This window comes from Phyllobates terribilis, unplaced genomic scaffold, assembly GCF_046119375.1.
Source record: "Phyllobates terribilis strain yellow unplaced genomic scaffold, ASM4611937v1 Scaffold_121__1_contigs__length_5197421, whole genome shotgun sequence".
NCBI lineage: Eukaryota > Metazoa > Chordata > Amphibia > Anura > Dendrobatidae > Phyllobates > Phyllobates terribilis.
Window position 1 is genome coordinate 3,318,090 of NW_027362881.1, and position 70,690 is coordinate 3,388,779.

The window sequence follows — 70,690 nt, forward strand, 5'->3', positions numbered from 1 at the left end:
GGAAGAGACGTGCAGTTCGCAGTAGCTTAACAAGATGGTTTAAATGCCCCTTGGAAGAGCGGTGGAGGTCGCAGTAGCTTAACAAGACGGTTTAAATGCCACTTGGAAGAGACGTGAAGGTCGCATTAGCTTAACAAGACGGTTTAAAAGCCCCTTGGAAAAGTGATGGAGGTTACAGTAGCTTAACAAGACGGTTTAAATGCCCCTTGGAAGAGACGTGCAGGTCGCAGTAGCTTAAAAACACAATTTAAATGCGCCTTGGAAGAGACGTGCAGGACGCAGTAGCTTAACAAGACGGTTTAAATGCCACTTGGAAGAGACGAGAAGGTCGCAGTAGCTTAACAAGAAGGTTTAAATGCCCCTTGGAAGAGCGGTGGAGGTCGCAGTAGCTTAACAAGACGGGTTAAATGCCAATTTGAAGAGTGGTGGAGGGCGCAGTAGCTTAACAAGACAGTTTAAATGCCCCTTCGAAGAGACATGCAGGTCGCAGTAGCTTAACAAGACGGTTTAAATGCCCCTTGGAAGAGACGTGCAGGTCGCAGTCGCTTAACAAGACGTTTTAAATGCCCCTTGGAAAAGTGGTGGAGGTTACAGTAGCTTAACAAGACGGTTTAAATGCCCCTGGGAAAAGACGTGCAAGTCGCAGTAGCTTAACCAGACGGTTTAAATGCCCCTTGGAAGAGACGTGCAGGTCGCAGTAGCTTAAGAAGACAGTTTAAATGCCTCTTGGAAGAGACATGCAGGTCGCAGTAGCTTAACAAGACAGTTTAAATGCCCCTTGGAAGAGCGGTGGAGGTCGCAGTAGCTTAACAAGATGGTTTAAATGCCCCTTGGAAGAGACGAGCAGGTCGCAGTAGCTTAACGAGGAGGTTTAAATGCCCCTTGGAAGAGACGTGCAGGTCGCATTAGCTTAACAAGACGGTTTAAATGCCCCTTGGAAGAGACGTGCAGGTCGCAGAAGCTTAACAAGATGGTTTAAATGCCCCTTGCAAGAGACGTGCAGGTTGCAGTAGCTTAACAAGACGGTTTAAATGCACCTTGGTAGAGACATGCAGGTCGCAGTAGCTTAACAAGACGGTTTAAATGCCCCTTGGAAGAGACGTGCAGGTCGCAGTAGCTTAACAAGACGGTTTAAATGCCCCTAGGAAAAGTGGTGGAGATTACAGTAGCTTAACAAGACGGTTTAAATGCCCCTTGGAAGAGACGTGCAAGTCGCAGTAGCTTAACAAGACGGTTTAAATGCCCCTTTGAAGAGACGTGCAGGTCGCAGAAGCTTAACAAGACGGTTTAAATGCCCCTTGGAAGAGATGTGGAGGTCGCAGTAGCTTAACAAGATGGTTTAAATGCCCCTTGGAAGAGATGTGGAGGTCGCAGTAGCTTAACAAGACAGTTTAAATGCCCCTTGCAAGAGACGTGCAGGTTGCAGTAGCTTAACAAGACGGTTTAAATGCCCCTTGGTAGAGACATGCAGGTCGCAGTAGCTTAACAAGACGGTTTAAATGCCCCTTCGAAGAGACGTGCAGGTCATAGTATCTTAACAAGACGGTTTAAATGCCCCTAGGAAAAGTGGTGGAGATTACAGTAGCTTAACAAGACAGTTTAAATGCCCCTTGGAAGAGACGTGCAAGTCGCAGTAGCTTAACAAGACGGTTTAAATGCCCCTTGGAAGAGACGTGCATGTTGTAGTAGCTTAACAAGACGGTTTAAATGCCCCTTGGAAGAGACGTGCAAGTCGCAGTAGCTTAACAAGACGGTTTAAATGCCACTTGGAAGACACATGCAGGTCGCAGTCGCTTAACAAGACGTTTTAAATGCCCCTTGGAAAAGTGGTGGAGGTTACAGTAGCTTAACAAGACGGTTTAAATGCCCCTGGGAAAAGACGTGCAAGTCGCAGTAGCTTAACCAGACGGTTTAAATGCCCCTTGGAAGAGACGTGCAGGTCGCAGTAGCTTAACAAGACAGTTTAAATGCCTCTTGGAAGAGACATGCAGGTCGCAGTAGCTTAACAAGACGGTTTAAATGCCCCTTGGAAGAGCGGTGGAGGTCGCAGTAGCTTAACAAGACAGTTTAAATGCCCCTTGGAAGAGACGAGCAGGTCGCAGTAGCTTAACGATGAGGTTTAAATGCCCCTTGGAAGAGACGTGCAGGTCGCATTAGCTTCACAAGACGGTTTAAATGCCCCTTGGAAGAGACGTACAGGTCGCAGAAGCTTAACAAGATGGTTTAAATGCCCCTTGGAAGAGATGTGGAGGTCGCCGTAGCTTAACAAGACGGTTTAAATGCCCCTTGCAAGAGACGTGCAGGTTGCAGTAGCTTAACAAGACGATTTAAATGCACCTTGGTAGAGACATGCAGGTCGCAGTAGCTTAACAAGACGGTTTAAATGCCCCTTCGAAGAGACGTGCAGGTCATAGTATCTTAACAAGACGGTTTAAATGCCCCTAGGATAAGTGGTGGAGATTACAGTAGCTTAAGAAGACGGTTTAAATGCCCCTTGGAAGAGACGTGCAAGTCGCAGTAGCTTAACAAGACGGTTTAAATGCCCCTTGGAAGAGACGTGCATGTTGTAGTAGCTTAACAAGACGGTTTAAATCCCCCTTGGAAGAGACGTGCAAGTCGCAGTAGCTTAACAAGACGGTTTAAATGCCACTTGGAAGACACATGCAGGTCGCAGCAGCTTAACAATACGGTTTAAATGCCCCTTGGGAGAGACGTTAAGGTCGCAATGGCTTTAAAAGACAGTTTAAATGTCCCTTGAAAGAGACGTGCAGGTCGCAGTAGCTTAACAAGACGGTTTAAATGCCCCTTGGAAGAGACGTGCAGGTCGCAGTAGCTTAATAAGACGGTTTAAATGCCACTTGGAAGAGCAGTGGAGGTCGCAGTAGCTTAAAAAGACAGTTTAAATGTCCCTTGGAAGAGAAGTGCTGGTCGCAGTAGCTTAATAAGACGGTTTAAATGCCCTTGGAAGAGACGTGCAGGTCGCAGTACCTTAACAAGAGGGTTTAAATGCCCCTAGGAAAAGTGGTGGAGATTACAGTAGCTTAACAAGATGGTTTAAATGCCCCTTGGAAGAGACGTGCAGGTCGCAGAAGCTTAACAAGACGGTTTAAATGCCCCTTGGAAGAGATGTGGAGGTCGCAGTAGCTTAACAAGATGGTTTAAATGCCCCTTGGAAGAGATGTGGAGGTCGCAGTAGCTTAACAAGACAGTTTAAATGCCCCTTGCAAGAGACGTGCAGGTTGCATTAGCTTAACAAGACGGTTTAAATGCCCCTTGGTAGAGACATGCAGGTCGCAGTAGCTTAACAAGACGGTTTAAATGCCCCTTCGAAGAGACGTGCAGGTCATAGTATCTTAACAAGACGGTTTAAATGCCCCTAGGAAAAGTGGTGGAGATTACAGTAGCTTAACAAGACAGTTTAAATGCCCCTTGGAAGAGACGTGCAAGTCGCAGTAGCTTAACAAGACGGTTTAAATGCCCCTTGGAAGAGACGTGCATGTTGTAGTAGCTTAACAAGACGGTTTAAATGCCCCTTGGAAGAGACGTGCAAGTCGCAGTAGCTTAACAAGACGGTTTAAATGCCACTTGGAAGACACATGCAGGTCGCAGCAGCTTAACAATACGGTTTAAATGCCCCTTGGGAGAGACGTGAAGGTCGCAATGGCTTTAAAAGACAGTTTAAATGTCCCTTGAAAGAGACGTGCAGGTCGCAGTAGCTTAACAAGACGGTTTAAATGCCCCTTGGAAGAGACGTGCAGGTCGCAGTAGCTTAATAAGACGGTTTAAATGCCACTTGGAAGAGCAGTGGAGGTCGCAGTAGCTTAAAAAGACAGTTTAAATGTCCCTTGGAAGAGAAGTGCTGGTCGCAGTAGCTTAATAAGACGGTTTAAATGCCCTTGGAAGAGACGTGCAGGTCGCAGTACCTTAACAAGACGGTTTAAATGCCACTTGGAATAGACTTGCAGGTCGCAGTAGCTTACCAAGATGCTTTAAATGCCCCTTGGAAGAGGCTTGCAGGTCACAGTAGCTTAACAAGATGGTTTAAATGCCCCTTGGAAGAGAGGTGGAGGTCGCAGTAGCTTAACAAGACAGGTTAAATGCCCCTTGGAAGAGACATGCAGGTAGCAGCACCTTAACAAGACAGTTTAAATGCCCCTTGGAAGAGACGTGCAGGTCGCAGTAGCTTAACAAGACGGTTTAAATGTCCCTTGGTAGAGACATGCTGGTCGCAGTAGCTTAACAAGACGGTTTAAATGCCCCTTGGAAGAGACGTGCAGGTCACAGTAGCTTAATAAGAGGATTTAAATGTCGCTTGAAAGAGACGTGCAGGTCACAGTAGCTTAACAAGACGGTTTAACTGCCCTTTTGAAGAGACGTGCAGGTCGCAGTAGCTTAACAAGACGGTTTAAATCGCCCTTGGAAGAGACGTGCAGGTCGCAGTAGCTTAACATGAGGGTTTAAAAGCCCCTTGGAATAGGCTTGCAGGTATCAGTAGCTTACCAAGACGGTTTAATTGCCCTTGGAAGAGACATGCAGGTCGCAGTAGCTTAACAAGATGGTTTAAATGCTCCTTGGAAGAGCGGAGGAGGTCGCAGTAGCTTAACAAGATGGTTTAAATGCCCCTTGGAAGAGACCTGCAGTACACAGCAGCTTAAAAAGACGGTTTAAATGCCCCTTGGAAGAGCGGTGGAGGTCGCAGTAGCTTAAAAAGACGGTTTAAATGCCACTTGGAAGACACATGCAGGTCGCAGCAGCTTTACAATACGGTTTAAATGGCCCTTGGCGGAGACGTGAAGGTCGCAATGGCTTAAAAAGATGGTTTAAATGCACCTTGAAAGAGACGTGCAGGTCGCAGTAGGTTAACAAGAAGGTTTAAATGTCCCTTGGAAGGGCGGTGGAGGTCGCAGTAGCTTAACAAGACAGTTTAAATACCGCTTGGAAGAGACGTGCAGGTCGTAGTAGCTTAATAACACAGTTTAAATGTCCCTTGGACAAGACGTGCAGGTCGCAGTGGCTTAACAAGACGGTTTAAATGCCCCTTGAAAGAGACATGCAGGTCGCAGTAGCTTTACAAGACGGTTTAAATGCCACTTGGAAGAGCAGTGGAGGTCGCAGTAGCTTAACAAGACAGTTTAAATGTCCCTTGGAAGAGAAGTGCAGGTCGCATTAGCTTAATAAGACGGTTTAAATGCCCCTTGGAAGAGACGTGCAGGTCGCAGTAGCTTAACAAGACGGTTTAAATGCCCCTTGGAAGAGACGTGCAGTTCGCAGTAGCTTAACAAGACGGTTTAAATCCCCCTTGGAAGAGAAGTGCAGGTCGCAGTAGCTTAACAAGAGGGTTTAAATGCCCCTTGCAATAGGCTTGCAGGTCGCAATAGCTTACCAAGACGCTTCAAATGCCCCTTGGAAGAGACGTGCAGGTCGCAGTAGCTTAACAAGAAGGTTTAAATGCCCCTTGGAAGAGCGGTGGAGGTTGCAGTAGCTTAACAAGACAGTTTAAATGCCCATTCGAAGAGACGTGAAGGTCGCAGTAGCTTAACAAGACGGTTTAAATGCCCCTTGGAAGAGGCTTGCAGGTCACAGTAGCTTACCAAGACGATTTAAATGCCCCTTGGTAGAGAAGTGCAGGTCACAGTAGCTTAACAAGATGGTTTAAATGCCCCTTGGAAGAGAGGTGGAGGTCGCAGTAGCTTAACAAGACAGGTTAAATGCCCCTTGGAAGCGACATGCAGGTATCAGCACCTTAACAAGACAGTTTAAATGCCCCTTGGAAGAGACGTGCAGGTCACAGTAGCTTAATAAGATGATTTAAATGTCGCTTGGAAGAGACGTACAGGTCGCAGTAGCTTAACAAGACGGTTTAACTGCCCTTTTGAAGAGACGTGCAGGTCGCAGTAGCTTAACAAGACGGTTTAAATCGCCCTTTGAAGAGACGTGCAGGTCGCAGTAACTTAACATGAGGGTTTAAAAAACCCTTGGAATAGGCTTGCAGGTCTCAGTAGCTTACCAAGACGGTTTAAATGCCCCTTGGAAGAGACGTGCAGGTCGCAGTAGCTTAACAAGATGGTTTAAATGCCCCTTGGAAGAGCGGAGGAGGTCGCAGTAGCTTAACAAGATGGTTTAAATGCCCCTTGGAAGAGATGTGGAGGTCGCCGTAGCTTAACAAGACGGTTTAAATGCCCCTTGCAAGAGACGTGCAGGTTGCAGTAGCTTAACAAGACGGTTTAAATGCACCTTGGTAGAGACATGCAGGTCGCAGTAGCTTAACAAGACGGTTTAAATGCCCCTTCGAAGAGACGTGCAGGTCATAGTATCTTAACAAGACGGTTTAAATGCCCCTAGGATAAGTGGTGGAGATTACAGTAGCTTAAGAAGACGGTTTAAATGCCCCTTGGAAGAGACGTGCAAGTCGCAGTAGCTTAACAAGACGGTTTAAATGCCCCTTGGAAGAGACGTGCATGTTGTAGTAGCTTAACAAGACGGTTTAAATCCCCCTTGGAAGAGACGTGCAAGTCGCAGTAGCTTAACAAGACGGTTTAAATGCCACTTGGAAGACACATGCAGGTCGCAGCAGCTTAACAATACGGTTTAAATGCCCCTTGGGAGAGACGTGAAGGTCGCAATGGCTTTAAAAGACAGTTTAAATGTCCCTTGAAAGAGACGTGCAGGTCGCAGTAGCTTAACAAGACGGTTTAAATGCCCCTTGGAAGAGACGTGCAGGTCGCAGTAGCTTAATAAGACGGTTTAAATGCCACTTGGAAGAGCAGTGGAGGTCGCAGTAGCTTAAAAAGACAGTTTAAATGTCCCTTGGAAGAGAAGTGCTGGTCGCAGTAGCTTAATAAGACGGTTTAAATGCCCTTGGAAGAGACGTGCAGGTCGCAGTACCTTAACAAGAGGGTTTAAATGCCCCTAGGAAAAGTGGTGGAGATTACAGTAGCTTAACAAGATGGTTTAAATGCCCCTTGGAAGAGACGTGCAAGTCGCAGTAGCTTAACAAGACGGTTTAAATGCCCCTTTGAAGAGACGTGCAGGTCGCAGAAGCTTAACAAGACGGTTTAAATGCCCCTTGGAAGAGATGTGGAGGTCGCAGTAGCTTAACAAGATGGTTTAAATGCCCCTTGGAAGAGATGTGGAGGTCGCAGTAGCTTAACAAGACAGTTTAAATGCCCCTTGCAAGAGACGTGCAGGTTGCATTAGCTTAACAAGACGGTTTAAATGCCCCTTGGTAGAGACATGCAGGTCGCAGTAGCTTAACAAGACGGTTTAAATGCCCCTTCGAAGAGACGTGCAGGTCATAGTATCTTAACAAGACGGTTTAAATGCCCCTAGGAAAAGTGGTGGAGATTACAGTAGCTTAACAAGACAGTTTAAATGCCCCTTGGAAGAGACGTGCAAGTCGCAGTAGCTTAACAAGACGGTTTAAATGCCCCTTGGAAGAGACGTGCATGTTGTAGTAGCTTAACAAGACGGTTTAAATGCCCCTTGGAAGAGACGTGCAAGTCGCAGTAGCTTAACAAGACGGTTTAAATGCCACTTGGAAGACACATGCAGGTCGCAGCAGCTTAACAATACGGTTTAAATGCCCCTTGGGAGAGACGTGAAGGTCGCAATGGCTTTAAAAGACAGTTTAAATGTCCCTTGAAAGAGACGTGCAGGTCGCAGTAGCTTAACAAGACGGTTTAAATGCCCCTTGGAAGAGACGTGCAGGTCGCAGTAGCTTAATAAGACGGTTTAAATGCCACTTGGAAGAGCAGTGGAGGTCGCAGTAGCTTAAAAAGACAGTTTAAATGTCCCTTGGAAGAGAAGTGCTGGTCGCAGTAGCTTAATAAGACGGTTTAAATGCCCTTGGAAGAGACGTGCAGGTCGCAGTACCTTAACAAGACGGTTTAAATGCCACTTGGAATAGACTTGCAGGTCGCAGTAGCTTACCAAGATGCTTTAAATGCCCCTTGGAAGAGGCTTGCAGGTCACAGTAGCTTAACAAGATGGTTTAAATGCCCCTTGGAAGAGAGGTGGAGGTCGCAGTAGCTTAACAAGACAGGTTAAATGCCCCTTGGAAGAGACATGCAGGTAGCAGCACCTTAACAAGACAGTTTAAATGCCCCTTGGAAGAGACGTGCAGGTCGCAGTAGCTTAACAAGACGGTTTAAATGTCCCTTGGTAGAGACATGCTGGTCGCAGTAGCTTAACAAGACGGTTTAAATGCCCCTTGGAAGAGACGTGCAGGTCACAGTAGCTTAATAAGAGGATTTAAATGTCGCTTGAAAGAGACGTGCAGGTCACAGTAGCTTAACAAGACGGTTTAACTTCCCTTTTGAAGAGACGTGCAGGTCGCAGTAGCTTAACAAGACGGTTTAAATCGCCCTTGGAAGAGACGTGCAGGTCGCAGTAGCTTAACATGAGGGTTTAAAAGCCCCTTGGAATAGGCTTGCAGGTATCAGTAGCTTACCAAGACGGTTTAATTGCCCTTGGAAGAGACATGCAGGTCGCAGTAGCTTAACAAGATGGTTTAAATGCTCCTTGGAAGAGCGGAGGAGGTCGCAGTAGCTTAACAAGATGGTTTAAATGCCCCTTGGAAGAGACCTGCAGTACACAGCAGCTTAAAAAGACGGTTTAAATGCCCCTTGGAAGAGCGGTGGAGGTCGCAGTAGCTTAAAAAGACGGTTTAAATGCCACTTGGAAGACACATGCAGGTCGCAGCAGCTTTACAATACGGTTTAAATGGCCCTTGGCGGAGACGTGAAGGTCGCAATGGCTTAAAAAGACGGTTTAAATGCACCTTGAAAGAGACGTGCAGGTCGCAGTAGGTTAACAAGAAGGTTTAAATGTCCCTTGGAAGGGCGGTGGAGGTCGCAGTAGCTTAACAAGACAGTTTAAATACCGCTTGGAAGAGACGTGCAGGTCGTAGTAGCTTAATAACACAGTTTAAATGTCCCTTGGACAAGACGTGCAGGTCGCAGTGGCTTAACAAGACGGTTTAAATGCCCCTTGAAAGAGACATGCAGGTCGCAGTAGCTTTACAAGACGGTTTAAATGCCACTTGGAAGAGCAGTGGAGGTCGCAGTAGCTTAACAAGACAGTTTAAATGTCCCTTGGAAGAGAAGTGCAGGTCGCATTAGCTTAATAAGACGGTTTAAATGCCCCTTGGAAGAGACGTGCAGGTCGCAGTAGCTTAACCAGACGGTTTAAATGCCCCTTGGAAGAGACGTGCAGTTCGCAGTAGCTTAACAAGACGGTTTAAATCCCCCTTGGAAGAGAAGTGCAGGTCGCAGTAGCTTAACAAGAGGGTTTAAATGCCCCTTGCAATAGGCTTGCAGGTCGCAATAGCTTACCAAGACGCTTCAAATGCCCCTTGGAAGAGACGTGCAGGTCGCAGTAGCTTAACAAGAAGGTTTAAATGCCCCTTGGAAGAGCGGTGGAGGTTGCAGTAGCTTAACAAGACAGTTTAAATGCCCATTCGAAGAGACGTGAAGGTCGCAGTAGCTTAACAAGACGGTTTAAATGCCCCTTGGAAGAGGCTTGCAGGTCACAGTAGCTTACCAAGACGATTTAAATGCCCCTTGGTAGAGAAGTGCAGGTCACAGTAGCTTAACAAGATGGTTTAAATGCCCCTTGGAAGAGAGGTGGAGGTCGCAGTAGCTTAACAAGACAGGTTAAATGCCCCTTGGAAGCGACATGCAGGTATCAGCACCTTAACAAGACAGTTTAAATGCCCCTTGGAAGAGACGTGCAGGTCGCAGTAGCTTAACAAGACGGTTTAAATGTCCCTTGGTAGAGACATGCTGGTCGCAGTAACTTAACAAGACAGTTTAAATGCCCCTTGGAAGAGACGTGCAGGTCACAGTAGCTTAATAAGATGATTTAAATGTCGCTTGGAAGAGACGTGCAGGTCGCAGTAGCTTAACAAGACGGTTTAACTGCCCTTTTGAAGAGACGTGCAGGTCGCAGTAGCTTAACAAGACGGTTTAAATCGCCCTTTGAAGAGACGTGCAGGTCGCAGTAACTTAACATGAGGGTTTAAAAAACCCTTGGAATAGGCTTGCAGGTCTCAGTAGCTTACCAAGACGGTTTAAATGCCCCTTGGAAGAGACGTGCAGGTCGCAGTAGCTTAACAAGATGGTTTAAATGCCCCTTGGAAGAGCGGAGGAGGTCGCAGTAGCTTAACAAGATGGTTTAAATGCCCCTTCGAAGAGACCTGCAGTACACAGCAGCTTAAAAAGACGGTTTAAATGCCCCTTGGAAGAAACGTGCTGGTCGCAGTGGCTTAACAAGACTGTTTAAATGCCCCTTGGAAGAGACATGCAGGTCGCACTAGCTTAACAAGACGGTTTAAATGCCCCTTGGAAGAGACATGCAGGTAGAAGTAGCTTAACAAGACGGTTTAAATGCCCCTTGGAAAAGTGGTGGAGGTTACAGTAGCTTAACAATACGGTTTAAATGCCCCTTGAAAGAGACGTGCAAGTCGCAATTTTTTAAAAAAGACGTTTAAATGCGCCTTGGAAGAGACGTGCAGGTCGCAGTAGCTTAACAAGACGGTTTAAATGCCCCTTGTAAGAGACGAGCAGGTCGCAGTAGCTTAACAAGATGGTTTAAATGCCCCTTGGAAGAGAGCTGCAGGTAGCAGTAGCTTAACAAGACTGTTTAAATCCCCCTTGGCAGAGATGTGCAGGTCGCAGTATCTTAACAAGACGGTTTAAATGCCCGTTGTAAGAGATGAGCAGCTCGCAGTAGCTTAACAAGAGGGTTTAAATTCCCCTTGGAATAGGCTTGCAGGTCGCAGTAGCTTTCCAAGACGGTTTAAATGCCCCTTGGAAGAGACGTGCAGTTCGCAGTAGCTTAACAAGATGGTTTAAATGCCCCTTGGAAGAGCGGTGGAGGTCGCAGTAGCTTAACAAGACGGTTTAAATGCCACTTGGAAGAGACGTGAAGGTCGCATTAGCTTAACAAGACGGTTTAAATGCCCCTTGGAAAAGTGATGGAGGTTACAGTAGCTTAACAACACGGTTTAAATGCCCCTTGGAAGAGACGTGCTGGTCGCAGTAGCTTAAAAACACAATTTAAATGCGCCTTGGAAGAGACGTGCAGGACGCAGTGGCTTAACAAGACGGTTTAAATGCCACTTGGAAGAGACGAGAAGGTCGCAGTAGCTTAACAAGAAGGTTTAAATGCCCCTTGGAAGAGCGGTGGAGATCGCAGTAGCTTAACAAGACGGGTTAAATGCCAATTTGAAGAGTGGTGGAGGGCGCAGTAGCTTAACAAGACAGTTTAAATGCCCCTTCGAAGAGACATGCAGGTCGCAGTAGCTTAACAAGACGGTTTAAATGCCCCTTGGAAGAGACGTGCAGGTCGCAGTCGCTTAACAAGACGTTTTAAATGCCCCTTGGAAAAGTGGTGGAGGTTACAGTAGCTTAACAAGACGGTTTAAATGCCCCTGGGAAAAGACGTGCAAGTCGCAGTAGCTTAACCAGACGGTTTAAATGCCCCTTGGAAGAGACGTGCAGGTCGCAGTAGCTTAAGAAGACAGTTTAAATGCCTCTTGGAAGAGACATGCAGGTCGCAGTAGCTTAACAAGACGGTTTAAATGCCCCTTGGAAGAGCGGTGGAGGTCGCAGTAGCTTAACAAGACGGTTTAAATGCCCCTTGGAAGAGACGAGCAGGTCGCAGTAGCTTAACGAGGAGGTTTAAATGCCCCTTGGAAGAGACGTGCAGGTCGCATTAGCTTAACAAGATGGTTTAAATGCCCCTTGGAAGAGACGTGCAGGTCGCAGAAGCTTAACAAGATGGTTTAAATGCCCCTTGCAAGAGACGTGCAGGTTGCAGTAGCTTAACAAGACGGTTTAAATGCACCTTGGTAGAGACATGCAGGTCGCAGTAGCTTAACAAGACGGTTTAAATGCCCCTTGGAAGAGACGTGCAGGTCGCAGTAGCTTAACAAGATGGTTTAAATGCCCCTAGGAAAAGTGGTGGAGATTACAGTAGCTTAACAAGACGGTTTAAATGCCCCTTGGAAGAGACGTGCAAGTCGCAGTAGCTTAACAAGACGGTTTAAATGCCCCTTTGAAGAGACGTGCAGGTCGCAGAAGCTTAACAAGACGGTTTAAATGCCCCTTGGAAGAGATGTGGAGGTCGCAGTAGCTTAACAAGATGGTTTAAATGCCCCTTGGAAGAGATGTGGAGGTCGCAGTAGCTTAACAAGACAGTTTAAATGCCCCTTGCAAGAGACGTGCAGGTTGCAGTAGCTTAACAAGACGGTTTAAATGCCCCTTGGTAGAGACATGCAGGTCGCAGTAGCTTAACAAGACGGTTTAAATGCCCCTTCGAAGAGACGTGCAGGTCATAGTATCTTAACAAGACGGTTTAAATGCCCCTAGGAAAAGTGGTGGAGATTACAGTAGCTTAACAAGACAGTTTAAATGCCCCTTGGAAGAGACGTGCAAGTCGCAGTAGCTTAACAAGACGGTTTAAATGCCCCTTGGAAGAGACGTGCATGTTGTAGTAGCTTAACAAGACGGTTTAAATGCCCCTTGGAAGAGACGTGCAAGTCGCAGTAGCTTAACAAGACGGTTTAAATGCCACTTGGAAGACACATGCAGGTCGCAGCAGCTTAACAATACGGTTTAAATGCCCCTTGGGAGAGACGTGAAGGTCGCAATGGCTTTAAAAGACAGTTTAAATGTCCCTTGAAAGAGACGTGCAGGTCGCAGTAGCTTAACAAGACGGTTTAAATGCCCCTTGGAAGAGACGTGCAGGTCGCAGTAGCTTAATAAGACGGTTTAAATGCCACTTGGAACAGCAGTGGAGGTCGCAGTAGCTTAAAAAGACAGTTTAAATGTCCATTGGAAGAGAAGTGCTGGTCGCAGTAGCTTAATAAGACGGTTTAAATGTCCTTGGAAGAGACGTGCAGGTCGCAGTACCTTAACAATAGGGTTTAAATGCCACTTGGAATAGGCTTGCAGGTCGCAGTAGCTTACCAAGATGCTTTAAATGCCCCTTGGAAGAGGCTTGCAGGTCACAGTAGCTTAACAAGTTGGTTTACATGCCCCTTGGAAGAGAGGTGGAGGTCGCAGTAGCTTAACAAGACAGGTTAAATGCCCCTTGGAAGAGACATGCAGGTAGCAGCACCTTAACAAGACAGTTTAAATGCCCCTTGGAAGAGACATGCAGGTCGCAGTAGCTTAACAAGACGGTTTAAATGTCCCTTGGTAGAGACATGCTGGTCGCAGTAGCTTAACAAGACAGTTTAAATGCCCCTTGGAAGAGACGTGCAGGTCACAGTAGCTTAATAAGAGGATTTAAATGTCGCTTGAAAGAGACGTGCAGGTCGCAGTAGCTTAACAAGACGGTTTAACTGCCCTTTTGAAGAGACGTGCAGGTCGCAGTAGCTTAACAAGACGGTTTAAATCGCCCTTGGAAGAGACGTGCAGGTCGCAGTAGCTTAACATGAGGGTTTAAAAGCCCCTTGGAATAGGCTTGCAGGTCTCAGTAGCTTACCAAGACGGTTTAATTGCCCTTGGAAGAGACATGCAGGTCGCAGTAGCTTAACAAGATGGTTTAAATGCCCCTTGGAAGAGCGGAGGAGGTCGCAGTAGCTTAACAAGATGGTTTAAATGCCCCTTGGAAGAGACCTGCAGTACACAGCAGCTTAAAAAGACGGTTTAAATGCCCCTTGGAAGAAACGTGCTGGTCGCAGTGGCTTAACAAGACTGTTTAAATGCCCCTTGGAAGAGACATGCAGGTCGCACTAGCTTAACAAGACGGTTTAAATGCCCCTTGGAAGAGACATGCAGGTAGAAGTAGCTTAACAAGACGGTTTAAATGTCCCTTGGAAAAGTGGTGGAGGTTACAGTAGCTTAACAAGACGGTTTAAATGCCCCTTGGAAGAGACGTGCAAGTCGCAATTTTTTAAAAAAGACGTTTAAATGCGCCTTGGAAGAGACGTGCAGGTCGCAGTAGCTTAACAAGACGGTTTAAATGCCCCCTGTAAGAGACGAGCAGGTCGCAGTAGCTTAATAAGATGGTTTAAATGCCCCTTGGAAGAGACGTGCAGGTCGCAGTAGCTTAACAAGACTGTTTAAATCCCCCTTGAGTAGCTTAACAAGACGGTTTAAATGCCCCTTGGAAGAGACGTGCAGGTCGCAGTAGCTTAACAAGATGGCTTATATGCCCCTTGGAAGAGCGGTGCAGGTTGCAGTAGCTTAACAAGACGATTTAAATGCCCCTTGGAAGAGATGTGAAGGTCGCATTAGCTTAACAAGACGGTTGAAATGCCCCTTGGAAAAGTGATGGAGGTTACAGTAGCTTAACAAGACGGTTTAAATGCCCCTTGGAAGAGAGGTGCAGGTCGCAGTAGCTAAAAAACACGATTTAAATGCGCCTTGGAAGAGACGTGCAGGACGCAGTAGCTTAACAAGACGGTTTAAATGCCACTTGGAGGAGACGAGCAGGTCGCAGTAGCTTAACAAGATGGTTTAAATGTCCCTTGGAAGAGACGTGCAGGTCGCAGTAGCTTAAAAAGACTGTTTAAATCCCCCTTGGAAGAGATGTGCAGGTCGCAGTAGCTTAACAAGAGGGTTTAAATGCCCCTTGGAATAGGCTTGCAGGTCGCAGTAGCTTTCCAAGACGGTTTAAATGCCCCTTGGAAGAGACGTGCAGGTCGCAGTAGCTTAACAAGACGGTTTAAATGCCCCTTGGAAGAGACGTGCAGGTCGCAGTAGCTTAACAAGACGTTTTAAATGCCCCTTGGAAAAGTGGTGGAGGTTACAGTAGCTTAACAAGACGGTTTAAATGCCCCTGGGAAAAGACGTGCAAGTCGCAGTAGCTTAACAAGACGGTTTAAATGCCCCTTGGAAGAGACGTGCAGGTCGCAGTAGCTTAACAAGACAGTTTAAATGCCCCTTGGAAGAGACATGCAGGTCGCAGTAGCTTAACAAGACGGTTTAAATGCCCCTTGGAAGAGCGGTGGAGGTCGCAGTAGCTTAACAAGACGGTTTAAATGCCCCTTGGAAGAGACGAGCAGGTCGCATTAGCTTAACGAGGAGGTTTAAATGCCCCTTGGAAGAGACGTGCAGGTCGCATTAGCTTAACAAGACGGTTTAAATGCCCCTTAGAAGAGACGTGCAGGTCGCAGAAGCTTAACAAGATGGTTTAAATGCCCCTTGGAAGAGATGTGGAGGTCGCCGTAGCTTAACAAGACGGTTTAAATGCCCCTTGCAAGAGACGTGCAGGTTGCAGTAGCTTAACAAGACGGTTTAAATGCCCCTTGGTAGAGACATGCAGGTCGCAGTATCCTAACAAGACGGTTTAAATGCCCCTTCGAAGAGACGTGCAGGTCATAGTAGCTTAACAAGACGGTTTAAATGCCCCTAGGAAAAGTGGTGGAGATTACAGTAGCTTAACAAGACGGTTTAAATGCCCCTTGGAAGAGACGTGCAAGTCGCAGTAGCTTAACAAGACGGTTTAAATGCCCCTTGGAAGAGACGTGCAGGTTGTAGTAGCTTAACAAGACGGTTTAAATGCCCCTTGGAAGAGACGTGCAAGTCGCAGTAGCTTAACAAGACGGTTTAAATGCCACTTGGAAGACACATGCAGGTCGCAGCAGCTTAACAATACGGTTTAAATGCCCCTTGGGAGAGACGTGAAGGTCACAATGGCTTTAAAAGACAGTTTAAATGTCCCTTGAAAGAGACGTGCAGGTCGCAGTAGCTTAACAAGACGGTTTAAATGCCCCTTGGAAGAGACGTGCAGGTCGCATTAGCTTAACAAGACGGTTTAAATGCCCCTTGGAAGAGACGTGCAGGTCGCAGAAGCTTAACAAGATGGTTTAAATGCCCCTTGGAAGAGATGTGGAGGTGGCCGTAGCTTAACAAGACGGTTTAAATGCCCCTTGCAAGAGTCGTGCAGGTTGCAGTAGCTTAAAAAGATGGTTTAAATGCCCCTTGGTAGAGACATGCAGGTCGCAGTTGCTTAACAAGACGGTTTAAATGCCCCTTGGAAGAGACGTGCAGGTCGCAGTAGCTTAACAAGACGGTTTAAATGCCCCTAGGAAAAGTGGTGGAGATTACAGTAGCTTAACAAGACGGTTTAAATGCCCCTTGGAAGAGACGTGCAAGTCGCAGTAGCTTAACAAGACGGTTTAAATGCCCCTTTGAAGAGACGTGCAGGTCGCAGAAGCATTTCAAGATGGTTTAAATGCCCCTTGGAAGAGATGTGGAGGTCGCAGTAGCTTAACAAGACAGTTTAAATGCCCCTTGCAAGAGACGTGCAGGTTGCAGTAGCTTAACAAGACGGTTTAAATGCCCCTTGGTAGAGACGTGCAGGTCATAGTAGCTTAACAAGACGGTTTAAATGCCCCTAGGAAAAGTGGTGGAGATTATAGTAGCTTAACAAGACGGTTTAAATGCCCCTTGGAAGAGACGTGCAAGTCGCAGTAGCTTAACAGGACGGTTTAAATGCCCCTTGGAAGAGACGTGCAGGTTGTAGTAGCTTAACAAGACGGTTTAAATGCCCCTTGGAAGAGACGTGCAAGTCGCAGTTGCTTAACAAGACGGTTTAAATGCCACTTGGAAGACACATGCAGGTCGCAGCAGCTTAACAATACGGTTTAAATGCCCCTTGGGAGAGACGTGAAGGTCGCAATGGCTTTAAAAGACAGTTTAAATGTCCCTTGGAAGAGATGTGCAGGTCGCAGTAGCTTAACAAGACGGTTTAAATGCCCCTTGGAAGAGACGTGCAGGTCGCAGTAACTTATTAAGACGGTTTAAATGCCACTTGGAAGAGCAGTGGAGGTCGCAGTAGCTTAAAAAGACAGTTTAAATGTTCCCTGAAAGAGAAGTGCTGGTCACAGTAGCTTAATAAGATGGTTTAAATGCCCTTGGAAGAGACGTGCAGGTCGCAGAACCTTAACAAGAGGGTTTAAATGGCACTTGGAATAGGCTTGCAGTTCGCAGTAGCTTACCAAGATGCTTTAAATGACCCTTGGAAGAGACGTGCAGGTCGCAGAAGCTTAACAAGACGGTTTAAATGCCCCTTGGAAGACACATGCAGGTCGCAGTAGCTTAATAAGACGGTTAAAATGCCCCTTGGAAGAGACGTGCAGGTCGCAGTAACTGAACAAGATGGCTTAAATGCCCCTTGGAAGAGACGTGCAGGTCGCAGTAGCTTAACAAGACAGTTTAAATCCCCCTTGGAAGAGATGTGCAGGTCGCATTAGCTTAACAAGAGGGTTTAAATGCCCCTTGGAATAGGCTTGCAGGTCGCAGTAGCTTACCAAGACGCTTTAAATGCCTCTTGGAAGAGACGTGCAGGTCGCAGTAGCTTAACAAGATGGTTTAAATGCCCCTTGGATGAGCGGTGGAGGTCGCAGTAGCTTAACAAGACAGTTTAAATGCCCCTTTGAAGAGACGTGCAGGTCGCAGTAGCTTAACAAGACGGTTTATATGCCCCTTGGAAGAGGCTTGCAGGTCGCAGTAGCTTACCAAGATGATTTAAATGCCCCTTGGTAGAGACGTGCAGGTCGCAGTATCTTAACAAGACGGTTTAAATGCCCCTTTGAAGAGTGGTGGAGGTCGCAGTAGCTTAACAAGACAGTTTAAATGCCCCTTCGAAGAGAAATGCTGGTCGCAGTAGCTTAACAAGACGGTTTAAATGCCCCTTGGAAGAGACGTGCTGGTCGCAGTAGCTTAACAAGACCGTTTAAATGCCCCTTGGAAGACACGTGCAGGTCGCAGTAACTTAACAAGAAGGTTTAAATGCCCCTTGGAAAAGTGGTGGAGGTTACAGTAGCTTAACAAGACGGTTTAAATGCCCCTTGGAAAAGACGTGCAAGTTGCTGTAGCTTAACAAGACGGTTTAGATGCCCCTTGGAAGAGACGTGCAGGTCGCAGTATCTTAACAAGGCAGTTTAAATGCCCCTTGGAAGAGACAAGCAGGTCGCAGCAGCTTAACAAGACGGTTTAAATGCCCCTTGGAAGAGCGGTGGAGGTCGCAGTAGCTTAACAAGACGGTTTAAATGACCCTTGGAAGAGACATGCAGGTCGCAGTAGCTTAACAAGGCGGTTTAAATGCACCTTGGAAGAGACGTGCAGGTCGCATTAGCTTAACAAGAAGGTTTAAATGCCCCTTGGAAGAGATGTGGAGGTCGCAGTAGCTTAACAAGACGGTTTAAATGCCCCTTGCAAGAGACGTGCAGGTTGCAAATAGCTTAACAAGACTGTTGAAATGCCCCTTGGAAATGCGGTGGCAGTAGCAGTAGCTTAACAAGATGGTTTAAATGCCCCTTGGAAGAGAAGTGCAGGTCGCAGTAGCTTAACAAGACGGTTTAAATGCCCCTTGAAAGAGACTTGGAGGTCACAGTAGCCTAACAAGACGGTTTAAATGCCCCTTGGAAGAGACATGCAGGTCGCAGCAGCTTAATAAGACAGTTTAAATGCCCCTTGGAAGAGACGTGCAGGTCGCAGAAGCTTAACAAGGCGGTTTAAATGCCGCTTGGAAGAGCGGTGGCGGTAGCAGTAGCTTAACAAGATGGTTTAAATGCCCCTTGGAAGAGACGTGCAGGTCGCAGTAGCTTAACAAGACTTTTTAAATGCCCCTTCGAAAAGTGGTGGAGGTTACAGTAGCTTAACAAGACGGTTTAAATGCCCCTTGGAAAAGACGTGCAAGTTGCTGTAGCTTAACAAGACGGTTTAAATGCCCCTTGGAAGAGACGTGCAGGTCGCAGTAGCTTAACAAGGCAGTTTAAATGCCCCTTGGAAGAGACATGCAGGTCACAGCAGCTTAACAAGACGGTTTAAATGCCCCTTGGAAGAGCTGTGGAGGTCGCAGTAGCTTAACAAGACGGTTTAAATGCCCCTTGGAAGAGATATGCAATTCGCAGTAGCTTAATAAGGCGGTTTAAATGCACCTTGGAAGAGACGTGCAGGTGGCATTAGCTTAACAAGACGGTTTAAATGCACCTTGTAAGAGACGTGCAGGTCGCAGAAGCTTAAAAAAATGGTTTAAATGCCCCTTGGAAGAGATGTGGAGGCAGCAGTAGTTTAACAAGATGGTTTAAATGCCCCTTGCAAGAGACGTGCAGGTTGCAGTAGCTTTACAAGACTGTTGAAATGCCTCTTGGAAGTGCGGTGGCGGAAGCAGTAGCTTAATAAGGTGGTTTAAATGCCCCTTGGAAGAGAAGTGCAGGTCGCAGTAGCTTAAGAAGACGGTTTAAATGCCCCTTGGAAGAGACATGCAGGTCGCAGCAGCTTAACAAGACAGTTTAAATGCCCCTTGGAAGAGACGTGCAGGTCGCAGTAGCTTAACAAGACGGTTTAAATGCCCCTTGGAAGAGCGGTGGCGGTAGCAGTAGCTTAACAAGATGGTTTAAATGCCCCTTGGAAGAGACGTGCAGGTCGCAGTAGCTTAACAAGACGGTTTAAATGCCCCTTGGAAAAGTGGTGGAGGTTACAGTAGCTTAACAAGACGGTTTAAACGCCCCTTGGAAAAGACGTGCAAGTTGCTGTAGCTTAACAAGACGGTTTAAATGCCCCTTGGAAGAGACGTGCAGGTCGCAGTAGCTTAAGAAGACGGTTTAAATGCCTCTTGGAAGAGACATGCAGGTCGCAGCAGGTTAACAAGACAGTTTAAATGCCCCTTGGAAGAGACGTGCAGGTCGCAGTAGCTTAACAAGACGGTTTAAATGCCCCTTGGAAGAGCGGTGGCGGTAGCAGTAGCTTAACAAGATGGTTTAAATGCCCCTTGGAAGAGACGTGCAGGTCTCAGTAGCTTAACAAGACGGTTTAAATGCCACTTGGAAGAGACATGCAGGTCGCAGTAGCTTAACAAGACGGTTTAAATGCCACTTGGAAGAGCGGTAAAGGTCGCAGTATCTTAAAAAGACGGTTTAAATGCCCCTTGGAAAAGACTTGCAAGGCGCAGTACCTTAACAAGACGGCTTAAATGCCCGTTGAAAGAGACGTGCAGGTCGCAGTAGCTTAACAAGACGGTTAAAATGCCCCTTGGAAGAGCGTTGGCGGTAGCAGTAGCTTAACAAGACGGTTTAAATGCCCCTTGGTTGAGACATGCAGGTCGCAGCAGCTTAGCAAGACGGTTTAAATGCCCCTTGGAAGAGACGTGCAGGTCGCAGTAGCTTAACAAGATGGTTTAAATGCCCCTTGGAAGAGACATGCAGGTCGCAGTAGCTTAACAAGATGGCTTAAATGCCCCTTGGAAGAGCGGAGGAGGTCGCAGTAGCGTAACAAGATGGTTTAAATGCCTCTTGAAAGAGACGTGCAGGTCGCAGTAGCTTAACAAGACGGTATAAATGCCTATTGAAAGAGACGTGCAGGTCGCAGTAGCTTAACAAGACTTTTTCAATGCCCCTTGGAAGAGCGGTGGAGGTCGCAGTAGCTCAACAAGACGGTTTAAATGCCCCTTGGTTGAGACATGCAGGTCGCAGCAGCTTAACAAGACGGTTTAAATGCCCCTTGGAAGAGACGTGCAGGTCAGAGTAGCTTGACAAGATGGTTTAAATGCCCCTTGAAAGAGATATGTAGGTCACAGTAGCTTAACAAGACGGCTTAAATGCCCCTTGGAAGAGCGGAGGAGGTCGCAGTAGCTTAACAAGATGGTTTAAATGCCCCTTGGAAGAGACGTGCAATTCACAGTAGCTTAACAAGACGCTTTAAATTCCTCTTGAAAGAGACGTGCAGGTCGCAGTAGCTTAACAAGACGGTTAAAATGCCGCTTGGAACAGCGGTGGCGGTAGCAGTAGCTTAACAAGACGGTTTAAATGCCTCTTGGAAGAGACGTGCAGGTCGTAGTAACTTAACAAGACAGTTTAAATGCCCCTTGGAAGAGCGGTGGAGGTCGCAGTAGCTTAACAAGACATTTTAAATGCCCCTTGGAAGAGAAATGCAGGTCGCAGCAGCTTATCAAGACTGTTTAAATACCCCTTAGAAGAGACTTGCAGGTCACAGTAGCTTAACAAGATGGTTTAAATGCCCCTTGGAAGAGACGTGCAGGTTGCATTAGCTTAACAAGACGGTTTAAATGCCCCTTGGAAGAGCGGAGGAGGTCGCAGTAGCTTAACAAGATGGTTTAAATGCCCGTTGAAAGAGACGTGCAGGTCGCAGTAGCTTAACAAGACGGTTAAAATGCCCCTTGGAAAAGAGGGGAGGTTACAGTAGCTTAACAAGACGGTTTAAATGCCTGTTGAAAGAGACATGCAGTTCGCAGTAGCTTAACAAGACGGTTAAAATGTCCCTTGGAAGAGCGGTGGCGGTAGCAGTAGCTTAACAAGACGTTTTAAATGCCCCTTGGAAGAGACGTGCAGGTCGCAGTAGCTTAACAAGACGTTTTAAATGCCCCTTGGAAGAGACATGCAGGTCACAGTAGCTTAACAAGATGGTTTAAATGCCCCTTGGAAGAGCGGTAAAGGTCGCAGTAGCTTAACAAGATGGTTTAAATACCCCTTGGAAAAGACGTGCAAGGCACAGTAGCTTAACAAGACGGTTTAAATGCCAGCTGAAAGAGACGTGCAGGTCGCAGTAGCTTAACAACACGGTTAAAATGTCATTTCGAAGAGACGTGCAGGTAGCAGTAGCTTAACAAGACGTTTTAAATGCCCCTTGGAAAAGAGGTGGAGGTTACAGTAGCTTAACAAGATGGTTTAAATGCCCCTTGGAAGAGACGTGCAGGTCGCAGTAGCTTAACAAGACGGTTTAAATGCCCCTTGGAAGAGCGGTGGAGGTCGCAGTAGCTTAAGAAGACGGTTTAAATGCCCCTTGATTGAGACATGCAGGTCGCAGCAGCTTAACAAGATGGTTTAAATGCCTCTTGGAAGAGCGGTGGAGGTCGCAGTAGCTTAAAAAGATGGTTTAAATGCCCCTTGGAAAAGACATGCAGGTCGCAGTAGCTTAAAAAGACGGTTTAAATGCCCCTTGAAAGAGCGGTGAAGGTCGCAGTAGCTTAACAAGACGGTTTAAATGACCAAAAGACGTGCACGTCTCATTAGCTTAACAAGACGGTTTAAATTCCCCTTGGAAAAGACGTGCAAGTCGCAGTAGCTTAACAAGACGGTATAAATGCCCCTTGGAAGAGACGTGCAGGTCGCAGTAGCTTAACAAGACTGTTTAAATGCCCCTTGGAAGAGACGTGCAGGTCGCAGCAGCTTAACAAGAAGGTTTAAATGCCCCTTGGAAGAGATGTGCAGGTTTCAGTAACTTAACAAGACGGTTTAAATGCACCTTGGAAGAGACGTGGAGTTCGCAATAGATTAACAAGACGGTGTAAATGCCCCTTGGAAGAGACATGCAGGTTGCAGTAGCTTAACAAGAGGGTTTAAATGCCCCTTGGAAGAGACGTGCAGGTCGCAGTAGCTTAACAAGATGGTTTAAATGCCCCTTGTAAGAGCGGTGGAGGTCGCAGTAGCTTAACAAGATGGTTTAAATGCCCCTTGGAAGAGACATGCAGATCGCAGCAGCTTAACAAGACGGTTTAAATGCCCCTAGGAAGAGATGTGCAGGTCACAGTAGCTTAACAAGACGGTTAAAATGCCCTTTGAAAGAGCGGTGGCGGTAGCAGTAGCTTAACAAGATGGTTTAAATGCCCCTTGGAAGAGACGTGCAGGTCGCAGTAGCTTAACAAGACGGTTTAAATGAAACTTGGAAGAGACATGCAGGTCGCAGTAGCTTAACAAGATGGTTTAAATGCCCCTTGGAAGAGACGTGCAGGTCGCAGTAGCTTAACAAGACGGTTTAAATGCCCCTTGGAAGTGAAATGCAGGTCGCAGGAGCTTAACAAGACCATTTAAATGCCCCATTGAAGAGACGTGCAGGTCGCATTAGTTTAACAAGACAGTTTAAATGCCCCTTGGAAGAGACGTGCAGGTCGCAGTAGCTTAACAAGACGGTTTAAATGCCCCTTGGAAGAGACATGCAGGTCGCAGTAGCTTAACAAGACGGTTTAAATGCCCCATTGAAGAGACGTGCAGGTCGCATAAGCTTAACAAGATGGCTTAAATGCCCCTTGGAAGAGAGGAGGAGGTCGCAGTAGCTTAACAAGATGGTTTAAATGCCCCTTGGAAAAGACGTGCAAGTCGCAGTAGCTTAACAAGACGGTTTATATGCCTCTTGGAAGAGACGTGCAGGTCGTAGTAGCTTAACAAGACAGTTTAAATGCCCCTTGGAAGAGCGGTGGAGGTCGCAGTAGCTTAACAAGACATTTTAAATGCCCCTTGGAAGAGAAATGCAGGTCGCAGCAGCTTATCAAGACTGTTTAAATACCCCTTAGAAGAGACTTGCAGGTCACAGTAGCTTAACAAGACGGTTTAAATGCCCCTTGGAAGAGACGTGCAGGTTGCATTAGCTTAACAAGACGGTTTAAATGCCCCTTGGAAGAGCGGAGGAGGTCGCAGTAGCTTAACAAGATGGTTTAAATGCCCGTTGAAAGAGACGTGCAGGTCGCAGTAGCTTAACAAGACGGTTAAAATGCCCCTTGGAAAAGAGGGGAGGTTACAGTAGCTTAACAAGACGGTTTAAATGCCTGTTGAAAGAGACGTGCAGGTCGCAGTAGCTTAACAAGACGGTTAAAATGCCCCTTGGAAGAGCGGTGGCGGTAGCAGTAGCTTAACAAGACGTTTTAAATGCCCCTTGGAAGAGACGTGCAGGTCGCAGTAGCTTAACAAGACGTTTTAAATGCCCCTTGGAAGAGCGGTGGAGGTCGCAGTAGCTTAACAAGACATTTTAAATGCCCCTTGGAAGAGAAATGCAGGTCGCAGCAGCTTATCAAGACTGTTTAAATACCCCTTAGAAGAGACTTGCAGGTCACAGTAGCTTAACAAGACGGTTTAAATGCCCCTTGGAAGAGACGTGCAGGTTGCATTAGCTTAACAAGACGGTTTAAATGCCCCTTGGAAGAGCGGAGGAGGTCGCAGTAGCTTAACAAGATGGTTTAAATGCCCGTTGAAAGAGACGTGCAGGTCGCAGTAGCTTAACAAGACGGTTAAAATGCCCCTTGGAAAAGAGGGGAGGTTACAGTAGCTTAACAAGACGGTTTAAATGCCTGTTGAAAGAGACGTGCAGGTCGCAGTAGCTTAACAAGACGGTTAAAATGCCCCTTGGAAGAGCGGTGGCGGTAGCAGTAGCTTAACAAGACGTTTTAAATGCCCCTTGGAAGAGACGTGCAGGTCGCAGTAGCTTAACAAGACGTTTTAAATGCCCCTTGGAAGAGACATGCAGGTCACAGTAGCTTAACAAGATGGTTTAAATGCCCCTTGGAAGAGCGGTAAAGGTCGCAGTAGCTTAACAAGATGGTTTAAATACCCCTTGGAAAAGACGTGCAAGGCACAGTAGCTTAACAAGACGGTTTAAATGCCAGCTGAAAGAGACGTGCAGGTCGCAGTAGCTTAAAAAACACGGTTAAAATGTCCCTTCGAAGAGACGTGCAGGTAGCAGTAGCTTAACAAGACGTTTTAAATGCCCCTTGGAAAAGAGGTGGAGGTTACAATAGCTTAACAAGATGGTTTAAATGCCCCTTGGAAGAGACGTGCAGGTCGCAGTAGCTTAACAAGACGGTTTAAATGCCCCTTGGAAGAGCGGTGGAGGTCGCAGTAGCTTAAGAAGACGGTTTAAATGCCCCTTGATTGAGACATGCAGGTCGCAGCAGCTTAACAAGATGGTTTAAATGCCTCTTGGAAGAGCGGTGGAGGTCGCAGTAGCTTAAAAAGATGGTTTAAATGCCCCTTGGAAAAGACATGCAGGTCGCAGTAGCTTAAAAAGACGGTTTAAATGCCCCTTGAAAGAGCGGTGAAGGTCGCAGTAGCTTAACAAGACGGTTTAAATGACCCCTTGCAAAAGACGTGCACGTCTCATTAGCTTAACAAGACGGTTTAAATTCCCCTTGGAAAAGACGTGCAAGTCGCAGTAGCTTAACAAGACGGTATAAATGCCCCTTGGAAGAGACGTGCAGGTCGCAGTAGCTTAACAAGACTGTTTAAATGCCCCTTGGAAGAGACGTGCAGGTCGCAGCAGCTTAACAAGAAGGTTTAAATGCCCCTTGGAAGAGATGTGCAGGTTTCAGTAACTTAACAAGATGGTTTAAATGCACCTTGGAAGAGACGTGGAGTTCGCAATAGATTAACAAGACGGTGTAAATGCCCCTTGGAAGAGACATGCAGGTTGCAGTAGCTTAACAAGAGGGTTTAAATGCCCCTTGGAAGAGACGTGCAGGTCGCAGTAGCTTAACAAGATGGTTTAAATGCCCCTTGTAAGAGCGGTGGAGGTCGCAGTAGCTTAACAAGATGGTTTAAATGCCCCTTGGAAGAGACATGCAGATCGCAGCAGCTTAACAAGACGGTTTAAATGCCCCTAGGAAGAGATGTGCAGGTCACAGTAGCTTAACAAGACGGTTAAAATGCCCTTTGAAAGAGCGGTGGCGGTAGCAGTAGCTTAACAAGATGGTTTAAATGCCCCTTGGAAGAGACGTGCAGGTCGCAGTAGCTTAACAAGACGGTTTAAATGAAACTTGGAAGAGACATGCAGGTCGCAGTAGCTTAACAAGATGGTTTAAATGCCCCTTGGAAGAGACGTGCAGGTCGCAGTAGCTTAACAAGACGGTTTAAATGCCCCTTGGAAGTGAAATGCAGGTCGCAGGAGCTTAACAAGACCATTTAAATGCCCCATTGAAGAGACGTGCAGGTCGCATTAGTTTAACAAGACAGTTTAAATGCCCCTTGGAAGAGACGTGCAGGTCGCAGTAGCTTAACAAGACGGTTTAAATGCCCCTTGGAAGAGACATGCAGGTCGCAGTAGCTTAACAAGACGGTTTAAATGCCCCATTGAAGAGACGTGCAGGTCGCATAAGCTTAACAAGATGGCTTAAATGCCCCTTGGAAGAGAGGAGGAGGTCGCAGTAGCTTAACAAGATGGTTTAAATGCCCCTTGGAAAAGACGTGCAAGTCGCAGTAGCTTAACAAGACGGTTTATATGCCTCTTGGAAGAGACGTGCAGGTCGTAGTAGCTTAACAAGACAGTTTAAATGCCCCTTGGAAGAGCGGTGGAGGTCGCAGTAGCTTAACAAGACATTTTAAATGCCCCTTGGAAGAGAAATGCAGGTCGCAGCAGCTTATCAAGACTGTTTAAATACCCCTTAGAAGAGACTTGCAGGTCACAGTAGCTTAACAAGACGGTTAAAATGCCCCTTGGAAGAGACGTGCAGGTTGCATTAGCTTAACAAGACGGTTTAAATGCCCCTTGGAAGAGCGGAGGAGGTCGCAGTAGCTTAACAAGATGGTTTAAATGCCCGTTGAAAGAGACGTGCAGGTCGCAGTAGCTTAACAAGACGGTTAAAATGCCCCTTGGAAAAGAGGGGAGGTTACAGTAGCTTAACAAGACGGTTTAAATGCCTGTTGAAAGAGACGTGCAGGTCGCAGTAGCTTAACAAGACGGTTAAAATGCCCCTTGGAAGAGCGGTGGCGGTAGCAGTAGCTTAACAAGACGTTTTAAATGCCCCTTGGAAGAGACGTGCAGGTCGCAGTAGCTTAACAAGACGTTTTAAATGCCCCTTGGAAGAGACATGCAGGTCACAGTAGCTTAACAAGATGGTTTAAATGCCCCTTGGAAGAGCGGTAAAGGTCGCAGTAGCTTAACAAGATGGTTTAAATACCCCTTGGAAAAGACGTGCAAGGCACAGTAGCTTAACAAGACGGTTTAAATGCCAGCTGAAAGAGACGTGCAGGTCGCAGTAGCTTAAAAAACACGGTTAAAATGTCCCTTCGAAGAGACGTGCAGGTAGCAGTAGCTTAACAAGACGTTTTAAATGCCCCTTGGAAAAGAGGTGGAGGTTACAATAGCTTAACAAGATGGTTTAAATGCCCCTTGGAAGAGACGTGCAGGTCGCAGTAGCTTAACAAGACGGTTTAAATGCCCCTTGGAAGAGCGGTGGAGGTCGCAGTAGCTTAAGAAGACGGTTTAAATGCCCCTTGATTGAGACATGCAGGTCGCAGCAGCTTAACAAGATGGTTTAAATGCGTCTTGGAAGAGCGGTGGAGGTTGCAGTAGCTTAAAAAGATGGTTTAAATGCCCCTTGGAAAAAACATGCAGGTCGCAGTAGCTTAAAAAGACGGTTTAAATGCCCCTTGAAAGAGCTGTGAAGGTCGCAGTAGCTTAACAAGTCAGTTTAAATGCCCCTTGAAAGAGACGCGCAGGTCGCAGTAGCTTAATAAGACGGTTAAAATGCCCCTTGGGAGAGCGGTGGAGGTCGCAGTAGCTTAACAAGACGGTTTAAATGACCCCTTGCAAAAGACGTGCACGTCGCAGTAGCTTAACAAGACGGTTTAAATGCCCCTTGGAAAAGACGTGCAAGTCGCAGTAGCTTAACAAGACGGTATAAATGCCCCTTGGAAGAGACGTGCAGGTCGCAGTAGCTTTCAAGACGGTTTAAATGCCCCTTGGAAGAGACATGCAGGTCGCAGTAGCTTAACAAGACGGTTAAAGTGCCCCTTGGAAGTGCGGTGGCGGTAGCAGTAGCTTAACAAGACAGTTTAAATGCCCATTGGAAGAGACGTGCAGGTCGCAGTAGCTTAACAAGACGGTTTAAATGCCCCTTGAAAGAGCGGTGGAGGTCGCAGTAGCTTAACAAGACTGTTTAAATGCCCCTTGGAAGAGACGTGCAGGTCGCAGCAGCTTAACAAGAAGGTTTAAATGCCCCTTGGAAGAGATGTGCAGGTTTCAGTAACTTAACAAGACGGTTTAAATGCACCTTGGAAGAGACGTGGAGTTCGCAATAGATTAACAAGACGGTTTAAATGCCCCTTGGAAGAGACGTGCAGGTTGCAGTAGCTTAACAAGAGGGTTTAAATGCCCCTTGGAAGAGACGTGCAGGTCGCAGTAGCTTAACAAGATGGTTTAAATGCCCCTTGTAAGAGCGGTGGAGGTCGCAGTAGCTTAACAAGGCGGTTTAAATGCCCCTTGGAAGAGACATGCAGATCGCAGCAGCTTAACAAGACGTTTTAAATGCCCCTAGGAAGAGATGTGCAGGTCACAGTAGCTTAACAAGACGGTTAAAATGCCCATTGGAAGAGCGGTGGCGGTAGCAGTAGCTTAACAAGATGGTTTAAATGCCCCTTGGAAGAGACGTGCAGGTCGCAGTAGCTTAACAAGACGGTTTAAATGAAACTTGGAAGAGACATGCAGGTCGCAGTAGCTTAACAAGATGGTTTAAATGCCCCTTGGAAGAGACGTGCAGGTCGCAGTAGCTTAACAAGACGGTTTAAATGCCCCTTGGAAGTGACATGCAGGTCGCAGTAGCTTAACAAGACGGTTTAAATGCCCCATTGAAGAGACGTGCAGGTCGCATTAGCTTAACAAGACAGTTTAAATGCCCCTTGGAAGAGACGTGCAGGTCGCAGTAGCTTAACAAGACGGTTTAAATGCCCCTTGGAAGAGACATGCAGGTCGCAGTAGCTTAACAAGACGGTTTAAATGCCCCATTGAAGAGACGTGCAGGTCGCATAAGCTTAACAAGACGGCTTAAATGCCCCTTGGAAGAGAGGAGGAGGTCGCAGTAGCTTAACAAGATGGTTTAAATGCCCCTTGGAAAAGACGTGCAAGTCGCAGTAGCTTAACAAGATGGTTTAAATGCCTCTTGAAAGAGACGTGCAGGTCGCAGTAGCTTAACAAGACGGATAAAATGCCCCTTGGAAGAGCGGTGGCGGTAGCAGTACCTTAACAAGACAGTTTAAATGACCCTTGGAAGAGCGATGGAGGTCGCAGTACCTTAACAAGACGTTTTAAATGCCACTTGGAAGAGAAATGCAGGTCGCAGCAGCTTATCAAGACGGTTTAAATACCCCTTGGAAGAAACTTGCAGGTCGCAGTAGCTTAACAAGACGGTTTAAATGCCCCTTGGAAGAGCGGAGGAGGTCGCAGTAGCTGAACAAGACAGTTTAAATGCCCTTTGGAAGAGACATGCAGGTCGCAGCAGCTTAACAAGACTGTTTAAATGCCCCTTGGAAGAGACGTGTAGGTCGCAGTAGCTTAACAAGACGGTTTAAATGCCCCTTGGTAGAGACATGCAGGCCGCAGTAGCTTAACAAGATGGTTTAAATGCCCCATTGAAGAGACTTGCAGGTCGCATTAGCTTAACAAGACGGTTTAAATGCCCCTTGGAAAAGTGATGGAGGTTACAGTAGCTTAACAAGACGGTTTAAATGCCCCTTGGTTGAGACATGCAGGTCGCAGTAGCTTAAGAAGACGGTTAAAATGCCCCTTGGAAGAGCGGTGGCGGTAGCAGTAGCTTAACAAGACGGTTTAAATGCCCCTTGGAAGAGACGTGCAGGTCGCAGTAGCTTAACAAGACGGTTTAAATGCCCCTTGGAAGAGCGGTGGAGGTCGCAGTAGTTTAACAAGACGGTTTAAATGCCCCTTGGTTGAGACATGCAGGTCGCAGCAGCTTAACAAGACGGTTTAAATGCCTCTTGGAAGAGACGTGCAGGTCACAGTAGCTTAACAAGATGGTTTAAATGCCCCTTGGAAGAGACATGCAGGTCGCAGTAGCTTAACAAGACGGCTTAAATGCCCCTTGGAAGAGCGGAGGAGGTCGCAGTAGCTTAACAAGATGGTTTAAATGCCCCTTGGAAGGGACGTGGAAGTCGCTGTAGCTTAACAAGACGGTTTAAATGCCTCTTGAAAGAGACGTGCAGGTCGCAGTAGCTTAACAAGACGGTTAAAATGCCCCTTGGAAAAGACGTGCAAGTCGCAGTAGCTTAATAAGACGGTTTAAATGCCCCTTGGAAGAGACGTGCAGGTCGTAGAAGCTTAACAAGACGGTTTATATGCCCCTTGGAAGAGCGTTGGAGGTCGCAGTAGCTTAAAAAGACGGATTAAATGCCCCTTGGAAAAGTGATGGAGGTTACAGTAGCTTAACAAGACGGTTTAGATGCCCCTTGGAAGAGACGTGCAAGTCGCAGTAACTTAAAAGATGGTTTAAATGCGCCTTGGAAGAGAAGTGCAGGTCGCAGTAGCTTAACAATGCGGTTTAAATGCCCCTTGAAAGAGACTTGGAGGTCGCAGAAGCTTAACAAGACGGTTTAAATGCCCCTTGGAAGAGACATGCTGGTCGCAGCAGCTTAACAAGACAGTTTAATTGCCCCTTAGAAGAGATGTGCAGGTCGCAGTAGCTTAACAAGATGGTTTAAATGCCCCTTGGAAGAGACATGCAGGTCGCAGTAGCTTAACAAGACAGTTTAAATGCACCTTGGAAGAGACGTGCAGGTTGCAGTAGCTTAACAAGACGGTTTAAATGCCCCTTGGAAAAAAGGTGGAGGTTACAGTAGCTTAATAAGACGGTTTAAATGCCCGTTGAAAGAGACATGGAGGTCGCAGTAGCTTAACAAGACGGTTAAAATGCCCCTTGGAAGAGCAGTGGCGGTAGCAGTAGCTTAACAAGATGGTTTAAATGCCCCTTGGAAGAGACGTGCAGGTCGCGGTAGCTTAACAAGACGGTTTAAATGCCACTTGGAAGAGACATGCAGGTCGCAGTAGCTTAACAAGACGGTTTAAATGCCCCTTGGAAGAGCGGTAAAGGTCGCAGTAGCTTAACAAGACGGTTTAAATGCCCCTTGGAAAACACGTGCAAGGCGCAGTACCTTAGCAAGACGGTTTAAATGCCCGTTGAAAGAGACGTGCAGGTCGCAGTAGCTTAACAAGACGGTTAAAATGCCCCTTGGAAGAGCGGTGGCGGTAGCAGTAGCTTAACAAGACGGTTTAAATGCCCCTTGGAAGAGACGTGCAGGTCGCAGTAGCTTAACAAGACGGTTTAAATGCCCCTTGGAAGAGCGGTGGAGGTCGAAGTAGCTTAACAAGACGGTTTAAATGCCCCTTGGTTGAGACATGCAGCTCGCAGCAGCTTAACAAGACGGTTTAAATGCCCCTTGGAAGAGACGTGCAGGTCACAGTAGTTAACAAGATGGTTTAAATGCCCCTTGGAAGAGACATGCAGATCGCAGTAGCTTAACAAGATGGCTTAAATGCCCCTTGGAAGAGCGGAGGAGGTCGCAGTAGCTTAAAAAGATGGTTTAAATGCCCCTTGGAAGAGACGTGCAAGTCGCAGTAGCTTAACAAGACGGTTTAAATGCCTCTTGAAAGAGACGTGCAGGTCGCAGTAGCTTAACAAGACGGTTAAAATGCCCCTTGGAAAAGACGTGCAAGTCGCAGTAGCTTAACAAGACGGTTTAAATGCCCCTTGGAAGAGACGTGCAGGTCGTAGTAGCTTAACAAGACGGTTTATATGCCCCTTGGAAGAGAAGTGGAGGTCGCAGTAGCTTAAAAAGATGGTTTAAATGCCCCTTGGAAGAGACATGCAGGTCGCAGTAGCTTAAAAAGACGGTTTAAATGCCCCTTGGAAGAGCGGTGAAGGTCGCAGTAGCTTAACAAGTCAGTTTATATGCCCCTTGAAAGAGACGCGCAGGTCGCAGTAGCTTAATAAGACGGTTAAAATGCCCCTTGAAAGAGCGGTGGAGGTCGCAGTAGCTTAACAAGACGGTTTAAATGACCGCTTGCAAAAGATGTGCACGTCGCAGTAGCTTAACAAGACGGTTTAAATGCCCCTTGGAAAAGACGTGCAAGTCGCAGTAGCTTAACAAGACGGTATAAATGCCCCTTGGATGAGACGTGCAGGTCGCAGTAGCTTTCAAGACGGTTTAAATGCCCCTTGGAAGAGACATGCAGGTCGCAGTAGCTTAAGAAAACGGTTTAAATGCCCCTTGGAAGAGCGGTGGAGGTCGCAGTAGTTTAACAAGACGGTTTAAATGCCCCTTGGTTGAGACATGCAGGTCGCAGCAGCTTAAGAAGACGGTTTAAATGCCTCTTGGAAGAGACGTGCATTTCACAGTAGCTTAACAAGATGGTTTAAATGCCCCTTGGAAGAGACATGCAGGTCGCAGTAGCTTAACAAGACGGCTTAAATGCCCCTTGGAAGAGCGGAGGAGGTCGCAGTAGCTTAACAAAATGGTTTAAATGCCCCTTGGAAGGGACGTGGAAGTCGCAGTAGCTTAACAAGACGGTTTAAATGCCTCTTGAAAGAGACGTGCAGGTCACAGTAGCTTAACAAGACGGTTAAAATGCCCCTTGGAAAAGACGTGCAAGTCGCAGTAGCTTAACAAGACGGTTTAAATGCCCCTTGGAAGAGACGTGCAGGTCGTAGTAGCTTAACAAGACGGTTTATATGCCCCTTGGAAGAGCGTTGGAGGTCGCAGTAGCTTAAAAAGACAGTTTAAATGCCCCTTGAAAGAGACATGCAGGTCGCAGTAGCTTAAAAAGACGGCTTAAATGCCCGTTGGAAGAGCGGTGAAGGTCGCAGTAGCTTAACAAGTCAGTTTAAATGCCCCTTGAAAGAGACGCGCAGGTCGCAGTAGCTTAATAAGACGGTTAAAATGCCCCTTGGAAGAGCGGTGGAGGTCGCAGTAGCTTAACAAGACGGTTTAAATGCCCCTTGGAAAAGACGTGCAAGTCGCAGTAGCTTAACAAGACGGTATAAATGCCCCTTGGAAGAGACGTGCAGGTCGCAGTAGCTTTCAAGATGGTTTAAATGCCCCTTGGAAGAGACATGCAGGTCGCAGTAGCTTAAAAAGACGGCTTAAATGCCCGTTGGAAGAGCGGTGAAGGTCGCAGTAGCTTAACAAATCAGTTTAAATGCCCCTTGAAAGAGACGCGCAGGTCGCAGTAGCTTAATAAGACGGTTAAAATGCCCCTTGGAAGAGCGGTGGAGGTCGCAATAGCTTAACAAGACGGTTTAAATACCCTTTGGAAAAGACGTGCAGGTCGCAGTAGCTTAAGAAGACGGTTTAAATGCCCCTTGGAAGAGCGGTGGTGGTCGCAGTAGCTTAACAAGACAGTTTAAATGCCCCTTGAAAGAGACGTGCAGGTCGCAGTAGCTTAACAAGATGGTTAGAGTGCCCCTTGGAAGTGCGGTGGCGGTAGCAGTAGCTTAACAAGACAGTTTAAATGCCCATTTGAAGAGACGTGCAGGTCGCAGTAGCTTAACAAGACGGTTTAAATGCCCCTTGAAAGAGCGGTGGAGGTCGCAGTAGCTTAACAAGACTGTTTAAATGCCCCTTGGAAGAGACGTGCAGGTCGCAGTAGCTTAACAAGAAGGTTTAAATGCCCCTTGGAAGAGATGTGCAGGTTTCAGTAACTTAACAAGACGGTTTAAATGCACCTTGGAAGAGACGTGGAGTTCGCAATAGCTTAACAAGACGGTTTAAATGCCCCTTGGAAGAGACATGCAGGTTGCAGTTAGAGATGAGCGTTGTTCTACTCGAACTTTTCGCCAATCTCAAATTCGAGCTGTTTTGGGCGGTGTTCGAGCCGTTCGGCGAACACGAACAATTTGAGAAAAATTCGGCTGTTCGAGGTTATGTTCGATAACTGTTCGTGCACCAAAATCATAACTGGATTTTTTCTCAGTAATGATGAAAATTAATGTTAATACGCAGTTTGAGTGTACAGCGGGGTGGGGGGAGGGGCAGGGGATGGATCTCTGCAGGAACAATAAAGATCTCCATTTTTTTTTCTCTTTCCCGCATTTGCAGTGGGGAGGTGCAATCTGTCAGCCTATCAGCAGCGCACACACGGAGCGAAGTGCTTTTTTTCACACAAGCAAGGGCATGTGTCATTGGCAGTGTATGTCACATGTCTTTGCCCTATAAGACCAAGCCATTTTCCCCGTCGCCACCAATTTCTCACTGCTGCAGCTGCGTGTTAGACGGCACCGCTGTTGCTGTGTGCGCTATACCTTGTTAATTTCAAGCCAATTTTCGCACAAATCTACAGATAGCTTGGGAGTAGGGAATAGTTGTGATTGCAGTCCTTTTAAGGACTAGGTTACAGCATTTCCTACGACTTTTATCAGGGAGGTCTGTGCTCTTAAATAGATAGATTGTGGGAGTAAAGACTAATTGTAATTGGAGTCCTTTTCAGGACTAGGTTACATCAGTTCCTATCAGTTTTTGCCAGGCAGGTCTGTGCCAGTGCTGTGCAAGTTTTTTTCACAGCATTTGGCTGAATCTAGCAAAGCTAATCCTTTTTGGCCTATTGCAGAGTGTGTTAGTCAGTGGAGTAGCCTATCTGTGTTGCAAGATATACCACCTGTGTATAGAATACCAATTTTTTTACTGCACCTAGTGAAGTAAAATCTTTTGGGCATAGCATCATTCTATTAGTCCATCTATACTGACCTCCATCAGGTTGCAAATTGAATATAATTTTTTTCTGCATCTAGCTCTGAAAAAATATTGGGCTTCTAGCTGTGTGTGGGACTTGTTCTATTAATCCATCTATACTGACCTCCATCAGGTTGCAAACTGAATATATTTTTTTCTGCATCTACCTCTGAAAAAATATTGGGCTTCTAGCTGTGTGTGGGACTTGTTCTATTAATCCATCTATACAGACCTCCATCAGGTTGCAAACTGAATATATTTTTTTCTGCATCTACCTCTGAAAAAATATTGGGCTTCTAGCTGTGTGTGGGACTTGTTCTATTAATCCATCTATACAGACCTCCATCAGGTTGCAAACTGAATATAATTTTTTTCTGCATCTACCTCTGAAAAAATATTTGGGCTTCTAGCTGTGTGTGGGACTTGTTCTATTAGTCCATCTATACTGACCTCCATCAGGTTGCAAACTGAATATAATATTTTTCTGCATCTAGCTCTGAAAAAATGTTTGGCCTTCTAGCAGTGTGTGGGACTTGTTCTATTAGTCCATCTATACTGACCTCCATCAGGTTGCAAACTGAATATATTTTTTTCTGCATCTACCTCTGAAAAAATATTGGGCTTCTAGCTGTGTGTGGGACTTGTTCTATTAATCCATCTATACAGACCTCCATCAGGTTGCAAACTGAATATATTTTTTTCTGCATCTACCTCTGAAAAAATATTGGGCTTCTAGCTGTGTGTGGGACTTGTTCTATTAATCCATCTATACAGACCTCCATCAGGTTGCAAACTGAATATAATTTTTGTCTGCATCTACCTCTGAAAAAATATTTGGCCTTCTAGCAGTGTGTGGGACTTGTTCTATTAGTCATCTATACTGACCTCCATCAGGTTGCAAATTCAAAATAATTTTTTGTCTGCATCTACCTCTGAAAAAATATTTGGCCTTCTAGCAGTGTGTGGGACTTGTTCTATTAGTCCATCTATACTGACCTCCATCAGGTTGCAAACTGAATATAATTTTTTTCTGCATCTAACTCTGAAAAAATATTTGACCTTCTAGCAGTGTGTGGGTCTCATTGTATTAGGCCATCTATACCAAGCTCCACCAGCTTTTCAATTAATAATAATTTTTCGCTGCATCTAGCCCTGAAAATAATTTTTCTTCCCAATAGTGGTAGCAATAGAAATATGGGGCGCGCTCCTGGCTTACAAAAATATACGCTTCATAACAAAAAACACCAGCTTAGCGCACTGCATTAATAAGATGGCATCATCGTCTCTCCCAGTGCTAGGCCTACTACCCAGGCTAGCATTCCTGTGCTTAAAACACAATGTATGGGTCCGCGCTAGCCACTATGCTGAGGGGTCTAAAGCTGCTGCTAACGCTTTATAACAATTCAATTGGCAGATTTTCACAGAGCTCTTCCACAATGCCCACCCATCGGGACAACAGTTGCCCACCTTCCCTATGGGATCTAATGGCGAATAGTTGATGCCATTAATCAGAGCGTCAGTTGCCCCGTCGACGTGGCAAGCATACGGTAAGGCATGGGAAGAGTGGACACGACTAGTAGCAGGCAGACGGGTTGACCAATGTGAACAAGCCAGATCACAAGTCACCATAGAATTTCTCCACCAGCTAATGATGAGGGGCATATCAGGGGCGTCAGCGCAGCGGTGTCTGACCGGAGTAGCATTTCACTTCCAACTACTGAATTGGGGAGATGTGACAAAGATTCATCATCAGACAATCCATAAAAGGGTGGAAAAGGGGTCAGCCAAGTCAGGAGTGTAGACGTCCCGTCCCGTGTCACTAAAACTGATTTCTCACATCATATCCCTAACACCATTAACATGACACTCACAATTTGAAGCAACAATACTGTCTACTGCATTTGTGATCGCCTACTTCGAGGCGCTATGCATAAGCGAATTAGTCCCTCAATCCAAAATTAGCACCAGTGGAGGCTTATTACACCAGGACGTAGTCATAGGCAATAATGCAATACGTCTACGCATACACAAATCGAAAATGGTTCCAGCGGGCAGGGGCACTTGGGTACTTCTACAACCCACAAACGGTACACTGAGTCGGGTAACAATAGTAAAACCATATCTAACCATCAGATCACAAAGTAATTTGTTCCTATCACACATTGATGGGACGCCATTATCAAGATACCAGTTCCAAGCTATATTTAATAAATGCATAACATCGGCAGGGAACCACCCCAAAGATTACGGGACACACTCATTCCGCATAGGCGCGGCCACAGAAGCAGCAAGAGCAGGACTGTCAGAAACGGAAGTTCAGAGGATAGAGAGATGGTGATCCACGTGTTTGGCAAGATACATAAGACCGGACTTGTTATCCTAACGTGGTTTGTTTCTTTTACAGGTGACGCTAAGCCAACAGTGTGGGTGATAGGCCACTCGTATATATATTGGGCAGATTAAAGGGCGAAAGTCCGCCCAGGCGGGAGGAAATTAGAGTTTCATAACACATATTTCAACTGGAGAGGTATTAGAGGCCTGCTATGGCCACAGGTACTAATGGAGGTAATCAAGGTAGGGAGAGAGGCAAGATGTCTGGTCATCTTAGTTATACAGGCCGGGGGAAACAACCTAGGTCATCACAAGAGCGCATAACTAATGGCAATAATGAAACTAGACACTGAGCGCTTCAGAGAATTTTTCACAAAACTAGCTATAGTATGGTCAGAGATTGTGCCGATAGCGGTATGGCAAGGTGCGCGAGACATCACGGCCATCGAACGGACAAGGCGGGTAATAAATATTCGGATGGCAAAATTTAGAAGAGACAGAGGCGGTGTAGTGGTACGACACCGACAACTGGAAGGAGATAAAGCAGGCCTCATACGGCCCGACGGTGTTCACTTAATGGATATTGGACTGGACATATTCCTGTCAGGACTCCAGGACGGAGTGGAACAAGCGTTAAGAGTGATGGGTGGGGGTCAGAGTCCTGCATACGAGTACGCAGGATCCTCCGTGGCCTGGAAATAGAAAGGACATGTTGGAGAGTTACACTTGTTGGCCAAGTTGCCGGAGTGGAGACCCAGGGCATGCTGCAACAAGCTGAATTATTTTAGAAATAAAATGTCTTTCTAATGGAATGAGTATAAAGAGTTAATAAAGCTGTGACCGATCCTCACCCATCCAGTTGTAAGAGTTATATTATTGTATTGTCAAGGAAAGGGGGGCGGTAGGGGGGCTGAGCGTCTGGGTTTGGTTGGGGGTCCCCACAGTCTGCCTAGGCTAGATGCATTAAAAAATTCTTATTAGATACACAGGCGGTGCAGCTTGCTTCGCAGCTGGGCTACTACGCCCAAAGTATTGCCTAGGCTAGATGCAGTTAAAAATTCTACGCTGACTAGCAGACACTGAAGATTTGGAGCAGTCCTCTGAGTAAACAGCTCTTCAGACTCAATCATCTGTGTTACCCCAAGCCATAGTGTATGTAGTTTCTTACAGTTAAAAGGGGGGGGGGGCGACCCAACCCACCTGGAATTGACGATGCCAATGTCACGTAAGACACAGCAAGGGGACTCCAAAAAGAGTTTCCATTTTTTCCCAAAATTGTGGCACAGACACCACTTAACCCTAGAACGCATACCTGGGGCCTCGCAGTCCCGCCCTGTTGATTGTTTTCTATTTTCTGCAAGATTAGTTAGAATTTTGAAACTCTAGGTATTCTTCATGTATATAGTTGTTTGTCATTTGAGTTTGAGTTATTCAATGTTATTTGCACACGGGCCTAAAAGGCCCCAGGTATATGAAAGTGTAGATTTTTATGGTCATGCGTTCTAGGGTTAAGTGGCATCAATTGCCCCACAGTTGCTTAAAACGGTTGGTGAGGTGATATTACCAAATCCTCAAGCTTTTAGCCTCCCAAGGATAACACAGGATTAGAAAAGTCCTTGCGAATCCATGATTTGTTCATCTTTATGAACGTGAGTCTGTCTACATTCTCAGTGGACAGCCGCGTGCGCTTATCTGTCAGCACACCATCAGCAGCGCTGAACACACGTTCAGAGAGAACACTGGCTGCAGGGCATGACAAGATCTCCAAGGCGTGAGTGGCGAGCTCCGGCCATTTTTCCAGATTGGAATACCAAAATGAGCAAGGGTCCAGTGACACAGTCATGGCTTCGATGTTCACTTGGAGATACTCCTGCACCATCCTCTCTAGGCATTGACTATGTGTCAGACTTCTTGTCTCCTGTGGCCTTGCAAAGGATGGTCTAAAAAAGTGGTGAAACGATTTCACAAAATTGCTGTTACGAGCAGATACTGTGTTACTGTTACGGTTTGAGTGATGAAGACTCGACAGTCCCGCGGTTGGCAAGTTAGAACTGTGAGATTCACTTCGTGCACCACTGGTGTTTTGTGGAAAAGCACATGTAAGATTCTGCAACAGCGTCTGCAGATACTCCTGCATGCGTCAATCCCTTTTTATGGCAGGAATTATTTCGGCAAATTTACTTTTGTACCGGGGATCTAAGAGTGTGGCAACCCAGTAGTCGAGATTACTTCGAATTCTGCAATCTGAGGGTCATGTTGCAGGTAGTGCAGCAAGAAGGCACTCATGTGTCTTGCGCATCCAGGAGGACCAAGTCCTTGTTGTGTTGGTAGCGAGGTAAGAATCATGCTTCTTTCCTCTGCCCTCTCCCCCCAACCTCGCACAACAGAAATGTGATCAAGGTCTCCCTCATCTGATGAGTCTTCCATGCCCATCGCCAGTTCATCCTCCACTTCTTCCTCGGCTCCTGCACCTTCCTCAACAGTTTGGCTGCTACCATGCGCCCTGTTTAATCCCTCTCCCCCACCCTCCCATGCCTGCCTCCTTGGTGCTGCCAACCGTCTGGACCTTGGAGATGTTATCCCTTCCGCATACGACTCCTCCTCTACTTCCTCCACCTCCTCTTGTCCGACCACCTGACTCTGAATTCTGTTTAATGTGTGCTCCAGCATGTAAATCACCGGAATAGTTATGCTGATAATGGCATCGTCGTCAGCACTAAACATCTTCGTCGCCATTTCAAAACTGTGCAGAAAGGTGTGTGGCGCCCCTGAGGGTGCAGTCACCACAGAGTTACTGCATCTCACCCAGAGGTGTGGTATCTCACCCTCAGGTAAGGAAGGCGTATGGCTCGGGACCCTACCACCTGCATCCAACACATACCCGCAGTGGGGTTAGGGCGAGATTGCTCCTAAGAGAGAGCACAGTCCCAGGTCCCTAGCTGGTGGGAGGATCCTATGTAGTGGGTGCTTAGGGGAGCAGCTTAGGGGAGCACATGACAGGGAGAGTATAAATAGGAAGCCATCTTAGAAAGAGCAAGCCAGTCAGAGGAGGAAAAGTGACAGGAGCAGAGGCTCGGCATGAGCTCTGCTCCGGAGGCGGGCCTAGCCTGGGAGGCCCAGGACTGAAGGAGAGAAGAGAGGAGTGGGAGCAGGAAGGCTCCAGGAACCGAAGGGACCCTAGGGCTACAGGCCGTGCATAAGGCCACCTGTACTCCCGCTGCTACCAGGAGGTAGAGGGGTCAGGGCAGATAAGGGGAACCGGTCCCTCTACTAGAGGAGAAACAGCAAGGCTCAACTAGAAACCGGAGGCTGCAGCATTTCATGTACTGCAGGCAAAAGTCCACACCAGTCTCACTAAGAAGGTAGCCACATAGGACCCAGGGGACGGAACACAAGTCGCCCGCCAAGGCCCGAGGATACCGGATAGAAGTGTCACTGGGTGTGAGGTGCAGGGAGAAGGCCAGAGAAAGGACACACAGAAGGGGGTCCTGCTAAGTACTCCGGAGCTATCTGGGGGTGGACTGAGCCCCTCACTGAGTACGCACAGCACGACGGGTGAGATAGCTCTGGTACCTGTAATCTGGACTGCAACAACTGTGAGTAAAGATCTTGGGACTGCATCACACGGACTCTGTGTTCATTACTGACTCCCTGCACTACAACCACCATCATCCACCCACACTGCCCTGAAGCTACACTCTTCCTGTGGTGAGTAATAATACCATTGCAGCAAAACCACCAGCTTCAGAGGACTGTTCCACAGCGGCGGCCCCTTTGGCCGCACTCCACAGGTGGCGTAGTCGGACATTATAAAATCCATATATACAAATTACCGTTGGATTGACCGCCCTGGGTCAAGGACCGGGTCACCGCCACAGTGACTACAACCCCCAGCGTCTACCGGCCCGGCTCCGGGTACCCCACGGCCCAGGGGGCGCGTCAACTTCATAGGTCCCTGATCTGAGACCACTCCTGCTGTGTGATTTGCCCCACCTCTGGATCTCGTTGGCCCAGGCTATATGTCAGAAACTATTGCACCAGGGCTTGTCGGTGCTGCCACAGTCGCTGCAACATGTGCAGAGTTGAATTCCACCGTGTCGGCACATCGCATTTCAGCCGGTGAACTGGCAGGCCCAACGACTTCTGTAGAGATGTAAGTCGTTGAGCTGCGGGATGCGAACGGCGGAACTGAGCACACAGCGACTGTGCCCTCTGCAGAAGGCCATCTAGTCCGGGATAGTGGGCTAAAAATTTATGGACAACCAGGTTCAACACGTGAGCCATACAAGGCACGTGTGTAACATTGCCCCGGCGAAGGGCCGCACCCAGGTTTGCAGCATTGTCGCACACGGCCTTCCCTGGTTGCAGGTCCAGTGGAGACAACCATTCATGAAACTGGGTCTCCAGAGCTGACCACAAGTCCTCAGCTGTGTGACTCACATTTCCCAGACATTTCAAAGTAAACACTGATGCCGTTGAGCCCTGCTGCCAGCATAGTAAGGAGGTGCGCAGTTAGAAAGCAGGTGGTATTACCAGACAGGCTTTGGGTGCAGGTGGAGGACCGAGAGGAGGTTGAGGAGGCAGAAGCAGTGGAGGAACTTCTAGATAAAGAGGATTGACGTACAACTCACGGGGACGGCAAGACTTGGACAGCAGCCCCTTGTCCTGCTGTCACCATAGTTACCCAGTGCCCTGTCAGCGACATGTAACGCCCCTGTCCATGCCTACTCGTCCAAGTGTCTGTGGTGAAATGCACCCTGTCACACACAGAGTTTCTCAAAGAAGCGGTGATGTTGTGTGCGACATGCTGGTGGAGCGCAGGCACACCTTTCTTTGAGAAGTAGTGCCGACTGGGCATCTGGTACTGGGGCACTGCGACGGACATAAGGTCTTAAAAATCCACTGTGTCCTCCAGGCGGAAAGGCAGCATTTCTGTAGCCAACAGCTTGCAGATGGTGAAATTCAACCTCTTAGCTTTCTCATGGCTAGGAGGAAATGGTCTTTTACTTGTCCACATCTGAGGGACCGAGGGCTGGCTGTTGTGCTTTGACGGGGTTGAGTAGGGTGTCCCTGGCAAACTGCCGGTCTGTGAGGAAGATGCAGGCGGACATGTTAGGTTGCCTTGATCCAAAGGTGGTGCTCTCGATGTCAGAGAGCTGTCAACACCAGCAGGTGTTTCCACTTCCCAATGAACTGACGACCTGCCAATCACACTGGCTGTTGCAGGTAAAGAGGTGGCAGGTCTGCATCCAAAAACATGTGTGACTGCTGTCCCCCCAGTCACAGAGGATGAAGAGGCCGCGGATGCACAAGATGGGGCAGACGGTGGTTGGCCCAGCCTGCTAGGCCGCATTGTAGCACAGTGAGCTTCCCACTGCAACTTATGCTTCATATCCATGTGACGGTACATGCATGAAGTACTCAAACTATGGATTTTTTGGCCTCTACTTAGCTTTTGGTGACAAATATTACAGATAACACGAGTTGGGTCATCCTTATCGATCTGAATAAATGCCCAGGCTATGCAAGGCTTAGAGCCCATGCGACCTGAAGAGCCACTACGACTTGTGGTTAGAGGCGGAGTTGTGGTTGAGGATGCAGTTGTTGACGTGCTTCCAGTACTCCGTCTCTGTCCAGGAAGGCGCAACCTAACCTCGTCGTCAATAGCATCTGTGACGCCCCGCTGCGCTTGGTATCACAGATCCTAGAAGAGTGTATTGATGGAATCCTCCACAAGAGGCCCCCATAAACATTCACACATCTCCACCTTCCACCTCAGACCAGCAGAGGGAGCCCGTTAGGGATATAAATAGGGAAGGTGGAGCTAGGCAGTTCAGTTCCTCTGAAGAGTTCCTGCAGTAGAGAAGCCTAAGAGAGGTCAGTCTGCAGTGGAGCTCAGTCTAGTCTAGAGAACTCAGTTAATAGTTCAGCAGTGGAGCACGAGGCTCCTGCTAGCTAGATTCAGGGAGCCCAGATAGAGCTTAAGGTGTGCCGGCGTCATAAGATCGGTGAAGCGCGGCAAGCTGCCGTTAGTGTGTATAGCCTATTGAGGGCCCGAGTAGGCCGAAGGCGAGTGGCGAGTTAGTACATAAGGGGCAGAGGAGCTTAACCAGCTCACCCCGAAGCATTTACCGGACACCGGATCCGAGCTTACCGGGATCTCTATGACCCAGTAAGGCATAACCGGAATCCCTGGAGAACTACAAGTCCCAGGATCGCTAAGGTGCTGATACGTAACAGAGCCAGGAGACGCTTAGGCCCCGCATACTGGGAGCGTGAACTTCAAGAGAAGGCCCTACCACAAGGTCAGCCAGCGCAGGACAGAGACAAAGTTAGGCCTAGCTCCAGGCAGGTCAGAAACTTACTGCGCAGAGGCAAGAAACAGGAGGCCCTACACCCGCTCATTGGGGAGGATCCTGATATGCACCCTTCACCCTACAGTGCTCCAGGATGTGCCTGAATTTCCTCCAGTAAAAGGTACTGAAGTGACTACTGTGTCCGTTTCCGTTCTTGCTCTGACCCAGCTGGGTCTCGCCTGTCCTGCATTCCCCTGCATACGCTGCCCTGAGACCTAGCTCCACCTGTGGGGAGCTATACCATCGAGCTGCCTTATCACTGGCCTCAGTGGACTGCTGCAGCGCTGGTGCTTCTCACCAGATACCACAGGTGGTGTCACAAACTCTTATAAAATTAACAATTATCCACCCTTTTAAAGAGTGACCCCAGGGTACTGGCCAGGGAGCCGACCACCGCGACATCCCAAAGGCCAGGCAAAGGCCCGGGTGACCTCATCGACTGGCTGACTGTGGGTTGACAGTAAGTGGGATCTCCAACCTTGTCATCATCACCCTGTGTGTTATCACACCCGTCGTCCTCAAAGCCAACCTCTTCCTGCCCTGACCGAAAAGTCAAGTTGTCGCTCCAATCAGGTATTTGAGTCTCATCATCGTCTTCATCATTGTCTCCACCAACAGGAGTTACAGTTTGGGAACGAGGGTCTACATTATGCTCAGAACCTTCTTCATCTGGTCCTGGATCCGACTTATAAAGATTCTGGGCATCAGTGCAGATCATTTCCTCGTCTGGATTAACAGAAGCTCTGGAGCAGACCTCCGTTTGCCAGGCTATAGTATGAGTAAACAGCTGTGCAGACTCAACCATCTGTGTTACCCCATACTCAGACGGGCAGCTGGAGACTTGGGAGCTGTGAGGAAGCAAGTGCGATTGGGGTGACACCTCTGAGGACTGGAGTATTTGTGATGTTGAAGTTGAGGTGGAGGAGAGCCCACTTGAAGGAGCACTTGATATCCGCTGAAGCACCTGCTGTTTTTGTGCCTCATCTGGAATTTGTAGCGATGGGCGTGTCCGTAACAAAGGGATCGTATCACATTGTCCACGAAAAGAAGTCGACATGTTAGTTTGGCTGGAAGATGGTCTTTCTTCTGCAGATGTTACTCCCCCCCACCGTGGGGGGCTCGACCCACCAGCGGACAGGCACCAGTATTAGGAGAGGGGGGCTGGCCGTCAGGGTCCACCGCGGCTCTGGCACAAACCCGGCGACACGGAGGTGGCACGGGCAGGAACGGACTGGCAGTGTCGGCTTCTCACTTTTTGGATTTTAGAAGGGCATGACATGCCTATATCTGTGACTCCCCCTCCTTTTACTCCTCCACCTCTTTTATTTTCGCATGACTATATGTACTTGTCACTTTTCCATGTGTTAGTTATGTCTTCTGAGCAGTTTGTCAGCTTTTGGACACCTTTGAAGGTGTTTTCTATGTGTTTCTATGTGTTTTTGTTTGCCTGCCATTGGTTTTAACGGTGTTCGAAGGTGTTCGACGAACAGTTCAACAAACAGTTCGGCGAACACACGGGTGTTCGAAGAACCGAACCGAACTCGAACACTACGGGGGTGGCTCAACACTAGTTGCAGTAGCTTAACAAGAGGGTTTAAATGCCCCTTGGAAGAGACGTGCAGGTCGCAGTAGCTTAACAAGATGGTTTAAATGCCCCTTGTAAGAGCGGTGGAGGTTCCAGTAGCTTAACAAGACGGTTTAAATGCCCCTTGGAAGAGACATGCAGATCGCAGCAGCTTAACAAGATGGTTTAAATGCCCCTAGGAAGATATGTGCAGGTCGCAGTAGCTTAACAAGACGGTTAAAATGCCCCTTGGAAGAGCGGTGGCGGTAGCAGTAGCTTAACAAGATGGTTTAAATGCCCCTTGGAAGAGACGTGCAGGTCGCAGTAGCTTAACAAGATGGTTTAAATGCCACTTGGAAGAGACATGCAGGTCGCAGTAGCTTAACAAGATGGTTTAAATGCCCCTTGTAAGAGCGGTGGAGGTTCCAGTAGCTTAACAAGACGGTTTAAATGCCCCTTGGAAGAGACATGCAGATCGCAGCAGCTTAACAAGATGGTTTAAATGCCCCTAGGAAGAGATGTGCAGGTCGCAGTAGCTTAACAAGACGGTTAAAATGCCCCTTGGAAGAGCGGTGGCGGTAGCAGTAGCTTAACAAGATGGTTTAAATGCCCCTTGGAAGAGACGTGCAGGTCGCAGTAGCTTAACAAGACGGTTTAAATGCCACTTGGAAGAGACATGCAGATCGCAGTAGATAACAAGACGGTTTAAATGCCCCTTGGAAGAGACGTGCAGGTCGCAGTAGCTTAACAAAATGGTTTAAATGCCCCTTGGAAGAGACGTGCAGGTCGCAGTAGCTTAACAAGACGGTTTAAATGCCACTTGGAAGAGACATGCAGGTCGCAGTAGCTTAACAAGACGGTTTAAATGCCCCTTAGAAGAGACGTGCAGGTCGCAGTAGCTTAACAAGACGGTTTAAATGCCCCTTGGAAGAGACATGCAGGTCGCAGTAGCTTAACAAGACGGTTTAAATGCCCCATTGAAGAGACGTGCAGGTCGCATTAGCTTAACAAGACGGTTTAAATGCCCCTTGGAAGAGACGTGCAGGTCGCAGTAGCTTAACAAGACGGTTTAAATGCCCCTTGGAAGAGACATGCAGGTCGCAGTAGCTTAACAAGACGGTTTAAATGCCCCATTGAAGTGACGTGCAGGTCGCATTAGCTTAACAAGACGGCTTAAATGCCCCTTGGAAGAGCGGAGCAGGTCGCAGTAGCTTAACAAGATGGTTTAAATGCCCCTTGGAAAAGACGTGCAAGTCGCAGTAGCTTAACATGACGGTTTAAATGCCTCTTGAAAGAGACGTGCAGGTAGCAGTAGCTTAACAAGACGGATAAAATGCCCCTTGGAAGAGCGGTGGCGGTAGCAGTAGCTTAACAAGACAGTTTAAATGCCCCTTGGAAGAGCGATGGAGGTCGCAGTAGCTTAACAAGACGTTTTAAATGCCACTTGGAAGAGAAATGCAGGTCGCAGCAGCTTATCAAGACGGTTTAAATACCCCTTGGAAGAGACTTGCAGGTCGCAGTAGCTTAACAAGACGGTTTAAATGCCCCTTGGAAGAGACGTGCAGGTTGCAGTAGCTTAACAATACGGTTTAAATGCCCCTTGGAAGAGCGGAGGAGGTCGCAGTAGCTGAACATGACAGTTTAAATGCCCTTTGAAACAGATATGCAGGTCGCAGCAGCTTAACAAGACTGTTTAAATGCCCCTTGGAAGAGACGTGCAGGTCACAGTAGCTTAACAAGATGGTTTAAATGCCACTTGGTAGAGACATGCAGGCCGCAGTAGCTTAACAAGATGGTTTAAATGCCCCATTGAAGAGAGGTGCAGGTCGCATTAGCTTAACAAGACTGTTTAAATGCCCCCTGGAAAAGTGATGGAGGTTACAGTAGCTTAAGAACACGGTTTAGATGCCCCTTGGAAGAGACGTGCAAGTCGCAGTAGCTTAAAAAGACGGTTTAAATGCGCCTTGGAAGAGAAGTGCAGGTCGCAGTAGCTTAACAAGGCGGTTTAAATGCCCCTTGAAAGAGACTTGGAGGTCGCAGCAGCTTAACAAGACAGTTTAAATGCCCCTTGGAAGAGACGTGCAGGTCTCAGTGGCTTAACAAGACGGTTTAAATGCCCCTTGGAAGAGACATGCAGGTCGCAGTAGCTTAACAAGATGGTTTAAATGCACCTTGGAAGAGACGTGCAGGTTGCAGTAGCTTAACAAGACGGTTTAAATGCCCCTTGGAAAAGAGGTGGAGGTTACAGTAGCTTAACAAGACGGTTTAAATGCCCGTTGAAAGAGACGTGCAGGTCGCAGTAGCTTAACAAGACGGTTAAAATGCCCCTTGGAAGAGCATGGCGGTAGCAGTAGCTTAACAAGACGGTTTAAATGCCCCTTGGAAGAGCGGTGGAGGTCGCAGTAGCTTAACAAGACGGTTTAAATGCCCCTTGGTTGAGACATGCAGGTCGCAGCAGCTTAACAAGACGTTTTAAATGCCCCTTGGAAGAGACGTGCAGATCACAGTAGCTTGACAAGATGGTTTAAATGCCCCTTGGAAGAGACATGCAGGTCGCAGTAGCTTAACAAGACGGCTTAAATGCCCCTTGGAAGAGCGGAGGAGGTCGCAGTAGCTTAACAAGATGGTTTAAATGCCCCTTGGAAGAGACGTGCAAGTCGCAGTAGCTTAACAAGACGGTTTAAATGCCCCTTGGAAGAGACGTGCAGGTCGCAGTAGCTTAACAAGACGGTTTAAATGCCCCTTGGAAGAGACATGCAGGTCGCAGTAGCTTAACAAGATGGTTTAAATGCCCCTTGAAAGAGCGGTAAAGGTCGCAGTAGCTTAACAAGACGGTTTAAATGCCCCTTGGAAAAGACGTGCAAGGCGCAGTAGCTTAACAAGACGGTTTAAATGCCCGCTGAAAGAGACGTGCAGGTCGCAGTAGCTTAACAACACGGTTAAAATGTCCCTTGGAAGAGCGGTGGCAGTAGCAGTAGCTTAACAAGACGGTTTAAATGCCCCTTGGAAGAGCGGTGGAGGTCGCAGTAGCTTAAGAAGACGGTTTAAATGGCCCTTGATTGAGACATGCAGGTCGCAGCAGCTTAACAAGACGGTTTAAATGTCCCTTGGAAAAGACGTGCAGGTCGCAGTAGCTTAAAAAGATGGTTTAAATGCCACTTGGAAGAGACATGCAGGTCGCAGTAGCTTAAAAAGACGGTTTAAATGCCCCTTGGAAGAGCGGTGAAGGCCGCAGTAGCTTAACAAGTCAGTTTAAATGCCCCTTGAAAGAGACGCGCAGGTCACAGTAGCTTAACAAGACGGTTAAAATGCCCCTTGGAAAAGACGTGCACGTCGCAGTAGCTTAACAAGACGGTTTAAATGCCCCTTGGAAAAGACGTGCAAGTCGCAGTAGCTTAACAAGACGGAATAATTGCCCCTTGGAAGAGACGTGCAGGTCGCAGTAGCTTTCAAGACGGTTTAAATGCCCCTTGGAAGAGACATGCAGGTCACAGTAGCTTAACAAGACGGTTCGGTTTAAATGCCCCTTGGAAGAGCGGTGGCGGTCGCAGTAGCTTAACAAGACAGTTTAAATGCCCGCTGAAAGAGACGTGCAGGTCGCAGTAGCTTAACAAAACGGTTAAAGTGCCCCTTGGAAGTGCGGTGGCGGTAGCAGTAGGTTAACAAGACAGTTTAAATGCCCCTTGGAAGAGACATGCAGGTCGCAGTAGCTTAACAAGACGGTTTAAATGCCCCTTGAAAGAGCGGTGGAGGTCGCAGTAGCTTAACAAGACTGTTTAAATGCCCCTTGGAAGAGACGTGCAGGTCGCAGTAGCTTAACAAGAAGGTTTAAATGCCCCTTGGAAGAGATGTGCAGGTTTCAGTAACTTAACAAGACGGCTTAAATGCACCTTGGAAGAGACGTGGAGTTCGCAATAGTTTAACAAGACGGTTTAAATGCCCCTTGGAAGAGACATGCAGGTTGCAGTAGCTTAACAAGAGGGTTTAAATGCCCCTTGCAAGAGACGTGCAGTTCGCAGTAGCTTAACAAGATGGTTTAAATGCCCCTTGGAAGAGCGGTGGCGGTAGCAGTAGCTTAACAAGATTGTTTAAATGCCCCTTGGAAGAGACGTGCAGGTCGCAGTAGCTTAACAAGACGGTTTAAATGCCCCTTGGTAGAGTGGTAAAGGTCGCAGTAGCTTAACAAGACGGTTTAAATGCCCCTTGGAAAAGACGTGCAAGGCGCAGTAGCTTAACAAGACGGTTTAAATGCCCGCTGAAAGAGACGTGCAGGTCGCAGTAGCTTAACAACACGGTTAAAATGTCCCTTGGAAGAGCGGTGGCTGTAGCAGTAGCTTAACAAGACGGTTTAAATGCCCCTTGGAAGAGACGTGCAGGTCGCAGTAGCTTAACAAGACGGTTTAAATGCCTCTTGGAAAAGAGGTAGAGGTCGCAGTAGCTTAACAAGACGTTTTAAATGCCCCTTGGAAAAGAGGTGGAGGTTACAGTAGCTTAACAAGACAGTTTAAATGCCCGTTGAAAGAGACGTGCAGGTCGCCATAGCTTAACAAGACGGTTAAAATGCCCCTTGGAAGAGCGATGGCGGTAGCAGTAGCTTAACAAGACGGTTTAAATGCCCCTTGTAAGAAACGTGCAGGTCGCAGTAGCTTAACAAGACGGTTTAAATGCCCCTTGGAAGAGACATGCAGGTCGCAGTAGCTTAACAAGATGGTTTAAATGCCACTTGAAAGAGCGATAAAGGTCGCAGTAGCTTAACAAAACGGTTAAAGTGCCCCTTGGAAGTGCGGTGGCGGTAGCAGTAGGTTAACAAGACAGTTTAAATGCCCCTTGGAAGAGACATGCAGGTCGCAGTAGCTTAACAAGACGGTTTAAATTCCCCTTGAAAGAGCGGTGGAGGTCGCAGTAGCTTAACAAGACTGTTTAAATGCCCCTTGGAAGAGACGTGCAGGTCGCAGTAGCTTAACAAGAAGGTTTAAATGCCCCTTGGAAGAGATGTGCAGGTTTCAGTAACTTAACAAGACGGCTTAAATGCACCTTGGAAGAGACGTGGAGTTCGCAATAGTTTAACAAGACGGTTTAAATGCCCCTTGGAAGAGACATGCAGGTTGCAGTAGCTTAACAAGAGGGTTTAAATGCCCCTTGCAAGAGACGTGCAGTTCGCAGTAGCTTAACAAGATGGTTTAAATGCCCCTTGGAAGAGCGGTGGCGGTAGCAGTAGCTTAACAAGATTGTTTAAATGCCCCTTGGAAGAGACGTGCAGGTCGCAGTAGCTTAACAAGACGGTTTAAATGCCCCTTGGTAGAGCGGTAAAGGTCGCAGTAGCTTAACAAGACGGTTTAAATACCCTTTGGAAAAGACGTGCAAGGCGCAGTAGCTTAACAAGACGGTTTAAATGCCCGCTGAAAGAGACGTGCAGGTCGCAGTAGCTTAACAACACGGTTAAAATGTCCCTTGGAAGAGCGGTGGCTGTAGCAGTAGCTTAACAAGACGGTTTAAATGCCCCTTGGAAGAGACGTGCAGGTCGCAGTAGCTTAACAAGACGGTTTAAATGCCCCTTGGAAGAGAGGTAGAGGTCGCAGTAGCTTAACAAGACGTTTTAAATGCCCCTTGGAAAAGAGGTGGAGGTTACAGTAGCTTAACAAGACAGTTTAAATGCCCGTTGAAAGAGACGTGCAGGTCGCCATAGCTTAACAAGACGGTTAAAATGCCCCTTGGAAGAGCGATGGCGGTAGCAGTAGCTTAACAAGACGGTTTAAATGCCCCTTGTAAGAAACGTGCAGGTCGCAGTAGCTTAACAAGACGGTTTAAATGCCCCTTGGAAGAGACATGCAGGTCGCAGTAGCTTAACAAGATGGTTTAAATGCCACTTGAAAGAGCGATAAAGGTCGCAGTAGCTTAACAAAACGGTTAAAGTGCCCCTTGGAAGTGCGGTGGCGGTAGCAGTAGGTTAACAAGACAGTTTAAATGCCCCTTGGAAGAGACATGCAGGTCGCAGTAGCTTAACAAGACGGTTTAAATTCCCCTTGAAAGAGCGGTGGAGGTCGCAGTAGCTTAACAAGACTGTTTAAATGCCCCTTGGAAGAGACGTGCAGGTCGCAGTAGCTTAACAAGAAGGTTTAAATGCCCCTTGGAAGAGATGTGCAGGTTTCAGTAACTTAACAAGACGGCTTAAATGCACCTTGGAAGAGACGTGGAGTTCGCAATAGTTTAACAAGACGGTTTAAATGGCCCTTGGAAGAGACATGCAGGTTGCAGTAGCTTAACAAGAGGGTTTAAATGCCCCTTGCAAGAGACGTGCAGTTCGCAGTAGCTTAACAAGATGGTTTAAATGCCCCTTGGAAGAGCGGTGGCGGTAGCAGTAGCTTAACAAGATTGTTTAAATGCCCCTTGGAAGAGACGTGCAGGTCGCAGTAGCTTAACAAGACGGTTTAAATGCCCCTTGGTAGAGCGGTAAAGGTCGCAGTAGCTTAACAAGACGGTTTAAATACCCTTTGGAAAAGACGTGCAAGGCGCAGTAGCTTAACAAGACGGTTTAAATGCCCGCTGAAAGAGACGTGCAGGTCGCAGTAGCTTAACAACACGGTTAAAATGTCCCTTGGAAGAGCGGTGGCTGTAGCAGTAGCTTAACAAGACGGTTTAAATGCCCCTTGGAAGAGACGTGCAGGTCGCAGTAGCTTAACAAGACGTTTTAAATGCCCCTTGGAAAAGAGGTGGAGGTTACAGTAGCTTAACAAGACAGTTTAAATGCCCGTTGAAAGAGACGTGCAGGTCGCCATAGCTTAACAAGACGGTTAAAATGCCCCTTGGAAGAGCGATGGCGGTAGCAGTAGCTTAACAAGACGGTTTAAATGCCCCTTGTAAGAAACGTGCAGGTCGCAGTAGCTTAACAAGACGGTTTAAATGCCCCTTGGAAGAGACATGCAGGTCGCAGTAGATTAACAAGATGGTTTAAAAGCCCCTTGAAAGAGCGATAAAGGTCGCAGTAGCTTAACAAGACGGTTTAAATGCCCGCTGAAAGAGACGTGCAGGTCGCAGTAGCTTAACAACACGGTTAAAATGTCCCTTGGAAGAGCGGTGGCAGTAGCAGTAGCTTAACAAGACGGTTTAAATGCCCCTTGGAAGAGACGAGCAGGTCGCAGTAGCTTAACAAGATGGTTTAAATGCCCTTTGGAAGAGCGGTGGAGGTCGCAGTAGCTTAAGAAGACGATTTAAATGGCCCTTGATTGAGACATGCAGGTCGCAACAGCTTAACAAGACGGTTTAAATGCCCCTTGGAAGAGACGTGCAGGTCGCAGTAGCTTAAAAATATGGTTTAAATGCCCCTTGGAAGAGACATGCAGGTCGCAGTAGCTTAAAAAGACGGTTTAAATGCCCCTTGGAAGAGCGGTGAAGGTCGCAGTAGCTTAACAAGTCAGTTTAAATGCCCCTTGAAAGAGACGCGCAGGTCACAGTAGCTTAACAAGACGGTTTAAATGCCCCTTGGAAGAGATGTGCAGGTTTCAGTAACTTAACAAGAGGGTTTAAATGCCCCTTGTAAGAGCGGTGGAGGTCGCAGTAGCTTAACAAGACGGTTTAAATGCCCCTTGGAAGAGACATGCAGATCGCAGCAGCTTAACAAGACGGTTTAAATGCCCCTAGGAAGAGATGTGCAGGTCGCAGTAGCTTAACAAGACGGTTAAAATGCCCCTTGGAAGAGCGGTGGCGGTAGCAGTAGCTTAACAAGATGGTTTCAATGCCCCTTGGAAGAGACGTGCAGGTCGCAGTAGCTTAAAAAGACGGTTTAAATGCCCCTTGGAAGAGCGGTAAAGGTCGCAGTAGCTTAACAAGACGGTTTAAATGCCCCTTGGAAAAGACGTGCAAGGCGCAGTAGCTTAACAAGACGGTTTAAATGCCCGCTGAAAGAGACGTGCAGGTCGCAGTAGCTTAACAACACGGTTAAAATGTCCCTTGGAAGAGCGGTGGCAGTATCAGTAGCTTAACAAGACGGTTTAAATGCCCCTTGGAAGAACCGTGCAGGTCGCAGTAGCTTAACAAGACGGTTTAAATGCCCCTTGGAAGAGAGGTAGAGGTCGCAGTAGCTTAACAAGACGTTTTAAATGCCCCTTGGAAAAGAGGTGGAGGTTACAGTAGCTTAACAAGACAGTTTAAATGCCCGTTGAAAGAGACGTGCAGGTCGCCATAGCTTAACAAGACGGTTAAAATGCCCCTTGGAAGAGCGATGGCGGTAGCAGTAGCTTAACAAGACGGTTTAAATGCCCCTTGTAAGAAACGTGCAGGTCGCAGTAGCTTAACAAGACGGTTTAAATGCCCCTTGGAAGAGACATGCAGGTCGCAGTAGCTTAACAAGATGGTTTAAATGCCACTTGAAAGAGCGATAAAGGTCGCAGTAGCTTAACAAAACGGTTAAAGTGCCCCTTGGAAGTGCGGTGGCGGTAGCAGTAGGTTAACAAGACAGTTTAAATGCCCCTTGGAAGAGACATGCAGGTCGCAGTAGCTTAACAAGACGGTTTAAATTCCCCTTGAAAGAGCGGTGGAGGTCGCAGTAGCTTAACAAGACTGTTTAAATGCCCCTTGGAAGAGACGTGCAGGTCGCAGTAGCTTAACAAGAAGGTTTAATTGCCCCTTGGAAGAGATGTGCAGGTTTCAGTAACTTAACAAGACGGCTTAAATGCACCTTGGAAGAGACGTGGAGTTCGCAATAGTTTAACAAGACGGTTTAAATGCCCCTTGGAAGAGACATGCAGGTTGCAGTAGCTTAACAAGAGGGTTTAAATGCCCCTTGCAAGAGACGTGCAGTTCGCAGTAGCTTAACAAGATGGTTTAAATGCCCCTTGGAAGAGCGGTGGCGGTAGCAGTAGCTTAACAAGATTGTTTAAATGCCCCTTGGAAGAGACGTGCAGGTCGCAGTAGCTTAACAAGACGGTTTAAATGCCCCTTGGTAGAGCGGTAAAGGTCGCAGTAGCTTAACAAGACGGTTTAAATACCCTTTGGAAAAGACGTGCAAGGCGCAGTAGCTTAACAAGACGGTTTAAATGCCCGCTGAAAGAGACGTGCAGGTCGCAGTAGCTTAACAACACGGTTAAAATGTCCCTTGGAAGAGCGGTGGCTGTAGCAGTAGCTTAACAAGACGGTTTAAATGCCCCTTGGAAGAGACGTGCAGGTCGCAGTAGCTTAACAAGACGTTTTAAATGCCCCTTGGAAAAGAGGTGGAGGTTACAGTAGCTTAACAAGACAGTTTAAATGCCCGTTGAAAGAGACGTGAAGGTCGCCATAGCTTAACAAGACGGTTAAAATGCCCCTTGGAAGAGCGATGGCGGTAGCAGTAGCTTAACAAGACGGTTTAAATGCCCCTTGTAAGAAACGTGCAGGTCGCAGTAGCTTAACAAGACGGTTTAAATGCCCCTTGGAAGAGACATGCAGGTCGCAGTAGATTAACAAGATGGTTTAAATGCCCCTTGAAAGAGCGATAAAGGTCGCAGTAGCTTAACAAGACGGTTTAAATGCCCGCTGAAAGAGACGTGCAGGTCGCAGTAGCTTAACAACACGGTTAAAATGTCCCTTGGAAGAGCGGTGGCAGTAGCAGTAGCTTAACAAGACGGTTTAAATGCCCCTTGGAAGAGACGAGCAGGTCGCAGTAGCTTAACAAGATGGTTTAAATGCCCTTTGGAAGAGCGGTGGAGGTCGCAGTAGCTTAAGAAGACGATTTAAATGGCCCTTGATTGAGACATGCAGGTCGCAACAGCTTAACAAGACGGTTTAAATGCCCCTTGGAAGAGACGTGCAGGTCGCAGTAGCTTAAAAATATGGTTTAAATGCCACTTGGAAGAGACATGCAGGTCGCAGTATCTTAAAAAGACGGTTTAAATGCCCCTTGGAAGAGCGGTGAAGGTCGCAGTAGCTTAACAAGTCAGTTTAAATGCCCCTTGAAAGAGACGCGCAGGTCACAGTAGCTTAACAAGACGGTTTAAATGCCCCTTGGAAGAGATGTGCAGGTTTCAGTAACTTAACAAGAGGGTTTAAATGCCCCTTGTAAGAGCGGTGGAGGTCGCAGTAGCTTAACAAGACGGTTTAAATGCCCCTTGGAAGAGACATGCAGATCGCAGCAGCTTAACAAGACGGTTTAAATGCCCCTAGGAAGAGATGTGCAGGTCGCAGTAGCTTAACAAGATGGTTAAAATGCCCCTTGGAAGAGCGGTGGCGGTAGCAGTAGCTTAACAAGATGGTTTCAATGCCCCTTGGAAGAGACGTGCAGGTCGCAGTAGCTTAAAAAGACGGTTTAAATGCCCCTTGGAAGAGCGGTAAAGGTCGCAGTAGCTTAACAAGACGGTTTAAATGCCCCTTGGAAAAGACGTGCAAGGCGCAGTAGCTTAACAAGACGGTTTAAATGCCCGCTGAAAGAGACGTGCAGGTCGCAGTAGCTTAACAACACGGTTAAAATGTCCCTTGGAAGAGCGGTGGCAGTATCAGTAGCTTAACAAGACGGTTTAAATGCCCCTTGGAAGAACCGTGCAGGTCGCAGTAGCTTAACAAGATGGTTTAAATGCCCCTTGGAAGAGCGGTGGAGGTCGCAGTAGCTTAAAAAGATGGTTTAAATGCCACTTGGAAGAGACATGCAGGTCGCAGTAACTTAAAAAGACGGTTTAAACGCCCCTTGGAAGAGCGGTGGAGGTCGCAGTCGCTTAAGAAGATGGTTTAAATGGCCCTTGGTTGAGACATGCAGGTCGCAGCAGCTTAACAAGATGGTTTAAATGCCCCTTGGAAGAGACATGCAGGTTGCAGTAGCTTAACAAGAGGGTTTAAATGCCCCTTGGAAGAGACGTGCAGGTCGCAGTAGCTTAACAAGATGGTTTAAATGCCCCTTGTAAGAGCGGTGGAGGTCGCAGTAGCTTAACAAGACGGTTTAAATGCCCCTTGGAAGAGACATGCAGATCGCAGCAGCTTAACAAGACGGTTTAAATGCCCCTAGGAAGAGATGTGCAGGTCGCAGTAGCTTAACAAGACGGTTAAAATGCCCCTTGGAAGAGCGGTGACGGTAGCAGTAGCTTAACAAGATGTTTTAAATGCCCCTTGGAACAGACGTGCAGGTCGCAGTAGCTTAACAACACGGTTAAAATGTCCCTTGGAAGAGCGGTGGCAGTAGCAGTAGCTTAACAAGACGGTTTAAATGCCCCTTGGAAGAACCGTGCAGGTCGCAGTAGCTTAACAAGATGGTTTAAATGCCCCTTGGAAGAGCGGTGGAGGTCGCAGTAGCTTAAAAAGATGGTTTAAATGCCACTTGGAAGAGACATGCAGGTCGCAGTAGCTTAAAAAGACGGTTTAAACGCCCCTTGGAAGAGCGCTGGAGGTCGCAGTCGCTTAAGAAGACGGTTTAAATGGCCCTGGGTTGAGACATGCAGGTCGCAGCAGCTTAACAAGACGGTTTAAATGCCCCTTGGAAGAGACGTGCAGGTCGCAGTAGCTTAAAAAGAAGGTTTAAATGCCACTTGGAAGAGACATGCAGGTCGCAGTAGCTTAAAAAGACGGTTTAAACGCCCCTTGGAAGAGCGGTGGAGGTCGCAGTCGCTTAAGAAGACGGTTTAAATGGCCCTTGGTTGAGACATGCAGGTCGCAGCAGCTTAACAAGATGGTTTAAATGCCCCTTGGAAGAGACATGCAGGTTGCAGTAGCTTAACAAGAGGGTTTAAATGCCCCTTGGAAGAGACGTGCAGGTCGCAGTAGCTTAACAAGATGGTTTAAATGCCCCTTGTAAGAGCGGTGGAGGTCGCAGTAGCTTAACACGACGGTTTAAATGCCCCTTGGAAGAGACATGCAGATCGCAGCAGCTTAACAAGACGGTTTAAATGCCCCTAGGAAGAGATGTGCAGATCGCAGCAGCTTAACAAGACGGTTTAAATGCCCCTTGGAACAGACGTGCAGGTCGCAGTAGCTTAACAAGACGGTTTAAATGCCACTTGGAAGAGACATGCAGGTCGCAGTAGCTTAACAAGACGGTTTAAATGCCCCTTGGAAGAGACGTACAGGTCGCAGTAGCTTAACAAGACGGTTTAAATGCCCCTTGGAAGAGACATGCAGGTCGCAGTAGGTTAACAAGACGGCTTAAATGCCCCTTGGAAGAGCGGAGGAGGTCGCAGTAGCTTAACAAGATGGTTTAAATGCCCCTTGGAAAAGACGTGCAAGTCGCAGTAGCTTAACAAGACGGTTTAAATGCCTCTTGGAAGAGCGGAGGAGGTCGCAGTAGCTTAACAAGATGGTTTAAATGCCCCTTGGAAAAGAAGTGCAAGTCGCAGTAGCTTAACAAGACGGTTTAAATGCCTCTTGAAAGAGACGTGCAGGTCGCAGTAGCTTAACAAGACGGATAAAATGCCCCTTGGAAGAGCGGTGGCGGTAGCAGTAGCTTAACAAGACAGTTTAAAGGCCCCTTGGAATAGCGATGGAGGTCGCAGTAGCTTAACAAGACGGTTTAAATACCCCTTGGAAGAGACTTGCAGGTCGCAGTAGCATAACAAGACGGTTTAAATGCCCCTTGGAAGAGACGTGCAGGTTGCAGTAGCTTAACAAGACTGTTTAAATGCCCCTTGGAAGAGACGTGCAGGTCGCAGTAGCTTAACAAGACGGTTTAAATGCCCCTTGGTAGAGACATGCAGGCTGCAGTAGCTTAACAAGACGGTTTAAATGCCCCATTGAAGAGACGTGCAGGTAGCATTAGCTTAACAAGACGGTTTAAATGCCCCTTGGAAAAGTGACGGAAGTTACAGTAGCTTAACAAGACGGTTTAGATGCCCCTTGGAAGAGACGTGGAAGTCGCAGTAGCTTAAAAATACGGTTTAAATGCGCCTTGGAAGAGAAGTGCAGGTCGCAGTAGCTTAACAAAGCGCTTTAAATGCCCCTTGAAAGAGACATGGAGGTCGCAGAAGCTTAACAAGACGGTTTAAATGCCCCTTGGAAGAGACATGCAGGTCGCAGCAGCTTAACATGACAGTTTAAATGCCCCTTGGAAGAGACGTGCAGGTCGCAGTAGCTTAACAAGACGGTTTAAATGCCCCTTGGAAGAGACATGCAGGTCGCAGTAGCTTAACAAGACGGTTTAAATGCACCTTGGAAGAGACGTGCAGGTTGCAGTAGCTTAACAAGACAGTTTAAATGCCCCTTGGAAAAGAGGTGGAGGTTACAGTAGCTTAACAAGACGGTTTAAATGCCCGTTGAAATAGACGTGGAAGTCGCAGTAGCTTAACAAGATGGTTAAAATGCCCCTTGGAAGAGCGGTGGCGGTAGCAGTAGCTTAACAAGATGGTTTAAATGCCCCTTGGAAGAGACGTGCAGGTCGCAGTAGCTTAACAAGACGGTTTAAATGCCACTTGGAAGAGACATGCAGGTCGCAGTAGCTTAACAAGACGGTTTAAATGCCCCTTGGAAGAGCGGTAAAGGTCGCAGTAGCTTAACAAGACGGTTTAAATGCCCCTTGGAAAACACGTGCAAGTCGCAGTACCTTAACAAGACTGTTTAAATGCCCGTTGAAAGAGACGTGCAGGTCGCAGTAGCTTAACAAGACGGTTAAAATGCCCCTTGGAAGAGAGGCGGCGGTAGCAGTAGCGTAGCAATATGGTTTAAATGCCCCTTGGAAGAGACGCGCAGGTCGCAGTAGCTTAACAAGACGGTTTAAATGCCCCTTGGAAGAGTGGTGGAGGTCGCAGTAGCTTAACAAGACGGTTTAAATGCCCCTTGGAAAAGACGTGCAAGTCGCAGTAGCTTAACAAGACGGTATAAATGCCCCTTGGAAGAGACGTGCAGGTCGCAGGAGCTTTCAAGTCGGTTTAAATGCCCTTTGGAAGAGACATGCAGGTCGCAGTAGCTTAAGAAGACAGATTAAATGCCTCTTGGAAGAGCGGTGGAGGTCACAGTAGCTTAACAAGATGGTTTAAATGCCCCTTGGAAGAGACATGCAAGTCGCAGTAGCATAACAAGACGGCTTAAATGCCCCTTGGAAGAGCGGAGGAGGTCGCAGTAGCTTAACAAGATGGTTTAAATGCCCCTTGGAAGAGACGTGCAAGTCGCAGTAGCTTAACAAGACGGTTTAAATGCCTCTTGAAAGAGACGTGCAGGTCGCAGTAGCTTAACAAGACGGTTAAAATGCCCCTTGGAAAAGACGTGCAAGTCGCAGTAGCTTAACAAGACGGTTTAAATGCCCCTTGGAAGAGACGTGCAGGTCGTAGTAGCTTAACAAGACGGTTTATATGCCCCTTGGAAGAGTGGTGGAGGTCGCAGTAGCTTAACAAGATGGTTTAAATGCCTCTTGGAAGAGACGTGCAAGTCGCAGTAGCTTAACAAGACGGTTTAAATGCCTCTTGAAAGAGACGTGCAGGTCGCAGTAGCTTAACAAGACAGTTAAAATGCCCCTTGGAAAAGACCTGCAAGTCGCAGTAGCTTAACAAGACGGTTTAAATGCCCCTTGGAAGAGACGTGCAGGTCGTAGTAGCTTAACAAGACGGTTTATATGCCCCTTGGAAGAGCGGTGGAGGTCGCAGTAGCTTAAAAAGATGGTTTAAATGCCCCTTGGAAGAGACATGCAGGTCGCAGTAGCTTAAAAAGACGGTTTAAATGCCCCTTGGAAGAGCGGTGAAGGTCGTAGTAGCTTAACAAGTCAGTTTAAACGCCCCTTGAAAGATACGCGCAGGTCGCAGTAGCTTAATAAGACGGTTAAAATGCCCCTTGGAAGAGCGGTGGAGGTCGCAGTAGCTTAACAAGACGGTTTAAATGATCGCTTGCAAAAGACGTGCACGTCGCAGTAGCTTAACAAGACGGTTTAAATGCCCCTTGGAAAAGACGTGCTAGTCGCAGTAGCTTAACAAGACGGTATAAATGCCCCTTGGAAGAGACATGCAGGTCGCAGTAGCTTTCAAGACGGTTTAAATGCCCCATGGAAGAGACATGCAGGTCACAGTAGCTTAAGAAGACGGTTTAAATGCCCCTTGGAAGAGCGGTGGCGGTCGCAGTAGCCTAACAAGACAGTTTAAATGCCCATTTGAAGAGACGTGCAGGTCGCAGTAGCTTAACAAGACGGTTTAAATGCCCCTTGAAAGAGCGGTGGAGGTCGCAGTAGCTTAAAAAGACTGTTTAAATGCCCCTTGGAAGAGACGTGCAGGTCGTAGTAGCTTAACAAGAAGGTTTAAATGCCCCTTGGAAGAGATGTGCAGGTTTCAGTAACTTAACAAGACGGTTTAAATGCACCTTGGAAGAGACGTGGAGTTCGCAATAGCTTAACAAGACGGTTTAAATGCCCCTTGGAAGAGACATGCAGGTTGCAGTAGCTTAACAAGAGGGTTTAAATGCCCCTTGGAAGAGACGTGCAGGTCTCAGTAGCTTAACAAGATGGTTTAAATGCCCCTTGCAAGAGCGGTGGAGGTCGCAGTAGCTTAACAAGACGGTTTAAATGCCCCTTGGAAGAGACATGCAGATCGCAGCAGCTTAACAAGATGGTTTAAATGCCCCTAGGAAGAGATGTGCAGGTCGCAGTAGCTTAACAAGACGGTTAAAATGCCCCTTGGAAGAGCAGTGGCGGTAGCAGTAGCTTAACAAGATGGTTTAAATGCCCCTTGGAAGAGACGTGCAGGTCGCAGTAGCTTAACTAGACGGTTTAAATGCCACTTGGAAGAGACATGCAGGTCGCAGTAGCTTAACAAGACGGTTTAAATGCCCCTTGGAAGAGACGTGCAGGTCGCAGTAGCTTAGCAACATGGTTTAAATGCCCCTTGTAAGAGCGGTGGAGCTCGCAGTAGCTTAACAAGACAGTTTAAATGCCCCTTGGAAGAGACATGCAGATTGCAGCAGCTTAACAAGACAGTTTAAATGCCCCTAGGAAGAGATGTGCAGGTCGCAGTAGCTTAACAAGACGGTTAAAATGCCCCGTGGAAGAGCGGTGGCGGTAGCAGTAGCTTAACAAGATGGTTTAAATGCCCCTTGGAAGAGACGTGCAGGTCGCAGTAGCTTAACAAGACGGTTTAAATGCCACTTGGAAGAGACATGCAGGTCGCAGTAGCTTAACAAGACGGTTTAAATGCCCTTTGGAAGAGACGTGCAGGTCGCAGTAGCTTAACAAGACGGTTTAAATGCCCCTTGGAAGAGACGTGCAGGTCGCAGTAGCTTAACAAGACGGTTTAAATGCCCCTTGGAAGAGACATGCAGGTCGCAGTAGCTTAACAAGACGGTTGAAATGCCCCTTGGAAGAGCAGTGGAGGTCGCAGTAGCTTAACAAGACGTTTTAAATGCCCCTTGGAAAAGACGTGCAAGTCGCAGTAGCTTAACAAGACAGTATAAATGCCCCTTGGAAGAGACATGCAGGTCGCAGTAGCTTAAGAAAACGTTTTAAATGCCCCTTGGAAGAACGGTGGAGGTCGCAGTAGCTTAACAAGACGGTTTAAATGCCCCTTGGTTGAGACATGCAGGTCGCAACAGATTAACAAGACAGTTTAAATGCCCCTTGGAAGAGACGTGCAGATCACAGTAGCTTAACAAGATGGTTTAAATGCCCCTTGGAAGAGACATGCAGGTCGCAGTAGCATAACAAGACGGCTTAAATGCCCCTTGGAAGAGCGGAGGAGGTCGCAGTAGCTTAACAAGATGGTTTAAATGCCCCTTGGAAGAGACGTGCAAGTCGCAGTAGCTTAACAAGACAGTTTAAATGCCTCTTGAAAGAGACATGCAGGTCGCAGTAGCTTAAATAGACGGTTTAAATGCCCCTTGGAAACGCGGTGAAGGTCGCAGTAGCTTAACAAGTCAGTTTAAATGCCCCTTGAAAGAGACGCGCAGGTCACAGTAGCTTAACAAGACTGTTAAAATGCCCCTTGGAAAAGACGTGCACGTCGCAGTAGCTTAACAAGACGGTTCAAATGCCCCTTGGAAAAGACGTGCAAGTCGCAGTAGCTTAACAAGACGGTATAAATGCCCCTTGGAAGAGACGTGCAGGTCGCAGTAGCTTTCAAGATGGGTTAAATGCCCCTTGGAAGAGACATGCAGGTCGCAGTAGCTTAACAAGACGGTTTAAATGCCCCTTGGAAATGCGGGTGCGGTCGCAGTAGCTCAACAAGACAGTTTAAATGCCCCTTGAAAGAGACGTGCAGGTCGCAGTAGCTTAACAAGACGGTTAAAGTGCCCCTTGGAAGTGCGGTGGCGGTAGCAGTAGCTTAACAAGACAGTTTAAATGCCCCTTGGAAGAGACATGCAGGTCGCAGTAGCTTAACAAGACGGTTTAAATGCCCCTTGAAAGAGCGGTGGAGGTCGCAGTAGCTTAACAAGACTGTTTAAATGCCCCTTGGAAGAGACGTGCAGGTCGCAGTAGCTTAACAAGAAGGTTTAAATGCCCCTTGGAAGAGATGTGCAGGTTTCAGTAACTTAACAAGACGGTTTAAATGCACCTTGGAAAAGACGTGGAGTTCGCAATAGCTTAACAAGACGGTTTAAATGCCCCTTGGAAGAGACATGCAGGTTGCAGTAGCTTAACAAGAGGGTTTAAATGCCCCTTGGAAGAGACGTGCAGGTCGTAGTAGCTTAACAAGATGGTTTAAATGCCCCTTGTAAGAGCGGTGGAGGTCGCAGTAGCTTAACAAGACGGTTTAAATGCCCCTTGGAAGAGACATGCAGATCGCAGCAGCTTAACAAGACGGTTTAAATGCCCCTAGGAAGAGATGTGCAGGTCGCAGTAGCTTAACAAGACGGTTAAAATGCCCCTTGGAAGAGCGGTCGCGGTAGCAGTAGCTTAACAGGATGGTTTAAATGCCCCTTGGAAGAGCGGTAAAGGTCGCAGTAGCTTAACAAGACGGTTTAAATGCCCCTTGGAAAAGACGTGCAAGGCGCAGTAGCTTAACAAGACGGTTTAAATGCCCGCTGAAAGAGACGTGCAGGTCGCAGTAGCTTAACAACACGGTTAAAATGTCCCTTGTAAGAGCGGTGGCAGTAGCAGTAGCTTAACAAGATGGTTTAAATGCCCCTTGGAAAAGAGGTGGAGGTTACAGTAGCTTAACAAGATGGTTTAAATGCCCCTTGGAAAAGAGGTGGAGGTTACAGTAGCTTAACAAGACGGTTTAAATGCCCGTTGAAAGAAACGTGGAGGTCGCAGTAGCTTAACAAGACGGTTAAAATGCCCCTTGGAAGAGCGGTGGCGGTAGCAGTAGCTTAACAAGATGGTTTAAATGCCCCTTGGAAGAGACGTGCAGGTCGCAGTAGCTTAACAAGACGGTTTAAATGCCAATTGGAAGAGACATGCAGGTCGCAGTAGCTTAACAAGACGGTTTAAATGCCCCTTGGAAGAGCGGTAAAGGTCGCAGTAGCTTAACAAGACGGTTTAAATGCCCCTTGGAAAACACGTGCAAGGCGCAGTACCTTAACAAGACGGTTTAAATGCTCGTTGAAAGAGACGTGCAGGTCGCAGTAGCTTAACAAGACGGTTAAAATGCCCCTTGGAAGAGCGGTGTCGGTAGCAGTAGCTTAACAAGACGGTTTAAATGCCCCTTGGAAAAGACGTGCAGGTCGCAGTAGCTTAACAAGACGGTTTAAATGCCCCTTGGAAGAGCTGTGGAGGTCTCAGTAGCTTAACAAGACGGTTTAAATGCCCCTTGGTTGAGACATGCAGGTCGCAGCAGCTTAACAAGACGGTTTAAATGCCCCTTGGAAGAGACGTGCAGGTCACAGTAGCTTAACAAGATGGTTTAAATGCCCCTTGGAAGAGACATGCAGGTCGCAGTAGCTTAACAAGACGGCTTAAATGCCCCTTGGAAGAGCGGAGGAGGTCGCAGTAGCTTAACAAGATGGTTTAAATGCCCCTAGAAGAGACGTGCAAGTCGCAGTAGCTTAACAAGACGGCTTAAATGCCCCTTGGAAGAGCTGAGGAGGTCGCAGTAGCTTAACAAGATGGTTTAAATGCCTCTTGAAAGAGACGTGCAGGTCGCAGTAGCTTAACAAGACGGTTAAAATGCCCCTTGGAAAAGACGTGCAAGTCGCAGTAGCTTAACAAGACTGTTTAAATGCCCCTTGGAAGAGACGTGCAGGTCGTAGTAGCTTAACAAGACGGTTTATATGCCCCTTGGAAGAGCGTTGGAGGTCGCAGTAGCTTAACAAGACGGTTTAAATGCCCCTTGGAAGAGACATGCAGGTCGCATCAGCTTATCAACACTGTTTAAATGCCCCTTGGAAGAGACTTGCAGGTCGCAGTAGCTTAACAAGACGGTTTACATGCCACTTGGAAGAGACGTGCAGGTTGCAGTAGCTTAACAAGATGTTTTAAAAGCCCCTTGGAAAAGAGGTGGAGGTTACAGTAGCTTAACAAGACGGTTTAAATGCCCGTTGAAAGAGACGTGCAGGTCGCAGTAGCTTAACAAGACGGTTAAAATGCTCCTTGGAAGAGCGGTGGCGGTAGCAGTAGCTTAACAAGACGGTTTAAATGCCCCATTGAAGAGACGTGCAGGTCGCAGTAGCTTAACAAGACGGTTTAAATGCCCTTGGAAGAGACATGCAGGTCGCAGTAGCTTAACAAGATGGTTTAAATGCCCCTTGGAAGAGCGGTAAATGCCGCAGTAGCTTAACAAGGCGGTTTAAATGCCCCTTGGAAAAGACGTGCAAGGCGCAGTAGCTTAACAAGACGGTTTAAATGCCCGCTGAAAGAGACGTGCAGGTCGCAGTAGCTTAACAACAAGGTTAAAATGTCCCTTGGAAGAGCAGTGGCAGTAGCAGTAGCTTAACAAGACGGTTTAAATGCCCCTTGGAAGAGACGTGCAGGTCGCAGTAGCTTAACAAGACGGTTTAAATGCCCCTTGGAGAGCGGTGGAGGTCGCAGTAGCTGAAGAAGTCGGTTTAAATGGCCCTTGGTTGAGACATGCAGGTCGCAGCAGCTTAACAAGACGGTTTAAATGCCCCTTGGAAGAGACGTGCAGGTCGCAGTAGCTTAAAAAGATGGTTTAAATGCCACTTGGAAGAGACATGCAGGTCGCAGTAGCTTAAAAAGACGATTTAAATGCCCCTTGGAAGAGCGGAGAAGGTCGCAGTAGCTTAACAAGTCAGTTTAATTGCCCCTTGAAAGAGACGCGCAGGTCGCAGTAGCTAAACAAGACGGTTTAAATGCCCCTTGGAAAAGACGTGCAAGTCGCAGTAGCTTAACAAGACGGTATAAATGCCCCTTGGAAGAAACGTGCAGGTCGCAGTAGCTTTCAAGACGGTTTAAATGCCCCTTGGAAGAGACATACAGGTCGCAGTAGCTTAACAAGACGGTTTAAATGCCCCTTGGAAGAGCGGTGGCGGTCGCAGTAGTTTAACAAGACAGTTTAAATGCCCCTTGAAAGAGACGTGCAGGTCGCAGTATCTTAACAAGACGTTTAAAGTGCCCCTTGGAAGTGCGGTGGCGGTAGCAGTAGCTTAACAAGACAGTTTAAATGCCCCTTGGAAGAGACATGCAGGTCGCAGTAGCTTAACAAGACGGTTTAAATGCCCCTTGAAAGAACGGTGGAGGTCGCAGTAGCTTAACAAGACTGTTTAAATGCCCCTTGGAAGAGACGTGCAGGTCACAGTAGCTTAACAAGAAGGTTTAAATGCCACTTGGAAGAGATGTGCAGGTTTCAGTAACTTAACAAGACGGTTTAAATGCACCTTGGAAGAGACGTGGAATTTCGCAATAGCTTAACAAGACGGTTTAAATGCCCCTTGGAAGAGACATGCAGGTTGCAGTAGCTTAACAAGAGGGTTTAAATGCCCCTTGGAAGAGACGTGCAGGTCGCAGTAGCTTAACAAGATGGTTTAAATGCCCCTTGTAAGAGCGGTGGAGGTCGCAGTAGCTTAACAAGACGGTTTAAATGCCCCTTGGAAGAGACATGCAGATCGCAGCAGCTTAACAAGACAGTTTAAATGCCCCTAGGAAGAGATGTGCAGGTCGCAGTAGCTTAACAAGACGGTAAAAATGCCCCTTGGAAGAGCGGTGGAGGTAGCAGTAGCTTAACAAGATGGTTTAAATGCCCCTTGGAAGAGACGTGCAGGTCGCAGAAGCTTAACAAGACGGTTTAAATGCCACTTGGAAGAGACATGCAGGTCGCAGTAGCTTAACAAGACGGTTTAAATGCCCCTTGGAAGAGACGTGCAGGTCGCAGTAGCTTAACAAGACGGTTTAAATGCCCCTTGGAAGAGACATGCAGGTCGCAGTAGGTTAACAAGACGGCTTAAATGCCCCTTGGAAGAGCGGAGGAGGTCGCAGCAGCTTAACAAGATGGTTTAAATGCCCCTTGGAAGAGACATGCAGGTTGCAGTAGCTTAACAAGAGGGTTTAAATGCCCCTTGGAAGAGACGTGCAGGTCGCAGTAGCTTAACAAGATGGTTTAAATGCCCCTTGTAAGAGCGGTGGAGGTCGCAGTAGCTTAACAAGACGGTTTAAATGTCCCTTGGAAGAGACATGCAGATCGCAGCAGCTTAACAAGACGGTTTAAATGCCCCTAGGAAGAGATGTGCAGGTCGCAGTAGCTTAACAAGACGGTTAAAATGCCCCTTGGAAGAGCGGTGGCGGTAGCAGTAGCTTAACAAGATGTTTTAAATGCCCCTTGGAACAGACGTGCAGGTCGCAGTAGCTTAACAAGACGGTTTAAATGCCACTTGGAAGAGACATGCAGGTCGCAGTAGCTTAACAAGACGGTTTAAATGCCCCTTGGAAGAGACGTACAGGTCGCAGTAGCTTAACAAGATGGTTTAAATGCCCCTTGGAAAAGACGTGCAAGTCGCAGTAGCTTAACAAGACGGTTTAAATGCCTCTTGGAAGAGCGGAGGAGGTCGCAGTAGCTTAACAAGATGGTTTAAATGCCCCTTGGAATAGACGTGCAAGTCGCAGTAGCTTAACAAGACGGTTTAAATGCCTCTTGAAAGAGACATGCAGGTGGCAGTAACTTAACAAGACGGATAAAATGCCCCTTGGAAGAGCGGTGGCGGTAGCAGTAGCTTAACAAGACAGTTTAAATGCCCCTTGGAAGAGCGATGGAGGTCGCAGTAGCTTAACAAGACGGATTAAATACCCCTTGGAAGAGACTTGCAGGTCGCAGTAGCTTAACAAGACGGTTTAAATGCCCCTTGGAAGAGACGTGCAGGTTGCAGTAGCTTAACAAGACTGTTTAAATGCCCCTTGGAAGAGACGTGCAGGTCGCAGTAGCTTAACAAGACGGTTTAAATGCCCCTTGGTAGAGACATGCAGGCCGCAGTAGCTTAACAAGACGGTTTAAATGCCCCATTGAAGAGACGTGCAGGTCGCATTAGCTTAACAAGACGGTTTAAATGCCCCTTGGAAAAGTGACGGAGGTTACAGTAGCTTAACAAGACGGTTTAGATGCCCCTTGGAAGAGACGTGGAAGTCGCAGTAGCTTAAAAAGACGGTTTAAATGCGCCTTGGAAGAGAAGTGCAGGTCGCAGTAGCTTAACAAGGTGGTTTAAATGCCCCTTGAAAGAGACTTGGAGGTCGCAGAAGCTTAACAAGACGGTTTAAATGCCCCTTGGAAGAGACGTGCAGGTCGCAGCAGCTTAACAAGACAGTTTAAATGCCCCTTGGAAGAGACGTGCAGGTCGCAGTAGCTTAACAAGACGGTTTAAATGCCCCTTGGAAGAGACATGCAGGTCGCAGTAGCTTAACAAGACGGTTTAAATGCACCTTGGAAGAGACGTGCAGGTTGCAGTAGCTTAACAAGACGGTTTAAATGCCCCTTGGAAAAGAGGTGGAGGTTACAGTAGCTTAACAAGACGGTTCAAATGCCCGTTGAAAGAGACGTGGAGGTCGCAGTAGCTTAACAAGACGGTTAAAATGCCCCTTGGAAGAGCGGTGGCGGTAGCAGTAGCTTAACAAGATGGTTTAAATGCCCCTTGGAAGAGACGTGCAGTTCGCAGTAGCTTAACAAGACGGTTTAAATGCCACTTGGAAGAGACATGCAGGTCGCAGTAGCTTAACAAGACGGTTTAAATGCCCCTTGGAAGAGCGGTAAAGGTCGCAGTAGCTTAACAAGACGGTTTAAATGCCCCTTGGAAAACACGTGCAAGTCGCAGTACCTTAACAAGATGGTTTAAATGCCCGTTGAAAGAGACGTGCAGGTCGCAGTGGCTTAACAAGACGGTTAAAATGCCCCTTGGAAGAGAGGCGGCGGTAGCAGTAGCTTAACAATATGGTTTAAATGCCCCTTGCAAGAGACGTGCAGGTCGCAGTAGCTTAACAAGACGGTTTAAATGCCCCTTGGAAGAGCGGTGGAGGTCGCAGTAGCTTAACAAGACGGTTTAAATGCCCCTTGGAAAAGACGTGCAAGTCGCAATAGCTTAACAAGACGGTATAAATGCCCCTTGGAAGAGACGTGCAGGTCGCAGTAGCTTTCAAGACGGTTTAAATGCCCCTTGGAAGAGACATTCAGGTCGCAGTAGCTTAAGAAGACGGTTTAAATGCCCCTTGGAAGAGCGGTGGAGGTCGCAGTAGCTTAACAAGATGGTTTAAATGCCCCTTGGAAGAGACATGCAAGTCGCAGCAGCATAACAAGACGGCTTAAATGCCCCTTGGAAGAGCGGAGGAGGTCGCAGTAGCTTAACAAGATGGTTTAAATGCCCCTTGGAAGAGACGTGCAAGTCGCAGTATCTTAACAAGACGGTTCAAATGCCTCTTGAAAGAGACGTGCAGGTCGCAGTAGCTTAACAAGACGGTTAAAATGCCCCTTGGAAAAGACGTGCAAGTCGCAGTAGCTTAACAAGACGGTTTAAATTCCCCTTGGAAGAGACGTGCAGGTCGTAGTAGCTTAACAAGACGGTTTATATGCCCCTTGGAAGAGCGGTGGAGGTCGCAGTAGCTTAACAAGATGGTTTAAATGCCCCTTGGAAGAGACGTGCAAGTCGCAGTAGCTTAACAAGACGGTTTAAATGCCTCTTGAAAGAGACGTGCAGGTCGCAGTAGCTTAACAAGACGGTTAAAATGCCCCTTGGAAAAGACGTGCAATCGCAGTAGCTTAACAAGACGGTTTAAATGCCCCTTGAAAGAGCGGTGGAGGTCGCAGTAGCTTAACAAGACTGTTTAAATGCCCCTTGGAAGAGACGTGCAGGTCGCAGTAGCTTAACAAGAAGGTTTAAATGCCCCTTGGAAGAGATGTGCAGGTTTCAGTAACTTAACAAGACGGTTTAAATGCACCTTGGAAGAGACGTGGAGTTCGCAATAGCTTAACAAGACGCTTTAAATGCCCCTTGGAAGAGACATGCAGGTTGCAGTAGCTTAACAAGAGGGTTTAAATGCCCCTTGGAAGAGACGTGCAGGTCTCAGTAGCTTAACAAAATGGTTAAAATGCCCCTTGGAAGAGCGGTGGCGGTAGCAGTAGCTTAACAAGATGGTTTAAATGCCCCTTGGAAGAGACGTGCAGGTCGCAGTAGCTTAACAAGACGGTTTAAATGCCACTTGGAAGAGACATGCAGGTTGCAGTAGCTTAACAAGACTGTTTAAATGCCCCTTGGAAGAGACGTGCAGGTCACAGTAGCTTAACAAGAAGGTTTAAATGCCACTTGGAAGAGATGTGCAGGTTTCAGTAACTTAACAAGACGGTTTAAATGCACCTTGGAAGAGACGTGGAGTTCGCAATAGCTTAACAAGACGGTTTAAATGCCCCTTGGAAGAGACATGCAGGTTGCAGTAGCTTAACAAGAGGGTTTAAATGCCCCTTGGAAGAGACGTGCAGGTCGCAGTAGCTTAACAAGATGGTTTAAATGCCCCTTGTAAGAGCGGTGGAGGTCGCAGTAGCTTAACAAGACGGTTTAAATGCCCCTTGGAAGAGACATGCAGATCGCAGCAGCTTAACAAGACAGTTTAAATGCCCCTAGGAAGAGATGTGCAGGTCGCAGTAGCTTAACAAGACGGTAAAAATGCCCCTTGGAAGAGCGGTGGAGGTAGCAGTAGCTTAACAAGATGGTTTAAATGCCCCTTGGAAGAGACGTGCAGGTCGCAGAAGCTTAACAAGACGGTTTAAATGCCACTTGGAAGAGACATGCAGGTCGCAGTAGCTTAACAAGACGGTTTAAATGCCCCTTGGAAGAGACGTGCAGGTCGCAGTAGCTTAACAAGACGGTTTAAATGCCCCTTGGAAGAGACATGCAGGTCGCAGTAGGTTAACAAGACGGCTTAAATGCCCCTTGGAAGAGCGGAGGAGGTCGCAGCAGCTTAACAAGATGGTTTAAATGCCCCTTGGAAGAGACATGCAGGTTGCAGTAGCTTAACAAGAGGGTTTAAATGCCCCTTGGAAGAGACGTGCAGGTCGCAGTAGCTTAACAAGATGGTTTAAATGCCCCTTGTAAGAGCGGTGGAGGTCGCAGTAGCTTAACAAGACGGTTTAAATGCCCCTTGGAAGAGACATGCAGATCGCAGCAGCTTAACAAGACGGTTTAAATGCCCCTAGGAAGAGATGTGCAGGTCGCAGTAGCTTAACAAGACGGTTAAAATGCCCCTTGGAAGAGCGGTGGCGGTAGCAGTAGCTTAACAAGATGTTTTAAATGCCCCTTGGAACAGACGTGCAGGTCGCAGTAGCTTAACAAGACGGTTTAAATGCCACTTGGAAGAGACATGCAGGTCGCAGTAGCTTAACAAGACGGTTTAAATGCCCCTTGGAAGAGACGTACAGGTCGCAGTAGCTTAACAAGATGGTTTAAATGCCCCTTGGAAAAGACGTGCAAGTCGCAGTAGCTTAACAAGACGGTTTAAATGCCTCTTGGAAGAGCGGAGGAGGTCGCAGTAGCTTAACAAGATGGTTTAAATGCCCCTTGGAAAAGACGTGCAAGTCGCAGTAGCTTAACAAGACGGTTTAAATGCCTCTTGGAAGAGCGGAGGAGGTCGCAGTAGCTTAACAAGACGGTTTAAATGCCTCTTGAAAGAGACATGCAGGTGGCAGTAGCTTAACAAGACGGATAAAATGCCCCTTGGAAGAGCGGTGGCGGTAGCAGTAGCTTAACAAGACAGTTTAAATGCCCCTTGGAAGAGCGATGGAGGTCGCAGTAGCTTAACAAGACGGATTAAATACCCCTTGGAAGAGACTTGCAGGTCGCAGTAGCTTAACAAGACGGTTTAAATGCCCCTTGGAAGAGACGTGCAGGTTGCAGTAGCTTAACAAGACTGTTTAAATGCCCCTTGGAAGAGACGTGCAGGTCGCAGTAGCTTAACAAGACGGTTTAAATGCCCCTTGGTAGAGACATGCAGGCCGCAGTAGCTTAACAAGACGGTTTAAATGCCCCATT